We start from the raw sequence: 72,089 nt of genomic DNA, 5'->3' as shown, positions 1-72,089 counted from the left end.
GGAAATTAATAAGCACTATGTAAGGTTGGTGGCTGAGAAGCTAGGAGCTAATAAAGATTTTGTAGCCACTGATTCAATGATACTAATAAAGATTCGAATTTATGATGTTCTTGACTTCTTCAACCCACTTGAGAGTAAACTCCATACCCTTCTTCGTTTACCAAGTGGCAAGTGATTCAAAATACTGTATGAATGATAGAAATCAATTCCACTAAATTATTTAGTTTGGATTGGAAGTATAATACCTATCATTTATTAGTTTTATGATCACTCACTCATATAAATGATACTATCATCTTTTTAGTTCTTAAACTTACCAATAATATATTTACAAAGTAAAAAAAAAAAATTTAATAATTCAATACATTTTCATTTATATAGAGAGATGATTAATGTATATGAGTTTAAGTCTATAAATAAAGTTTTATCATAAAATAATATTTTTTATGCAACTAAGTATTAATTGTAATATTTTATAAAACTGATAAAAACTTGACTAGTTATACAGAGGTGATGAATAAAACTTGTTATATAGATGCTTCATGTATAATTCTTCTTTTATTTGTTTTATTAAAATCAACTTGACTTGTAGCTTCTAATTTTATCTAGGAGATAAAATTTAACTAATAATTTTTGTAACTTTTAATTTCATCACTTGTGATTTTTGTAGCTTTTAATTTCATGATAATTTTAATATGATGTAAGTTGACTTAATTTTTACTAACATGAATTTATACGTATTGAAAATTTAAAAAAATTTAATGTATATATTTTTATATTTAATTAGGTGTTAAATCTTTTGCACAAATAGAAATAACTAATTTTTATATTTGTTATTTAAAAATAATATTTTTTTCTATATATATATAAATATAATTAGATATTAGTATAAAAAAAATTATATTGATAGTTATAAAATTAACTCCAATTTATTTTTAAAAAAATAATTGAATTTTGATTCTAACTTTTAATCACAATATTAGTATTTTTTCTAAATTATATATAATAAATATTTGAAGAAAAAGAAGTAAAAAATATAGATTAGAAAGATAAGCAGTAAAAATTTAAAACTAAATCAAAAAATATGTATATAACAATATTTTTTATTTAAATTATATTATGTTGTTAATTTTATTTTTTGTAGAACAGAAAGGTAGAAAAAAAATAAAGAATAAGAGAAAAGAGAGAAAGATAAAGAAGAAGAATGAGAGACGGAGTTTGTTAATTTTGAAAGTTAAGAGTATAATAAAAAATATCTGGTGACACATTTTGATTTGTTAAATTATAAATTATATATAGAGTGAGAATAATAGAGAGAAATAGAAAAAAAAAAGAGAGAGGTAGATAAGAGAATATAAGAAGAAGGTTTACTAATTTTGGAGGGAAATATTTTTTCTAAATTTTAATAAAAGAGTGTCATGTGACACATTTTAATTATTAAATTAGTTAGTATTTAGTAATATATAAATATAATATATAATATAGTTATATTTCAATTTTAATATTTTTATTTTAATTTAATTTGATTGCAATTAGCAAAATACCATATTGTAGATTTTGATTCTCAAATTTATAATTAGTCATTGATAATGATATATAAGAGAGATAGAGTGAGTGAAAGAATGAGAAAGAGATAGAAAGAGGAAGGAAAAATTCTTTAATTTTAAAGAAAAAAATTGATTTTAATTATAATAAAAAAGTGTCATTTAGCATATTTTGATTATAAAATTAGTAATATATAATAGATTTAGTTTGCTAATATTATTTATAAAATGTGATATAAATAAGAATCAAGTTAAATTATTATATAATTTATAAATTAAAAAATAATAAACAATTTAAAATAAATAAATTAATTAACAATTATTTTAGAAATTAATGTTGGTTGGCTAAAAATATAAAAAATAAATATAAAGTGATTTAGATAAATTAATTACATAATTTAAAATTGATTAGTCATACGATTAACATTGAATTATATATTAATTAAGATATTTACTAAATAAATATTAGTTGAAATCTTCATCTATCCACTCTTAAAAGAAACTTGTACGACGCTATATGATGAGTTCAGCTCTCAAAGTTAAGTATGCTGAACGTCTTAGAGTGAATTTAGGGAGAAGAGAGTGTTAGAATATAATTAGCATCAATTAAAATTATTTAGTATATTTGAATATTTATTATGGAAAATTACGTTTTTATTATTACGATTTTCTGAGTACTTATAAATATTCAGATATATTAAATAATTCTAATTGATTCTAATTATATTCTAACATATACTAAATAATTATAATTGATCTTAATTATATTCTAATAGAGACAAAGAAGAATGGGATTAAAAGTATGTGTGTATTGAATTGAAACGAAAAACTATTACTGTACATATAGGTATTGATATTTATAGACACAGCTGCACTTAGGGGTATTCATGGATCGAATCCGATCCGCATTCCCATACTATTTATCCAAATCCGATTCGAAAATTGAGGATATGGATTCGATCTGTAAGGCTATAGGATCGGATTGGATCATATCTGCACACTAATCGGATCGGATTACGGATTTTGTGTTGGTATTCGCATATCTGCGTATCCGCAAAAATAAAGAAATAAATAAGTAAATATTCTTTTTATGTTTTATTTCAACTAATAATTATCATATATATTGTATTATTTTAATTTATTATTTAAGAAAAATGTGTTTAATATTATTTTAATAGTAAACATATTTTAAAAATAGAAAAAATAAATTTTATTGATATTTTTTAATAAAAATAAGCTTTTAAAAATATTTTTGAGTTTTGCGGATATATCCGATATCCGATCCGATCCACAAATGTGTGGATCGGATCAGATCGGATCCAAGCTTAAAAACTGCAGATATTGGATCCGATGATTTTAGTGCGGATCGGATCGAAATTTTGGCCATATTCGATCCGATCCGATCCGCATTCACCCCTAGCTGAACCTTCTAGCAACTAACTTGATCTATGACAGCTGGCAACTAACTGTAACTAACTAAATAACTGAGCACTGGCCTAGAAGCTTCTGCTGAGTCAGTAGGGGCCCACTAACTCTAACAGAAAAACTGAATCATAGCCTACTAGACTAACCAACTAACTGAACAATGCTAACATCATCTCCAAGCAGCAGATGATCGGGGGAAAATTTGTCTCTCAACAAATCTCCATTCGGCAAGTGTACCGATTTGTCGTCAAGTAAAACCCACAATAGAGTGGGGTCGAATCCCACAGAGATTAATGGATTAAGCAATCAATGGTTAAGTGATTATCCTAGTTAGACGATTCAGATTTGGATGATGAGCAGCAGGAATTGTAAATTTACAGAAAAGTAAAGAAAGCAATAGAGTGCAGAGAAGTAAAATGGCAAGAAAAGTAAATGTAAGAACTAAAAATAAGATGAACATTGGGATCAAGAGATATTGCAATCCTCCGGATCAAGTTCATTCTCATCTCTTCCTCAATCATTCATTGATCTCCTTGGCAATCTTAAGTGATCGAATTACAATTACTTGTAATTCAATCTCTCAAATCTTGATCAATAGCCAATTCCTTGGTCAATTGCTCATGAGAAGAGATGAAGCATGGTCACTGATTATACCACATGCATTTCCCAAATCAAGTGTTGGAAGGATTATAGTCACATATCCATCCACACCCAATTTGGTCCAGCATGAGAAAGCATTTCTAGCATGATCTCTTCATTCCTCTTTCAAGGTTCAGAAGAGATCCAAGTATGAATAGTTTCTTTTCCAAGATAACTACCCAATTGGATGAAGATCGAAAGCTCTCTAGTAAAATCAAGAGAAAAGAAAGAAGAAGAAGAAGAACTACACTTAATCCATTAAATCACAATAGAGCTCTCTAACCCAATGAAAAGAGTTAGTTGGTCATTGCTCTAACAAAATAGAAAAGAAAGAAAGTGCATAAAAGTAGAGATGAAGATTAAAACTGAAATTGAAACTTCAAAATTCATAAAATGAAAAGTACAAGAAAAGAAAGAAAAGTGTGTGAGGGGAGGGAGTCCGAAGACCCCTCCATTCCAGGATTCCTTCAATGTAAAGACTAAGGCCTTTATATAGGCTCTCCGAAATTACAAAATGAAATTAAAAGCAAATTACAATTAAATGAAAATTCCTATTCTAGATGCTTCTTGAGGTCTTGATTGGTTGACAATTGTGGGCTTGCTTGCTTGGGCTTTGAAGTGGACTTGAGAGAGAAGTGAGTCAAGTTGAGGTCCAGGTGCTAAAGTTAGTGCTAAAGTTAGCCACTCTAACGCTACAAGTGTGGCATTAGTGCTAAAGTTATTGTGGCTAACGTTGCACTTGCTGCCCAGTTGGTGTTTTTGGGGCTTAAAAGATGCCTCTTGTTTGTGCTCCAATTTCATACCCACTATAGAGTATTATACATCGTTGGAAATCTCTGAATGTCAGCTTTCTAACGCAACTGGAATCATCTCAATTGGACCTCTGTAGCTCAAGTTATGCTCCTTTGAAGTGGACATGGTCGCTGGCATATATGCCAACGTTACTGAAAATGTTGAGTCTCAATAACGCCAGCGATTTCCCGTTTTTGAAGCTCAAACTTAGTGTCCACCCCATACTATTATATATTTTTGGAAAGCCCTGGATGTCTAATTTCCAATGCCTTTAGAAGCGCATCATTTGGAGCTCTACAACTCGAGTTATACTTCTTGGAAGGTGAAGAGGTCAGTAGGCCTTAATACAGGTTGATACCATGTTCATCATTGCACTTTCGGGGCAGGTTTTTTCCCTCAACTTTAGTGTCAACCATGTAGTGCCATATATGCTTGGAAAGCTCTGGAATCCTACTTTCCAATGCCACTGGAATCACCTCATTTGGAGCTTTGTGGCTCAAGTTATGCATGTTTGAAGAAGGCATGGTCAGGCTGCCAGGTGGGACTTTTGCCCACGTTAACTTCCACGTTAACTGAGTTAACGTGGGAGTTAACGTGGCTCATTGTGCCTTGTGTGGCTCCTTCCAACGTTAGTGACAATGTTGAGTGTCACTAACATTGGCCATCACCTTCTTTCATCCACGTTAGCTTCCACGTTAACTAAGTTAACGTGGCTTCCTTGGGGGTTGTGTGGTTGCTTTCAACGTTAGTGACAATGTTGGGTGTCACTAACGTTGTCGACCACCCTTGCCTCTTACGTTAGCTCCCACGTTAACCAAGTTAACATGGGAGTTAACGTTGCATTTTGCACTTAGGCCAACGTTAGTGACAATGTTGAATGTCACTAACGTTGGCTTCCTTCCCCCTTTTAACGTTAGAGGCCACGTTAACTAAGCTAACGTGGACTCTAACGTGGCCACTCATGAGCTTGGTCCAACGTTAGTGATAATGTTAAGTGTCACTAACGTTGGCTCCATTTCCTTTCTTCAAAGTTAATGCCACTAACGTTCCAACTTTCCTTCCTTCCACGTTAGTGCCCACGTTAGTGTAACTAACGTAGCCACTAACGTGGCTCTTCTCTGCTTCTTTTTGCCTGAAATCAAACAAACAGAGTGCATCAAAGTCTTGCTCTTAATCATGGGATCATGCATCATCCAATTTATCATATAATTCATGCAAAATCCTCATGAAATCATGTAAAGTGCACAATGTATACTTGAATCAAAAAGTAAGTGAAATTCTACCCAAAACTAGCTTATTTCCTAAGAAAATGCATGAAACTACCTTAAAAACAGTGAAGAAAAGGTCAGTGAAACTGGCCAAAATGCCCTGGCATCAGCAGAGCAGGCAGTAGAGCAAGCTCTTTGCTCAACCTCTAACATCATCTCTAATTTCCTTTTCTTGCAGCTTCCTTTTGTCTGACAACATCATCTCTAACTTCCACTTTCTGATGAACACTTGCAACTTGTTTTGGTCACTGACATTGAGCTTGCTTCTGAAGTGTAGGAAGGCTTTAGATGAAACAGCCTTTGTGAATACATCAGCTATTTACACAAGGGATATGACTCACTCTGATTTCTTTTCCATTAACATGATCTCTAAAAAAATGGAGATCTATTTCAAAATGTTTAGATTTGGAATGCAAGATGGGATTTGCTGCTAATAACACAACACTTAAATTGCCACAATATAGCATTGCTGCCTCAGGAATAGGGAGTTTTAACTCAACCATCAAGTTTCTTATCCAAATCAATTCTGCTATTGTATCTACCATGCTTCTGTACTCAGCCTCATTGCTTGATCTAGCCACAACTGTCTGTTTTTTCAATGCCCAAGAAACCAGGTTAGAGCCAAGAAATACATAGTATCCACTAGCTAATTTTTGATCTTCTGGATCACCAGCCCAGTCAGAGTCACTGTATGCAGTGATCCTCATAGCAGTATCCCTCTTTATATGGAGACCATCACTTGCAGTTCTATTTAAATACCTCAGCACATGTTTCACCATTTTCTAGTGTGAATCTCGAAGAGATTGAACAAATTAGGCAAGTTTATTGACAGCATAGCAGATTTCAGGCCTGGTAATAGTCAAGTACTGCAGATTACCTATGACAGATCGGTAGAGACTTGGGTCATTGAAGCTTGACCCTCCAAGATATGTGATTTTGGTTGTAGAGGAAAGAGGCGTGTGGCAGCCTTTGCACCCTACCATGCTAGCCTTCTTCATTAATTCTTTAATCTATTTTTGTTGTGTGAATACTAGACCTGCATCTTTAGTCTTGGTGACTTGAATTCCAAGAAAGTAATGCTAATTTCTCAAGTCTTTTAGAGCAAACTTCGAATTCAGCTACTGAATGACTTCCTTGACCAAACTGGCTAACTCACCTGTTACAATTATGTCATCTACATACACAAGAATATAAATTTTTAGATTGTTGCTATCACAAACAAACATTGCTTTGTCTAACTTGGTTGCTGCCAAGGTCTTTTAACCCACATGCCAGCTTATGGTACCACTCCCTAGGAGCCTGCTTAAGTCCATAGAGAGATTTAGTTAATTTGCACACCAATGAGAGATCCTCTTGCTCATATTCTTGGGGCTATCTCATGTACACTTCTTCAGTGAGGTCTCCATGCAAGAAGGCATTGTTCACGTCTAATTGCCTAATTGTCCAGGACCTTGACAAGGCAACTGAGAGCAGCAGTCTTATTGAGGTAGGCTTGACTACTGGGCTGTAGGTTTCTGTGAAGTCAGAGCCTGTCTTTTGAGTAAAGCCTTGAGCAACCTACCTGACCTTGTTCTTCTGCAGAGAGCCGTCTGCATTATACTTGATTTGAAAATCCACTTGCTTCCAACTACATCTTTATTAGGAGGAAGTTTCACCAGATTCCATGTATTGTTCTTGATCAAAGCCTCATATTCTGTGTCCATTGCTACCTTCCATTCAGGGACCTTGAGTGCTTGCTTAACACTTCTTGATTCTACACTTGACAAGAAGAGCTTAGGCTTAACTATTCCAGCTTTGCCTCTGGTTACCATTGGGTGAAGGTTTCGGGTAGGTACTGGTTGTACAGGTTGAGGGTCAGTAATAGGTAAGACAATCTCAATGTCATTGATGGGGATAGGAATTGGGGCTGAGGAGAGTGCTATAGGGGCTTGCTGACTGACTTGAGGGTTACTTGACTACAGGGTATTAATATTGTTACTTGTTGCAGGCTCTTGGCTATTTGAAGGGTTGGATCTGGTTTGAGGCAGATTATTGACAGGGTTAAGGTTTGAGAGTTTTGGGATTGTTGGGTTGAATTTTAAATTTCTGAGGCTGCTGGTTGATTGCTTTTGGAAGATTGTTTGTAAGGAAACTGGTCTTCAAAAAACACTACATTTGGTGAGATAATAACCTTTCCTTACTGGGTGAGACACTTGTAACCTTTGTGTGAAGTTCCATAGCCAATGAATGTACAAGGAGAGGATCTGAACTCTAGTTTGTGCTTATTATAAGGCCTTTGGTGTGGGAAACACAAACAGCTAAACACTTTAAGATTTTCATATGAGGGTGGCTTTCCAAACAACTTTTCAGCTGGGGATAAACCATTCAGAATAGGTGTTGGTAGTATATTGATGAGCTTGACAGCAGTAGTGAAAGCTTCCCCCCAAAACTTTATAGGCAATGATGTTGCTGCCAGCAGAGTGAGTCCCATTTCTACCACATGCCTGTGCTTCCTTTCAGCTGAGCCATTTTGTTGGTGAACATAAGGACAGGAGAACCTATGCACCACTCCTTTATCCAGCAAACTTTTCGATAAGCTAATATACTTAGCAGCATTGTCACTTTGTAGTGACTTTAGTTTAGTGTTAAGTTGTAATTCAACCATTTGTTGGAAATTATTAAAAACTTTTTTTAACTGAGCTCTGGACTTGATTAGGTACAGCCAGGTAAATTTCGAAAAAGCATCAATAAAATTTACAAAATACCAGTTTCCATTTCTATCTGGAGGGGAGTAGGGCCCCAAATATCCGAATACACAAGCTGCAAAGGATGTGTGTACATTGTTTGTGAAGAGGGAAAAGGCAATTGGTATGGTTTTCCTGTACAACAAGCTGAGCAACTTATCTTTTTGGGTGAGACAAGGATTTTGCCGGTTTTTAATACTTTTGAGAGTACATTATGGTTTGGATGGCCTAATCTAGCATGCCAAAGTAAAGACTCATCCTTATTTCTTACTACAGAGACATAAGCAGTTGGTGTTTGTGTGTTGTGAAATTAGCAAACTTATAGAGGACTCTCTCTACTGTACCTTGAAGCACAATCTCCTTTGTGTCTTTAGTCTTTATACAGCACCTATCATCATGGAATTCAAAGAAAATCTTATTGTCACAGCATAATTGGTGGACACTCATCAAATTCTTAGTAATTTCAGGAACACACAGCAATTTCCTCATATGCAACAACCTGGAGCTCAGATTTGTTTTAAAACATGAACTTCCAACAAATGAGATTCGCAAAACTGTTCCATTGCCAATCACAACTTGCTCTTTGCCACAATATTCTTTTTGAGTAATACCCCAAATAGGTCCCCAAGGAATTCACGTTTAGACAGATTTGTCCCCAACGAAATTTAACTAAAATTTTGTCCCTATCCTTGTTAGCTACACACCAGATATGTCCCCACACCAGGTTCAGCCGGTCAAGTCTAAGGTTAACGTTCTACGTGGAGGTAATATGGCTGATGTGTCGGGTTAAGAGTGACGCGTCACGTCGAGGATATTTTGGTCCCTGTGCTTGCAGGACAAAATGACGTCATTTTGGGGCACAGGAGAACGACTTCATTTTTTAAGAGACAAATAGGTCCCCGCGATGGAGGGCAGTGCAACCAAACGACGCCATTTTATTTGGGGGGCCAATTTGATATACAAGTCTCTTCATATTCAATTGTTTGTGAAATTACTCCATACCCCAATAGCTCTGCTAGGTTTTACGAAGAAAACCCTTCCATACCTTCATCAACCTCCATCAACATTGTGCATACTCATTACTCTGTTCATACTCGTTGGTGACATTGATCATGAAAGTGGTTGTGAAGGCAGTTGGTTCAACACCCAACTCATCAAGGTCAGTGAAACATTTTTTTTACTTGGTTGTTTTTGAATTTCCAATTTTGGTTGCATGCATTGTCGTGGATAGTTGTAGTGATTAGCGATATTGGATATAATAGGAAATGAGTTGTACTTGTTTATTTGTTGGCATTTAGATGTCGGAAGATGTGGTCCCAGTGTTTCATCATGGTGGAAGCTTTGTTCGAGATAACAAAGGTGTCTTGGTGTACATTAATGGGAAGGTAGAAAGGTTTCCCCCAATAAATGTTGACCTCATTTGTTTCATTGACTTGAAGAAACTTTTTCTGGACTTGGGATACCATGATTATAAAGCTATGTACTGGTATGATCCCACATCTGAAACTCTGGAGTCTGGTCTACACCCGATTTATGGAGATAAAAAAATCAGAGCGTTACAGAAGAATAAGATACAGAATGAGAATACAGATGAATTTTATACATATTTTGACCATCCAGTACTGGAACGGGTGGATGAGATATTATCTTATTCTGATGAGGGTGTTATGGAGGTAGTTGTTGAAGATGCTGGGTTGGATAATGATAGACCAGAGGGATATGTCCATGAGACACTAGGGATCCCTTGTGTGCATGCAATAGCTGTAATTGGTAGAAGAGGAGATAGACCAGAGGGATATGTCCATCAATGGCTAAAGATGGATGCATTCAGGGCTACCTATGCTCACTCCATAAGCCCTGTCAACAGTAAGGAATATTAGGATAAATCTGGAGTAGTTAGTTTCATACCCCCCAAAATTAAGAGACCAATTGGGCGTCCTGTGAAGCGAAGGAGACCTGATGCAGTGGAAGACGGCCCTGATGGGACAAAGACCAGGAAGACCTTCAGAGTTACATGCTCCAAGTGTGGAGATATTGGTCACAATGCCAAAGCATATAAAGGGGCACCCCAGCAAGGATCATCTTCAAAGGCCAAAGGAAAGAAGAAGCAGGTCTAGCCACAGCATGAGATGGCTGTTTCTCAATCAGCCTCGTTATCTCAGGTAACATCTATTGCATATGTCTATCACTTGCAGAGTCTTAGTTTGCATATGAGGAAAGGGAGAGATAAGAAAAGTGGAGAGATAAGAAAAGTGGAGAGAGAGGAAGAAAGAGAAAAGAGGAGGGAAAAGCACAAGGAGAGAGAGAGAGAAAGAAAAAAGGAGAGAGAAAGAAAGAGAGAAAGAGAGAGAGAGAGGAGGGGAGAGGGAAGGAGAGAGAGATAGAGAGGAAGAGGGATAGGAGAGAGAGAGAGAGATAGAAATGAATATGGATAGGGAAGAGAGAGAGAGAAATGAGAGAAAGGGATAGAGAGAGAAAAGGGAGAGAGAAAGAAAAAGAAGAGGGAGAAAGAGGGATAGGGGAGAGAGACAGAGGAGGGGGAGAGAGGGAGATAAAGAGAGAGAAGGGGAGAGAGAAGAGGAAAAGAGAGAGAAAGAGAGAGAGAGAAAGGAAGACAAAGAGGGGGGAGAAAGAGGCAAAGTGAGAGAAAAGATGAAGAGAGATGATGGAGAGAGAGAAAGAGAGAGGAGGGGAAGAGAGGGAGCAAAGAAGATAAAGAGAGGAAAAGGGGAAGGAGAGAGAAAGGGAAAGGAGGGAGAGAAGGAGAGAGAGAGGGGGGCAGAGAGAAGAAGAGAGAGAGAGAGAGAAGAAGAGGGATAGGGAAGAAAGAGAATGAGAGAAAGGGATAGAGAAGGAGAAAAGTGAGAGAGAAACAGAGAGGGAGAGAGAAAGGGGAGAGAGGGAGAGAGAGAGAGAGGAAGACAAAGAAAGAGGAGGGGAGAAAGAGGGGAAGGGAAGAGAGAGAGAGAGATAAAAGGAAAAGAGAGAGGAGGGAGAGAAGAAGAAAGAGAAAGGAAGAAGGGAAGGAGAGAGAGGGAGAGGGAGAGAAGGAGAGAGAGTGGGAGAGAGAAAAAGGAGAGGAGAGAAGGAGGGAAGAAGAGGGAAAGGAGAGAGAGGGAGAGAGAAAGGAGGGAGAGAGAGAGGGAGAGAGAGACAGAGAAGGAGAGAGAGAGTGGAAGAGAGAGGGGGAGAGAGAAAAAATGTAAAAACTAATTTTATATATGTTAAAAGTTAAAACTAGTTTTAACCTATAAACCAGTTTAAACTGATTTTTTCAATTAAAACTGGTTTTATTTGTATGAACTGGTTTAAATTGGTGCATTGTATTGTAAACTGGTTTAAAACCAGTTTCTTATGTGACAAAGCAGTTTGGTTCAGTTTTTAAACCATTTAAAATGGTTTAGTGTAGTTTCAATTCAGTTTATGAAAAAACTGAACCATGAACACCCCTAATGTGTATTGAATTGAAGCGAAAAACTGTTACTGTACACATGAGTATTAGTATTTATAGACACAGCTGAACCTTCTAACAACTAACTTGATCTATAACAGCTAGTAACTAACTGTAACTAACTGAATAATTAAACACTGACCTAGAAGCTTCTGCTGAGTCAGCAAAAACCCACTAATTCTAATAGAAAAACTGAATCATAGCTTACTAGACTAACCAACTAAGTGAACAATGCTAACACATGCAAGCTTAGACTAACTGGATCATGACCGATAAGCATGCTGTATGTATTATATATTATATTATATTATATGCTTAATTATTGCTTATATAATAAAATAAAACTAGTCATTGTGATCTTCATGAAAAGCACGCAAAGATGTCTCGGTACGTAATAATGCGGAAGTTGTTAATTTTAATCAATTTTCTTCTCATCTTAATAAGATGATATTTTTTATCCATATATTCTCTTTCATCTACATTTATTAAAATTTGACTTTAATTCTAAATACATATTATCTATCTCTTTTATGACTTTCAACAAAATTATTATTTTGAATATTCTATTTCTCTTTCAGATATTTTTTAGAATATAATTTTTTATATTCATTTGAATGTTATTAATATATGATAAAATTAAAATTATAAAAAGTGGATTGATATTCATCACCAATAAATTTGATTTTTTTAGTTGGATTAAAAATATGATATTATTCAATTATTGTTGCTTTTAAAATTGCTACAAGACCTGACGTGAGACAAAAACTCAGAGATAAATGAGTGCACGAAAATGTTAATTGTTTGATTGATTGGAAAGTCAACAAATCTATCATGAAGCCTAACCCTCAATTTTTTAAAATCTCATCTTCGTTTATCTTTATCAATATATATGTTCCTATACAACTCCCCCCTTTCTTTCTTATTCAAAGATATGCAGACATAAACTTATCGAATGGCAGCATTCTAATCGGACTAACTCTCGAACTGAGATTGATTCTCTTCAAGCTCAACTAGAAGTCTTCCGAGCTGGTGGAATGCATGGAGCAGAGGTGATTTCGGATTTAAAAAACAGATTAGAGAGTCTTGCAAGAAGAAAAATCCTACTGGCAGAGTAAACACAAAGAATAGATTGTGTAGATTTGGGGTTTTTGAATAGAATGATAATATGTGTGTATTGTGCTGTAAATGTGTAGTGTCTGCGTTTCACTTATTTATTGGGTGTGAGCTCACTTGGCAGGTGTGGAGTACTTGGTTGTTCGCTCTTGGGAGACTTTGGGCAATGCCAGGTTCACTAAAGGAGCACTTTCAAAGTTGGACAACTGGTCCAGTGAGGAAGGATGAGAGGAAGTGATGGTTCATTGGTTTCTTTGCTGTTATTTGGACAATGTGGCTAGAAAGGAATGATAGAATCTTCAAAAATCAAGCCTTGAGCGTGGAGCAAATCATGAACAGGTCCTTCGATTTCTCTGATGAATGGTTTGGTGGTGAACCTTATGGGTGTTGATGGCAATGCCGAAAATACCTAGGGGTTGTCATGTACTAGGAGTTGTTGGAATGTACTAGTTTGTCTTTTAATGCTCCACCTTGTGTGTTGAGCTCTTTACTTCAAAAAAAAAAAAATGACTTAAGGCTGGTGAATAGAATATAGACTTCTCTTATTAGAAATTTTGAAATCATACACGAAGGAACAAATCTGGCAATTAGCTGGTAATGATGGTTCAGTTGCCTCTTCTAATGCAGATATTGTAACATTGGCAAAATTTTACTTTCATGAAATATTTTCATCCACTTGCAGTGCAGATTTTATATCCCTGTTTAATAACTTTGAGCTTCAAGTTACAGCGAGCTAACATGAACCGTATGTTTCAAAGGCCAATTTCTATTGAAGTCAAGCGGGCTACTTTTACTAAGAATGCTCCAAAAAATGATGGGATAACCCTAAAATTCTTTTAGCATTATTGAGATATTGTTAATGGTGATGTATTTCGGGCTGTGAGAAATTTCTTAGTGGGAGCCGATTTCTGAAAGGATTTAACCATACTCAAATCTGTTTTATTTCCAAGATCCCTTATGCGAACAATATGTCCCAAATAAGCCCAATCAGTCTTTTGTCTGTTGTGCATAAGATTATCTCTAAGGTCTTTTTTCACAAATTACAGGAAATGATGGATAAATTAATCAACCCTAACCAAAGTGCTTTTATTAGGGGTAGATTAATTTTTGAGAATATCCTAATTGCACATGAGTGTATGCACTACCTTAAGAACAAGAAGCATGGTCTTAATTTCGAAATGACTCTCAAAACCCTAAACTACGTCACACCCCGCCCTTCGGGTGGTGATAATGCCGCTGTCCTCGCCTCATTAAACTTGAACTAGTGCAGCTAAGACCGCGTGATGGAGGAGTTTGTGATGGAGCAGCCAATGTCTCGTTATCACTTTGCCTTCGCAGTTGGGAGCTAGTACTAAGGTTTATGTGAAGGAGGGTTCGATGGTGTTGGACTCAACGGCGAAGGAGCTTGAGAGAACAGAAGATATGATTTGTAATATCCCGTATTTTTTTAAATTAAATAATTAGTTATTTATGAGTTATTTTATTATATTGAGATTTTATTTTTTAAAAAAAATATTTTTAAATATTAAATTAAAAATTTATTATGATTATTCTATTAATTTAAATTATTTATTAAAAATTATTTTAATAGACAAAATTTTAATTATTTTTTTATAATTATTATTATTATTATTACTATTATTATTATTATTGTTATTATTATTATTATTATTATTACTATATTATCATTAATATATTATTATTATTATTATCCTTAGTTGCCAAAGCCATTAACAAAATAGTAAATAAAACAAGCTTTCATCACCTTAATATATATATATATATATATATATATATATATATATATATATATATATTTGTGATTAAGAGGTTTAAAGTAAAAACTTTTCATTTTCTTGATTAAAGTTTCGGTTTGTATTCACGAAGGCTCAATATCAAATAAAGATATAATTTAATAAAAAAGTTTAGAGGTAAGTAGCGCTTAAACTTTTAGTGCGATCATGAGGTGCTAAAAGTTAGGTTGTTATATGATTGGGGAAAGAGAGAAGCTCTTCGAAAAATATGACTAGAAAAGGTTTGATCTTTTGGTGCTGCCTTCGAGTTTCCCTTACAGTGAAGTGGAGAATCCAAAGATGATGTTCTTAACTCCAACTGTGATCAAAGGAGATAGCAGTGGTGCTCAGGTTGTAGCTCATGAACTTGCTCATAGTTGGATTGATAACTTGATCACCAACAAGACCAACGAATATTTATGGCTCAATGAGGGTTTATTACATATGCTGAGAGGAAGATTTTGGAAGCTGTGCAAGGAGAGAGAGAGAGAGAAAGAGAGAGAGTAATTTGAAAATTTTATTAAAAAGTCAACAAAAAATTAGGGTTTGAATATTTTTGTCACACGGAGTCTATTTTTTATTGGTACAACGTTAATTTTCTTGTTTGATGGATACATTTGTCAGCATTCATATCTTTCATGGGTACAAATGATAATTTATTCTTGAAAAAAAATATAATTATTCCTTATTATATAATAAATTTGGTGCTACAAAGTAGAATTTAATCAGGTTTTACCTTGAAATGTTTTTATAATATCAACATTGTTTATAGGTCTTTCAAAAATAACTTTATTTAAACAGTCGTCACAGCGAGGTAAACCTAAAACGTCATGCAACCACGTTTTGCGTTTGGGGATACTGTTCTAGACCCGGTCCTAGCTAGGCCAAAGGAGCACGAACCTGCATTTGGGCCCAAACACAAGGCGATTAGCACCTTTAGACCCAGGATGGAACCCGCGATCCTGGTAATCTCCACTAATGTTAATAATCTTCCATATCTAGAATGAAAGGTAGCAAGAAATTGCCAGAAATCCCACCAAATCCGGTATTTCTCGATGCCACTTCCTAATGGCATAAATAGGGAGTCTTAAAGTCTCCAAAGGTATGCACACACACTAATCATAATCTCTCCACCTCTTTATCCACTTATTGATTTAGGCATTAGAGTATCATTGCAAATACCACTCTCGCTGTTCTCTGTCCAGTTCCTACCGTCAAAGACGTCGGTCCTGATTCTCCAAAACACTTGTCCAGATAACCCCTGAACAAGTCTCTCCCAATGACAAGAGTTTTGACCATCTCATCATAATTATCTTTTATCATTTGTGATTAGTACATCTACATTATCATGTCTGAAAATAGTTCACAAAACATCTCAAATAAGATCAACCAATATTATTTGGTTGTGGATGTCACAACTTTTATCAAAAGGATTTGAACAACTCTTCATACGTATTTTTGGTCGTCTTCACCTCTATTATAACCAGGATTCAACCTACATTTTTCCTTCTTGTTAAGAAGCAAATCACTATAAGAATCTCGAATATATACAACTGACGGTTTTATTGATAGCCAATTATTTTTATTGACGGTTAAGTTATTTATAAATATACATGAGTGAAAATCTTATTGATAAAATTTGACCAATTTTACTTATGTTCTGATGTTGTCGGTAAAATTAGTTATAATTTACCGCTAACCTAACTTTTTATTGATCTCTGATTATATACATTATTAATAATTTATATAAATTTATTTTTCATATTAGTTAAATTTACTAACTATAAAATAAATTATGCAATTATTATTAGCCATAGCATATACTTGTACAGTCTGTTATAACTTAACATAGTTAGGATCTGAATTAGTTATATTAATTAGTTAGACTAGATGAAGAGTTAGTTAGACCATCACTTTGTATACATATATATACAATTGAGTGAGCCAATTCAATTTGGATTCTCTCATAATCAATAACAACCAAGTTCACTATTCTCTCACTATGCACAGTGTTCAACATGGTATCAGAAGCAATTTTTTCTTGAACCTTCTACTCTTCTCTCCTTTCTTCTTTTCCTTCTTTTCCTCTTCTTTCTTCCTCTTTTCTTGACTCACACAACTGAGTTTGATAAGAATGCGCGTGTTTTACCTCTGTTCTTGGTAGAAACAGCGATTTCGATCAACGAGACTTGGAAAGAAGCGTCATTTTGTTCTTCTCCTAATTCCACCAACCATGGCACAGCCAGCTTCATCTTCATCTGCGGTTTCTTCAGCTTCATCAATGGCCAACTATGATGCCTTAAAAAATTTTGGTTGCCTTGCATATGCAGCAAACACCTCTAATTTCAAAACAAAATTTTGTCCTAGAGCTGATCCCTCAGTCTTCATTGGATATTGATGAGCGGATAATTTGTATGCTTTTTGGCATTATTTTTAGTATGTTTTTAGTATCTTTTAGTTAGTTTTTAGTATATTTTTATTAGTTTTTAATTAAAAATCACTTTTCTGGACTTTACTATGAGTTTGTGTGTTTTTCTGTGATTTCAGGTATTTTCTGACTGAAATTGAGGGTCCTGAGCAAAAATCTGATCCAGAGACTGAAAAGGACTGCAGATGCTGTTGGATTCTGACCTCCCTGCACTCGAAGTGGATTTTCTGGAGCTACAGAAGCCCAATTGGCGCGCTCTCAACGGCGTTGGAAAGTAGACATCCTGGGCTTTCCAGCAATATATGATAGTCCATACTTTGCCCAAGATTTGATGGCCCAAACCGGCGTTCAAAGTCACCCCAAGAATTCCCAGCGTTAAACGCCGGAACTGGCACCTAATTGGGAGTTAAACGCCCAAACTGGATTAAAAGCTGGCGTTTAACTCCAGAAAACGTCTCCACACGAAATTCCTTCATTGCTCAGCCCAAGCACACACCAAGTGGGCCCGGAAGTGGATTTTTATGACATTTACTCATCTATGTACACCCTAGACTACTAGTTTTCTATATATAGAACATTTTACTATTGTATTTTCATCTTTGGACATCTAGTTCTTAGATCAGATCTTGGTTCTTCTGGTTCCCTCTCTGGGGCCGAAACCAATGATCACTTTTGTTCTTATGTATTTTCAACGGTGGAGTTTCTACACACCATAGATTAAGGTGTGGAGCTCTGCTGTACCTCGAGTATTAATGCAATTACTATTGTTCTTCCATTCAATTCCACTTGTTCTTTATCCAAGATATCACTTGTTCTTCAACATGATGAAGGTGATGATTGACGCCCATCACCATTCTCACCCATGAACAAGGTGACTGACAACCATTCTTGTTCTACAAGCATCTGAGGCTTAGTGAATATCTCTTGGATTCTTCGGAGTCTTCGTGGTATAGGCAGGACCTGATGGCGGCATTCAAGAGAATCCGGAAGGTCTAAACCTTGTCTGTGGTATTCTGAGTAGGATTCAATGACTGAATGACTGTGACGTGCTTCAAACCCTGAGGGCGGGGCGTTAGTGATAACGCAAAAGAATCACTGGATTCTATTCCGCGCCTGATTGAGAACCGACAGATGAATTCCGCTATGCTGTGACGGAGCATATGCAATCGCTTTCACTGAGAGGATGGGAGGTAGCTGCTGACAACAGTGAGACCCTACACGAGCTTGCCATGGAAAGGAGTAAGAAGGATTGGATGAAGGCAGTAGGAAAGCAGAGAGACGGAAGGGAAGGCATCTTCATACGCTTGTCTGAAGCTCTTACACCAATGATATACATAAGTATCACTATCTTTATCTTTATGCTTTATTCGTTTATCACTATACCCAATTGAGTCTGCCTGACTGAGATTTACAAGATGACCATAGCTTGCTTCATACCAACAATCTCCGTGGGATCGACCCTTACTCACGTAAGGTATTACTTGGACGACCCAGTGCACTTGCTGGTTAGTTGTGTGAAGTTGTAGTGATCACAATTTCGCGCACCAAGTTTTTGGCGCCGTTGCCGGGGATTGTTCTTGTGTATGGACAACTGACGGTTCATCTTGTTGCTTAGATTAGGTATTTTTCTTCAGAGTTCTTAAGAATGAATTCTAGTGTTTCAAAGTGATGTTCTTATCATCACCAAAGCTGATTGATTCTCATCAATTTAGCTCTTGAATGCAATGTCCTGCTGAAGCTTAGCCGGCCATGTCTAATTCCTTTAGACTAAAGCTTTAGACTAACATTGCATGATTCCTGGAATTCTCATTAAGAACTTTGATACCTTTATTTTCCTTTTAACTTAATTTTCGAAAAAAGCCAAAAAAATTTACAAAATCATAAAATCCAAAAATATTTTTTGTTTGAGTCTAGAGTTTCATCTTAAGTTTAGTGTCAATTGCATGTTTCTGTTCTTATTGCATTCATGCATGTGTCTTCATTGATCTTCAAGTTGTTCTTGATGATTTCCTTGTTTTGATCTTTGAATTTTATTGACTTGAGTATTTTGTTGTTTCTCATATGCATTCTCATTTTGTTAGTGTCAGTAGTAAACAAACTGCTAAGTTTGGTGTCTTGCATGCATTGTTATTTGATTTTAGTTGCATTTTGATTATTCCATATTATTAAAAATCCAAAAATATTTTTAATTTGTGTCTTTTCAAGTCAATAATACAGAGAATTGAAGATTCAGAACATACAGCAGAGGAATTGCACAGAAAAAGCTGGGCGTTCAAAACGCCCAGTGAAGAAGGACAGACTGGCGTTTAAACGCCAGCCAGGGTGCCTGGCTGGGCGTTTAACGCCCAAAAGGGTAGTAGTTTGGGCGTTAAACGCCAGAATGTGCACCATTCTGGGCGTTTAACGCCAGGATGGCAAAGGGGGAAGATTTTGTTTTCAAAATCAATTTTTTTCAAGTTTTCAAAGTTTTTCAAAATCAAATCTTTTTCAAATCAAATCTTTTCAATCAAAGGCTTTCAAAATCAATTTCTTTCCTTTTTCAAAGATACTTACTAACAATTAATGATTTGATTGAACATTTTTTGCCTTTTCTGTTGAGAAAGGTTTTATGTTTGAATCATATCTTTTCTTGTTAGGCAAGTCATTAATTTTTAAAATCATATCTTTTAAAATTGTTTTCAAATCATATCTTCTAAAATTATTTTCAAATCATATCTTTTCAAATCATATCTTCTCAATCACATCTTTTTAAAACCATAACTTTTCAATCAAATCTTTTTAATCACATCTTTTTCAAAATAAGTTTTCAATCAAATCTTTTTGATTTCTAATTTCAAAATCTTTTTCAAAAATCAATTGATTTCTTTTCCACTCTTATTTTCGAAAATCAATTAAGTGTTTTTCAAAATGTTTTCAAAATCTTTTACTTAATTTTCGAAAATTACTTCCCTTCTTCTCACATCCTTCTACTTTTGGACTAACACTATCTCTTAATGCAAAATTCGAACTCCATCTTCTTTGATAAGTTCGAATTTTCTACTTCTGTCTTCTACTTTTCTTTTCCTCTGACACCTCAAGGAATCTCTATACTGTGACATAGAGGATTCCATATTTTCTTGTTTTCTTCTCTTTCACATGAGCAGGAACAAAGACAAAGGCATTCTTGTTGAAGCTGACCGAATTCTTCAAAGAAGAAGAACACATGGCAGCCGAAAACAACAACAATGCAAACAATGCAAGGAAGGTGCTGGGTGACTTTACTGCACCTACTCCCGACTTTTAGGGGAGAAGCATCTCTATCCCTGCCATTAGAGCAAACAACTTTGAGCTTAAGCCTCAATTAGTTTCTCTAATGCAACAGAATTGCAAGTTCCATGGACTTCCAATGGAAGATCCTCATCAGTTTTTAGCTGAATTCTTGCAAATCTGTGACACAGTCAAGACTAATGGGGTTGACCCTGAGGTCTATAGACTGATGCTATTCCCTTTTGCTGTAAGAGACAGAGCTAGGACATGGTTGGACTCTCAACCTAAGGAAAGCCTGGACTCTTGGGAAAAGCTAGTCAATGCCTTCTTGGCAAAGTTCTTTCCACCACAAAGATGGAGTAAGCTTAGAGTGGAAGTCCAAACCTTCAGACAGAAGGATGGAGAATCCCTCTATGAAGCTTGGGAAAGATACAAACAATTAATCAGAAGATGTCCCTCAGACATGCTTTCTGAATGGAGCATCATAGGTATCTTCTATGATAGTCTATCTGAACTATCCAAGATGTCTTTGGATAGCTCTGCTGGAGGATCTCTTCATCTGAAGAAAACGCCTGCAGAGGCTCAAGAGCTAATTGAAATGGTTGCAAATAACCAATTCATGTACACTTCTGAAAGAAATCCTGTGAACAATGGGACTAGTCAGAAGAAAGGAGTTCTTGAGATTGACACTCTGAATGCCATATTGGCTCAGAACAAGATATTGACTCAACAAGTCAATTTGATTTCTCAAAGTCTGTCTGGAATGCAAAATGCACCAAGCAGTACTAAGGAAGCTTCATCTGAGGAAGAAGCCTATGATCCTGAGAACCCTTCAATGGAAGAGGTGAATTACCTAGGAGAACCCTATGGAAACACCTACAATTCTCCATGGAGAAATCACCCCAATTTCTCATGGAAGAATCAAGAGAGACCTCAACAAGGTTTCAATAACAATAATGGTGGAAGAAACAGGTTTAGCAATGGCAAGCCTTTTCCATCATCTTCTCAGCAACAGACAGAGAGTTCTAAGCAGAATACTTCTGACTTAGCAACAATGGTCTCTGATCTAATAAAGACCACTCAAAGTTTCATGAATGAAACAAGGTCCTCCATCAGAAATTTGGAAGGACAAGTGGGTCAGCTGAGCAAGAAAGTTACTGAACTCCCTCCAAGTACTCTTCCAAGTAATACAGAAGAAAATCCAAAAGGAGAGTGCAAAGCCATAGACATGGCCGAATATGGAGAGGAAAGAGAGGAGGAGGACGCCACTGAGGAAGACCTCAGTGGGCGTGTACCAATCTCCTCTGAGTTCCTCAATGAGGACCAATGGGAATCTGAGGCTCAAAATGAGACCATAGAGATTCTATTGGACTTACTTCTGCCATTCATGAGCTCTGATGAGTATTCTTCCTCTGAAGAGGATGAGTATGTCACTGAAGAGCAAGTTGCTAAATACCTTGAAGCAATCATGAAGCTAAATGACAAGTTATTTGGAAATGAGACTTGGGAGGATGAACCACCTTTGCTCACCAAAGAACTGGATGACTTGTCTAGGCAGAAACTGCCTCAAAAGAGGCAGGATCCTGGGAAGTTTTCTATACCTTGTACCATAGGCACCATGACCTTCAAGAAGGCCTTGTGTGACTTAGGGTCAAGTGTAAACCTCATTCCCCTCTCTGTAATGGAGAAATTAGGGATCTTTGAGGTGCAAGCTGCAAGAATCTCATTAGAGATGGCAGACAATTCAAGAAAACAAGCTCATGGACTTGTAGAGAATGTTTTGGTGAAGATTGAAGACCATTACATCCCTACTGATTTCATAGTCCTAGAGACTGGGAAGTGCATGGATGAATCCATCATCCTTGGCAGACCCTTCCTAGCCACAGCAAAGGCTGTGATTGATGTTGATAGAGGAGAGTTGATCATTCAAGTGAATGAAGAATCCTTGGTGTTTAAGGCTCAAGGATATCCCTCTGTCACCATGGAGAGGAAGCTTGAAGAGCTTCTCTCAAATCAGAGACAAACAGAGCCCCCACAGTCAAACTCTAAGTTTGGTGTTGGGAGGCCACAACCAAACTCTAAGTTTGGTGTTGAACCCCCACATTCAAACTCTAAGTTTGGTGTTGGGAGGTTCCAACATTGCTCTGATCATTTATGAGGCTCCATGAGAGTCCTCTGTCAAGCTACTGACATTAAAGAAGCGCTTGTTGGGAGGCAACCCAATGTTTTATAATTAACTATTTCCTTTTGTTATTTTATCTTTTTTGTAGGTTGATGATCATGAGAAGTCACTAAATCAATGAAAAAAGCAAAAACAAAATGAAAAACAGGAAGAAAAACAGCACACCCTGGAGGAAGAAGCTGCTGGCGTTTAAACGCCAGTAAGCCTAGCAGTTGGGCGTTTAACGCCCAGTCTGGCACCATTCTGGGCGTTTAACGCCAGAAAGGGGCACCAGACTGGCGTTAAACGCCAGAAAAGGGCTAGAACCTGGCGTTAAACGCCAGGAATGGGCACCAGCCCGGCGGTTAACGCCAGAAATGCCTCAAAACGTGGATTTTGATGCCATTTGGTGCAGGGATGACTTTTCCTTGACACCTCAGGATCTGTGGACCCCACAGGATCCCCACCAACCCCACCACTCTCTCCCTTCTTCTTCACCCATTCACCAATCACCTCAACATCTCTTCAACACTCACATCCATCCTTCATAAACCACCACTTCTCCCCCTTTTTTGGCCGAACCACAAAGCCATCTCCCTCTCCCCTATTTCTTCTTCTTCTACTCTCTTCTTCTTCTTTTGCTCGAGGACGAGCAAACCTTTTAAGTTTGGTGTGGTAAAAGCATTGCTTTTTGTTTTTCCATAACCATTTATGGCATCCAAAGCCGGTTCAACTGAGAAGGCATGACCTCAAGCCCATCACTAAGAAGAAGATGGAGCAAACAAGAGACCCCTCTCATCAAGAGATCCCTGAGATACCTCAAGGGATGCACTTTCCTCCACAAGACTATTGGGAGCAACTGAACACCTCCCTAGGAGAATTAAGTTCTAACATGGGACAACTAAGGGTGGAGCACCAAGAACATGCCATCCTCCTCCATGAAATTGGAGAAGATCAAAGGATCATGAGAGAGGAGCAACAAAGACAAGGAAGAGACATTGAGGAGCTCAAGCACTCCATAGGATCTTCAAGAGAAAGAAAGAGCCGCCATCACTAAGGTGGACCCGTTCTTTAATCTCCTTGTTCTTTATTTTTCCGTTTTTCGAATTTTAGTGCTTTATGTTTATCCATGTTTGTGTCTTATGATCATTAGTGTCTTAGTGTCTATGCCTTAAAGCTATGAATATGAATCCATCACCTTTCTTAAATGAAAACTGTTTTTATCACAAAAGAACAAGAAGTACAGGATTTCAAATTCATCTTTAAAACTAGCTTAATTAGTTTGATGTGGTGGCAATGCTTTTGTTTTCTGAATGTATGCTTGAACAGTGCATATGTCTTTTGAATTTGTGGTTCATGAATGTTAAAGTTGTTGGCTCTTGAAAGAATGATGAAAAAGGAGACATGTTACTGAGGATCTGAAAAATCATAAAAATGATTCTTGAAGCAAGAAAAAGCAGTGAATACAAAAAAAAAAAAAAAAAAAGAGAAGAGAAACAGAAAAACGAAAAAAAAAAGAAAGAAAAAGAAAAGAAAAGAAAAAGAAAGAAATAAAGTTGTGATCCAAAGCAATAAGAGTGTGCTTAAGAACCCTGGACACCTCTAATTGGGGACTTTAGCAAAGCTGAGTCACAATCTGAAAAGGTTCACCCAATTATGTGTCTGTGGCATGTATGTATCCGGTGGTAATACTGGAAGACAGAGTGCTTTGGGCCACAGCCAAGACTCAATAAGTAGCTGTGTTCAAGAATCATCATACTTAACTAGGAGAATCAATAACACTATCTGGATTCTAAGTTCCTAAAGAAGCCAATCATTCTGAACCTCAGAGGATAAAGTGAGATGCCAAAACTGTTTGGAGGCAAAAAGCTACTAGTCCCGCTCATCTAATTTGGAGCTATGTTTCATTGATAATTTGGAGTCTATAGTATATTCTCTTCTTTTTATCTTATTTGATTTTCAGTTGCTTGGGGACAAGCAACAATTTAAGTTTGGTGTTGTGATGAGCGGATAATTTGTATGCTTTTTGGCATTATTTTTAGTATGTTTTTAGTATCTTTTAGTTAGTTTTTAGTATATTTTTATTAGTTTTTAATTAAAAATCACTTTTCTGGACTTTACTATGAGTTTGTGTGTTTTTCTGTGATTTCAGGTATTTTCTGACTGAAATTGAGGGTCCTGAGCAAAAATCTGATCCAGAGACTGAAAAGGACTGCAGATGCTGTTGGATTCTGACCTCCCTGCACTCGAAGTGGATTTTCTGGAGCTACAGAAGCCCAATTGGCGCGCTCTCAACGGCGTTGGAAAGTAGACATCCTGGGCTTTCCAGCAATATATGATAGTCCATACTTTGCCCAAGATTTGATGGCCCAAACCGGCGTTCAAAGTCACCCCAAGAATTCCCAGCGTTAAACGCCGGAACTGGCACCTAATTGGGAGTTAAACGCCCAAACTGGATTAAAAGCTGGCGTTTAACTCCAGAAAACGTCTCCACACGAAATTCCTTCATTGCTCAGCCCAAGCACACACCAAGTGGGCCCGGAAGTGGATTTTTATGACATTTACTCATCTATGTACACCCTAGACTACTAGTTTTCTATATATAGAACCTTTTACTATTGTATTTTCATCTTTGGACATCTAGTTCTTAGATCAGATCTTGGTTCTTCTGGTTCCCTCTCTGGGGCCGAAACCAATGATCACTTTTGTTCTTATGTATTTTCAACGGTGGAGTTTCTACACACCATAGATTAAGGTGTGGAGCTCTGCTGTACCTCGAGTATTAATGCAATTACTATTGTTCTTCCATTCAATTCCACTTGTTCTTTATCCAAGATATCACTTGTTCTTCAACATGATGAAGGTGATGATTGACGCCCATCACCATTCTCACCCATGAACAAGGTGACTGACAACCATTCTTGTTCTACAAGCATCTGAGGCTTAGTGAATATCTCTTGGATTCTTCGGAGTCTTCGTGGTATAGGCAGGACCTGATGGCGGCATTCAAGAGAATCCGGAAGGTCTAAACCTTGTCTGTGGTATTCTGAGTAGGATTCAATGACTGAATGACTGTGACGTGCTTCAAACCCTGAGGGCGGGGCGTTAGTGATAACGCAAAAGAATCACTGGATTCTATTCCGCGCCTGATTGAGAACCGACAGATGAATTCCGCTATGCTGTGACGGAGCATATGCAATCGCTTTCACTGAGAGGATGGGAGGTAGCTGCTGACAACAGTGAGACCCTACACGAGCTTGCCATGGAAAGGAGTAAGAAGGATTGGATGAAGGCAGTAGGAAAGCAGAGAGACGGAAGGGAAGGCATCTTCATACGCTTGTCTGAAGCTCTTACACCAATGATATACATAAGTATCACTATCTTTATCTTTATGCTTTATTCGTTTATCACTATACCCAATTGAGTCTGCCTGACTGAGATTTACAAGATGACCATAGCTTGCTTCATACCAACAATCTCCGTGGGATCGACCCTTACTCACGTAAGGTATTACTTGGACGACCCAGTGCACTTGCTGGTTAGTTGTGTGAAGTTGTAGTGATCACAATTTCGCGCACCAGATATCCAATTAGTTACAAATGTTACAAAGTCAACAACCTTAGAACCAAACATTTCTTTTACGTCAAGAGACATCATTTTTCATGAACATATTATGCCTTTCAGTACCTCCCCTCATCTGCAGTCTAATAAGGACTTGTTCAATGACTTTGTACTTCATAAACCCATTTTTGATCACATCCCTTCTCCATTTTCACAACCGACTCAAACCGTCATAAATCCAGAATCTCAACATCAAGAACCAACACTAAACACCATCACTTCACCACCTAAACAACTAAGAAAATCAACTAAACACATTAAACCTCCTCCTTACTTCAATGACTACATCTGCCACACCTCTACTCGATCGCCTTAACCTTACATACCTTAACTCCATCGCACAATTAGACACCATACCTGAGCCTCAATTTTACCACCAGGCAGTTCAGTTCAAAGAATGGAGACAAGCTATGCAAGACGAACTTGATGTGCTTGAGGCCAATAACACGTGGATCCTCATACCTTTACCACCAGATAAGCAACCCATTGGTGTTCGTTGGATGTACAAAGTTAAGAGGCTGATGGCTCATTGGAGAGATATAAGGTATGTTTGTTTGCAAAAGGATATACTCAACAAGCTGGTATTGATTTTAGGGACACATTTAGTCCCATGGCAAAGATCACCACTGTGAGGACCTTACTTACCATTGCTACAGTCAAGAACTAGAGCCTCCTACAGCTGGATATAAATAATGCATTCCTCAATGGTGAACTTAATGAGAAAGTCTACATGGAATTGCCTTTGGGTCATCCTCAGCGAAAACAAGGGTTAATTTGTAAACTCACACAGTCCTTATATGGGTTGGGACAAGCATCAAAGTAGTGGTTCACTAAATTTTGCAACACACTGACCACCCATGATTTTACACAATGCAGATAGAATTACTCTCTTTTCGCTCTAGAAGAGGGTGAGGCAACTACCTATCTCATTGTATACGTAGAAGACATCATCATTGCTGCTCCCAAACAAGAAATGGTGGACAGTGTTAAACACAAGCTTCAATCCATCTTCAAGCTTAAAATCTTGGGTGACCGTAAGTTCTTCCTTGATCTTGAGCTTGTCAGATCAAAAGATGGAATTACTCTGAGTCAGCGAAAATATATACTCTCATTGCTGGAGGAGACTGGTTTCTTATGGTGCAAACCTACCAATACACCCATGGATGCTGATCTGAAACTTAGGGCTGACGAAGGTGATCCTATCCCTGATGCTTTGAGCTATGGCAGATTAATTGGCCGCCTCATGTATCTCACTATATCTCGGCCAGACATCACTTTTGCTGTGGTAAAACTGGCTCAATACATGGCAAATCCTCGAACTCCTTATCTCGAAGCTGTGCACCATGTCCTCAGGTATTTGAAGGCAGCACCTGGTCAGGGATTACTCTTCTCATCAAAATCTAAATTTCACCTCTTCATGTACATTGACGCTGACTAGGACAGGTACCTCGACACACGGAGGTCCACGACTGGCTATTGCACGTTCTTGGGAGATTCATTAGTGTCATGAAAGAGCAAGAAGCAAGATGTAGTTCCGAGGAGCTCAATGGAGGCAGAGTACAGAGCTCTAGCCAACGCTGTCTATGAAGTTCTGTCCATTATTGCCCTTATCAAGTTCATGCATGTCAAGGTGAATTCAGCAATGATTTTTTGCGACAACGTCTCTGCCATTCAAATGGCCACCAATCCGACTCTACATGAATGGTCCAAACACATTAAAATCGATTGCCACTTCATTAGAGAAAAAGTGGCAGCAGAAATTGTCAAATTCATTCATGTACCGAGCAAGCATCAACTCTCGGATTTACTCACCAAGGCTCTCCCAGCGCCTCAATTCAAATTTTTTATGGCCAAGTTCGGAACATACAACATATATGCTCTAATTTTAGAAGGGATATTAGCCATAACATATATTTGTATAGTCTATTATAACTTAACATAATTAGTATTTGAATTAGTTATATTAATTAGTTAGATTAGATGCAGAATTAGTTAGAATATATATATATATAATTGAATGAGCCAATTCAATTTGGATTCTCTTACAATCAATAACAACCAAGTTCACTCTCTCACTGGTCACAGTATTCAAAAATTATCAAATGAAATATTTAAATAATTATGGAACCAAATAATATATATCAAATTTATTAAAACTCTTGAAGTGGTGGTGAAACATTGGCTCGCGATAGATGTGAGTCTATAAAACTCTTTACACTATCATAACATCAAAATTAATATATTAATTATTGATTTTTCTACTTTTAAATAAAATCCTCACAGTTACTATCATAGAATCCATTAGTTACATGCAACTTTTTTTCTTTAGATGAAATCATAAGTATCCTCTTAACCGAAGACAATCCTATTTAACCAGGAGGGAGATATGATTCTTTTCTTAATCTTTATTGAACGTTTTATAAAATAAGGTCCACTTAACTATAATTTAAACTTTAGTTAAAGTATCTTTAATTTGTTACTCTTTTCATATCAATCAATCAGATTTTTTCCATTGTTTGTTTCAACCCTTGATTAAGCAGGAAGCATGGCTAAAAACCAAAGTAAAGGCTTAAGCATAATAATCAACAAGAAAGTTGACTTTGACGACACAGTTGCATTTGTATTATTGCAAGATATGAGCCATCAAAACCATACTAGGCTGTGTGTTGGGACCATAAGATGATTGAAATTCCGCATATATGTAGATGAAAGTGCAAGCCATAAATGTCATTAATAATGTTTTCTTCATCTTTTGCTCTAAGCCTTATAATCATATGGAGTATTGAAATTATCCTTATATTATTGTCACTGTCTCTATCTAAATTAGTTGGCAAATTTTGACTTGCGATGCATTGGCTTGCAAGTTTCTTTCTTTCCAATTTCTAGTGGTGCATGTGCATGCACTTTTTTCTTCTTTTTGCATTCTGAAAAATTAATAATAGATCAACTAAAAAGTAACCTAAGGACTTTTGTTACAAAAATAATAATAATAATTTTATATATTCGATATAATAATGCACATATGGAATGGCTTCCAACCTCGGACAACGATTTTCGGGCATATAAGTTAAGACTCAAAAGGGGTCAAGTTCACTACGAATAAGGATCTCTCTAAATACAGAAAGATTCAATCACTATAAATAGTAATATTCTTTTTTTTTATATGTCGTTGCTCGTACTATATAATGAAAAGTTCGAGACTACTCCAAATATGAAATAATAACCCTAAATCTAGTACTTCTCAGGTTTTTCTGATTTGGACATTGCAGTATTTTTGTAGGTATCATCCCACTATTCTATTAAAAATATATTTCAAAAACTACCATATTCAGGCATGCGAAGAACTCGCCTCCTTCAATTTCTTTAACCCCACTCAGATATAAACGGTACATATATAAACAAATTATTATTTTAAAAATTTTTAATTAATTTTTTTTTAAGAAATATTTGTTAACAATAAATTATTAAGACCTATTGATAATTGTCACCATTGAAAAAAAATATACTATTGTTGGTCATCTTTATTTTTGGTGATTGATTATATATTTAATTAAAAAATATGTGAATCAATATAAATAAATATATAAAAATTATTGAATTTTGAACTCATTTTCTATGTGGAGAAAAAGTCTAAATATTAGTGTCTAAATCTATAGTTTTTCTTAGCTGGGAGTCAAGCTGCTGAGGTTGAGTTAGGGTCGTAAGAGAAATGTCTCATTTTGAGAGAGAACAGCAAACACTAGAGAAAAGAGAAGGAAGAAAGTTATTTTTGTACATATACAAAGTCTTTGTAAATTAGTCATTGCAGATTTGTTAATTGTTATATCAAGCTCAAATTTGGATAATGTATTCTAGGCACATGGTTCTTTATTTTCACTATTCAGATCTTCAATACAAGGTATGTAGTTGAAAATATTAGCTACGCAGCAGCAGCTCTGTTTTATGGTATTTTCATCTTCTTGATTTTTGTTTTATAAACTTTGATATTTGAGTTATTTGGCTTGTTATGCACATTTTATATAATATTTGTGACTCTCTTATACTTATTTTGATCATAATACAATTATTTCTCTAGTATTGATAACTTATAGTTCTTATTTCTCACGTTAAAGAAATTTTTTACATTAAAAATAATGTATTTTTGTCTCTATTTATATTTTTTCTGTGTTATTTTCACTGTATTGGTGTGTTAATTTGCTACTATATATTATTTATTTGTGAGTAAATATTACTGCTCTTCTAATTCTTGTAATAAAAAATTATGTGCTTTTCTCCTATCAAAAATATATAATAGCAAGTTTAGTAGTTGAATTTTAACGTGAATAGAACATTTTTGTACTAGAAAATATCCAATAGTGGACCTCTTTGATAAGATTCACTAACAATCACTTTGACTACACAGGTAATTCTCTATTTGTTTTTAATTAATGTTTCCAATTACAACTACATTTTTTAACAGTGATGTAGCCATAATATTGCAGTTGCTTACATTGCATCGCATTGTAATTATATTACAAAAATGCATGTAGTGTATTTAATTAATTTCTGTTTTAGGTAACGTGACCACAATAATGTAAATACAAGGAATCGCAATAGCAACAAATTAGTCTACATTGCAATGCACGTATACGACTCTTGATTAACGATTCTTGATTCTATTAGGATTAATGTCGGGAATCAATTAGTCATCTTAGTATTCGACCAAATAATAATAATAGTATTGGCTTAATGACAGTGACACACAATGCCGCCACCACCAAGTTCAATATAGTTGTTTCAAACCATTGCTTATGATATTGATTTATGTTACACCATCTTCATATGTATATCTATCTTCTTCTTCATCATCGTCACAAGATTGATCATTCATCATCAGAAATTGGAGTAGTACAGTGTTGGACCAGTGTATTTAATTTGCCGTAGTTTTTTTCTCTGCTACTTTAATTTGACATGGACCTCTCACACAAATACAACAAACATAACATGTTCGAAAATAGTTCAGAATCTTTGTTGTCCTTTTTAGCTATGTAGTACTATCTTATCCTGTCAGATAGAAATTGAAAATTTTTGTTAAGATTTAATAATGTGACATTGTGACATGTCCCTTTTGGTTCTCTGAGTCTGAGCTACACATGACATTATTCAATCTGTTATATGAAGAAATCAGATGTTATCTTTCAATCTGGAGAAATGCACGGTTTATGTTTTTCTGGGCTAAAATTAAGTATTTAAGAGCGTGACAGTAAGGAATAGTTTGAACAGTTTATATGATGAGACTACAGTAAGATTCCAGTTAGAGTAAACACCAAATCTTACCCTTCTTTATTTTCACTAAGGATAAGACGATTTTTGTCTAAAAAACATACTCTCAACTTTTTATTTTCGAACAATACGTGTTAGTAACAGAAATTAGTTTTGTGGGATTTTATTTATATTTTATAGGGGGTTTGAAACCCAAAAAAAAATTATTAATAAGTTTATTTTTAAAAGATTCTTTCAACCACAGTTAAGGAAAGAAAAATCATAGTTGAAAATGATGTTGCAAAAATAAAAAAATTGCAGTACAAGGACCTTTTAAAGAAGAAAAATAGCATCGAACAAGAAATAAAAAAAAAACGTTAATATTGATGGTATTGATGATGATAATGGAGAGAAGATAACAATGATGATAAAGTATGGTTACACAAATGTACAAAAAAAAAAGTATGATTACACAATAAAAATAATAAATAATAGTAGTGATAATTGATCTGTTCTTATTATTGAAATAATTTTGTTGGAGGTTTTTAAACCCCCCTCCCCCTAACCAATTTAAATAAACCCCCACAAAAGTAATTGCCATTATTGCTTAACAAATTTTTTTAACAAAAAAATCAATATTATTCCAAAATAAAAAAGTTGAGGGTCGAAATGTCCTTTTTTTTTTTTTTACAGAAATTACTTCGTTAGTAAAAATTGACAGAAACTGAATTAGCTAGGTTCAAATTTAAATACTACTGATATAAAAAAATGTATATTATCACTTATTTTTATATCACTTTTTTTTTTTACAAATTCATGCAAACATACACTGCACAATAATTATTTCAAACATATTTTAACAAATATTAGATTCCAATTTCATTCCACATTTTTGTTTCCAAACTTTCAAATTTCTATCAGAATTGAATTGTAACTCAATTCCATCAAAACTCAACTCAGTTCTTTCTCGATAAAGTTACAAAATACACTGTGTACTAAGTTAACATTGTTTTCTTTTGCGCGGAAAGGAACAAAAGTATATATTCAACATATATGGGTAACGTAACCTTGTTCCGTATTATCTACTATCTAGGTATACATTGCATACAATTAAGCTTTGAAAAAGTCTAGGAATCAGCAGTTTTATTAAAATCTGACCAGCACTTAACCAGTAAAAACAAAATGAGTAATCCCACATCCTTAGATGAAATCTCACACCATTAAAACTTGCTGACCCTAACACTCTTCATTTGTGCAGCTCATATTCCAATATTAGTATATATTCAACATATATGGCTCCTATTTTTTTCCCTTCCCCAACCTATGCTGTAGTTGCAAAACCTTTCTTTTGGAAGGTTTTTTAATGTAGAAAGGCAAAAAAACATGTCATTGTTCTACTAGGCTCTTGACCAATAATCCCTCTTGAATGGGTTTTTAATGTAAAAAGATAACACAAAGGATTCATCCGTTAAAAGAAAAAAGTTGATACTTTTATTGAATGACTATTATTGAAGGATTTGTGGAGGTATCTGATAGTCTTCGAAGTAAATCAATTTGGGGAAAGCACGACTCTAAGACTCTGTTTGGTTTTGAGAACAAAACAAGACAAAATACTGAAAACAAAATACAAAAAACAAAGACAACAAAAATTAGTATTCTTGTATTTTGTTTGATGATAAACTAAAATAAATTATAAAAGTTTAATTTATTCTTTTTTTTTCATTCAAAAATTTGAAAAAAAAATATAATAATAAAAATTATAATTATAAAAAATTAATAAAAATAATGAAAGAAAAAATAAAAAATAAATTATATCTCTTATTAGAGTATCCTTCCTATCAAGATGAACACAAAATACACTAATTTAGTGTCTCTGAATATAATATCTATCCATATCTTATCTGTCAAACACGATTTTATGTCTATGTCCCTGTCTGAATGTCTGGTGTTTGTAACGCAGCCTAAGTTACAACATCGAAAGTGTCGTCGAAAGTGTTTGGTGAATGCAGTCCCACGGAGCAAATCCTCAACACATCTTCCCACCTTCAAATTGGGAAGACATTACAAGTTAGAGGCCCAATAGCCAGCCCACTTTTTAAGTCACACACCATGGAGTGTGAAGGTCCCTGAGCTGTTCAATTGTGTCCTTTGAATACTATTTGAGAGGTTAATTTGATAATACACAAGCTCAATAAAGAACAAATGTGCAACTGGAAACTTGGTCAACATCAAAGATCCACATTCACAGGAACACCTTATATTATGTCATCATCTAAACCTAGACTGCTGAAGTTGCAGATTGCAATAAAATTGCTTTGACTGACACCAATGAATAATACAGAACTATATGTTGTATGCTACAGTTAAGATCATAGGAGGTACAAAGGAGAGTGGTTTTGGTTAAACTCAGCTACATTAGTTACTTGGGGAAAGGTGCTCTATCTTCTCTCCGCTTTTAGTATTCGTTCAGCACCTCACCAGATTGGTGTCACTTGGACAGCACCAAAAATTGAACCAACCGAGTGAGACTACCACGTATCAACGTAATCAACTGCATGCTCTCTCATGTCACACCTCAACAACCATAATTTACTTTAAAATTTAACTAGAATACATCACAACTACGGAAATTATTTTTTATATGGAAACATGGGTGGTGTATTGGGCAGATATGGGTGAGAGGGGTGTTTTGCGGGAGGATGGTGTCAGGGGCAACACGCCGGGGGCGTGATGGCTGAGCACGGTCAGCCACGTGGCGAAGCCCTAGCAACACGCCGGGGGCGTGATGAAGTGGCGAGAAGACAGCTGCCACGCAACACGGGGGGGGGGGGGGGGGCGAGATGCTGTGAAGTCCGTGAAGCTTGCTGAGTTCCGAGGTGTGCAGCTTCACGTGGGGGGCGTGTAGCAGGCCTGCCTCCATGCAGGGAACACCCCCCTCCCCGGTAAGCAGCGCCCAGCTTCCCTATATATTGATGAGCTTCCTCCATTGAAGAACATAAATGGTGTGCAATGAAATCTGGAAGCAAGAGAGGGAAAAAAAAAAAGGCAGTGTGCTGTGAGCCGTGTGTTTGAGGAAGTGTGAGTGTTAAAATAGAGTGTGGGTAGTTTGAATAATAGTAGTGGAAGTGAAGGTGTAATCAGTTGGGGTAGTTATAAAAAAAACTGTAGAAATATAAAAAAAATGGTACGTAATTATTCGGCGCCTGAAGATCATATTATCAACTATTTGGAGTATCCAATTTATGTAAGTTGATAAAATTTAATTTTTTATATGCTAAAGTTTTTTAAATATTGTTGTTGTTGTTAATATTTTATAAATTTAAAGAAGAAGGTCCAATTTATTTTGTATTTTACGACTATGTTGAAGTTTTTAAGATAAAATAATTTTCGGTATTTTTAAAAGATTAATAAAAATAAATAGATACATACATTGTATGAAGAATCGGATCTGTGCACTTTCATTGAAAAAATATGAATGGATTTTGACAAATAAATAAATAAATGATATTAAAAATATTATTTATTTACTTATTAAAAAAAAGAAATATATATATATGTATTTATTTATTATAAAAAAAATTGCTTGACAGTAAATAAAAAAAATATGTAGCTTAGTGAATAAATAAAACTATTTAGAAATATTTATTTATTTATTTTAATTCAATAATATGTATAACCTATTTAAACTAACATTTTTTTAATGCAGCCTAACAGGAATTTGATGGTGCGTAAATTGGATCCGCCACAGACGTGGAATCCGATGGTGGAAAACTACCTACGCGCCACGGGATTTTACCACATCTCTAAAATTGGGGTAATACGTGGATTTCACCCGCTATTAGCTGCTCTGGTCGAGAGGTGGAGGCCAGAGACTCACACCTCCGTGTTGCCGGTAGGTGAGGTAACAGTGACATTGGAAGATGTTGCTTATATATTTGGGCTACCTATTGACGGCGAGGCTGTGAGTGGATGGACAGACAGTAGTGGTGACTTCGTGCAAAGCCAGAGCCACGCAATATTTGGTTGAAAGCCCGAAGTCAGTAGTTCTTCAAAATCCTATATAAAGCTGGGTTGGGTAAGACGTGTCAGAGACGCGGAGCCGTTAGACACTGAGGATTCTGTGAGGCGATATGTCAGATGTCATATCTTCTGTTTGTTGGGGTCGACATTATTCACGGATAAGTCGACCGCATACGCCCACGCGAAGTATCTACCACTGCTTCGAGATTTCGACCGGATCCATACTTATAGTTGGGGGTCAGCATGTCTTGCACATCTTTATAGGGCATTGTGCCGTGCATCACGGTTTGATACGAAGGAGATGGATGGACCACTTAATTTGTTGTTTGTCTGGGCTTGGGAGCGAATGCCTTGTATTGCGCCCGTACCGAGGAACACCCTACCACCCGCTGAGATACCAGTTGCAAAGAGGTAATAATTATTATTTTAGTCATGTGTTATATTCACGATGTATCTTTGATTAAGGGTTAAATATGTAAATTTTTCCAACGAATTATGTTTCAGGTGGAGTCATTCGGCGCGCACCACAGCGTGGTCATCGAACACCGTAGTGACATTTAGGCATCATATAGACTATATGCAGGAGGTAAACATTTATGATTCTTGTGAATTCTATTTCCAAATATTAACGTTACGCTTCTGACAAACGAATTATGATTGGCAGTTTGAGTGGAGGCCGTACGCCGGATTGGTAATACCAGACGATCTACACGGACACCTTGATGTGTGTGACACCGTTGCTCCGTTGTTGTCGTTTGAGTGCATCGAATGGCACCCTGTGGACCGAGTGATGCGTCAGTTTGGGTATGTACAACCTCCCCCGCAAGAAGCAAGGGAGATTCCAGTAGACCTGCATTGCATGGCTCTTCGCGGAGTGCAGCTTCATGACTGGACAGTTATTCATGGGGCATGGATAGGAGAGTGGGACAACAGGCAAAACACTCGGCTGCGTGATCTGCACCCCCTTCCGACTTGGGATTTTAGTCCGTCCGCAGAGTATCGGGATTGGTATGTGCGCTCATATGGGCATCTGCTGAGATTGTCGGGGTACGTTCCTCAGGATCCACAGCCACCTGTACCACAGCCACCTGCCCCACAGGAGTTCGTCCCTCAGCAGCCACAGCCACATCAACATGCAGTCTTTGAGCCGTTTCCATATTATGTACCCCAGCCACCGGAGCACAGTCATGGTAGTCACCAGTCTCAGGGCAGCCACCACTCTCAGGGCAGCCACCACCATCAGGGCAGCCACCACTCTCAGGGCAGCCACCACCATCAGTAGGTGCGAGCCATGGCTTGCAGGGTCATGGTCAAGACCCCTCATCAGCGACTGCGTCATGTGACAGTGGTTTCCTTCGGCGGGATTACACAGTTGTTGATGACTACCACCCCGGTGCATCAGCTCCGACAGAGGCAGGTGGGTCCTCTACTCCGGCAGAGGCAGGTGGGTCTGTTGATCCGGCAGAGGGAGGTGGTTTGGCAGCTCCAGGTCACCCATATGACCTACGGACAGAGCGAAATTCACCTGATAGATATACTCCGTCGCGGTTCGGTCTGGGCATCATGGGTAAGGGACAGCATTGGATGGCTGGAAAGAAGTGAGATTGGATTTAGGGTTTTTAGATTTAATTGTAACAATTAAGCTAATGTAATTCGTATCTTCAGTAAGTTGACGTATGTAAAATGTAGTTAATGTTTCCTATGTTTACTTCACGAAAGCAGAAAATGATAATATCAAAAATACAAATATGACTAGTATGAAATTTAAAAATACAAACACGAGTAGTTTGAAGTTTTAAAATTCAAACATGACTGCTAAACAGTTTAAAGATACAAACACCACTACTAATAAATTTAAAAATAAACACAAGACTAATAAGAAATTTAAAAATACAAACACGACTATTAGGAAATTTAAAAATACAAACACGACTACTAAGAAATTTAAAAATACAAACACGGAAAAAATAAACGTCATTCACCCCCACCACTCGGTCCAGCACGCTGAGGACATCGACTCCGACTATGACCCTGAGCACCACAGAAACGGCAAACCCGAGGACCACGCATGTCGCGTGAATCCATCTCGTTCAAGTACCGGGTCAATTTGGGGCGACCTTTCGACGTTCGTCTCAAGGCGGGATTAGCGACCAATGTGGGTCCCTCATATGCGGGCCATGTCTCGGGATCATCCAACGGTGTAAACTCAAACTTATATACCTTACGAATCTCTGTCATCTTGTACACGTCATGCACATACAGCTGCCAATCGAGCCGCTGGTTAGCACAACAAGCAATAACATGGCGACAAGGTAGTCATTCCACCTGAAAGTGCCCGCAGTCACAAGTCCGTCGCGCAAGGTCAACAACTGACACCTTCCCGCTAGCCATGTCGCGCACCTCAAACACCTCATTTCGTCTATCAAACCGGTGCACTACTATATTCCCAGCCTGTTTCATATTTGCCTCTATCCGCTGTTGTGCAAATACGGAGTAAGTAAACCCAGCCCGCCTGCGTTCGTGAGCCTCGGCACTCTTCCGTGTAAAAAGTTCATTTAACCGATAATATGTTGCTCGGACCAACGCCAGCACAGGTAGATTACGGGCACCCTTCAAAACTGAGTTAATGCACTCGACAAGGTTGGTCGTCATATGGCCCCATCGATGCCCCTCGTCGAATGCCAACACCCAATGTCTGAGTCCAATGGCATCGCACCACCTGGCATATGCCTCGCCTCGCCCTTCCAGCCTCTTATAGTTGATGTTGTACTCCTCCACCGTTCTTGAATACCCAATGTTGACAACAAGCTTCTGCAAGTGAGGGACTTTGAATGCCCTTAGGAAGTTGCTGCCGATGTGACGTATACAAAACATCCACCATGCTCTTGGAGGTTCCCAGTCACCTCCGGAACGATTTACTGCTGCCCGAATTGCCTCATGCCGATCTGAAATCATACCCACACCGTCTTTTCAGACAACATGCATTCGCAGATTTCTGAGAAAGAAGTGCCACGCATCAGCTGTCTCCCCTTCCACCAGCGCAAAAGCTATAGGCACAATGTTCTGGTTCCCATCTTGTGCAACAGCGACCAGGAGTGTTCCTTTGTATTTTCCGTATAAGTGTGTGCCGTCCACCTGAACTAGAGGCTTGCAATGCCTAAATGCCCTAACGCATGGATTGAAGCTCCAAAATACGCGATGAAGTATTTTTACACCTTGTGCCTCCTCATTCCCGTTGTACAGTGGGCGTGTTTCTATTTGCACAACTGACCCAGGTATCTTCTGAACCATGACCGAGAGCCACCATGGCAAAGCTTGGTACGAATCCTCCCAACCACCAAAAGCCTTCGCTATGGACTTCTGCTTTGCCAACCAAGCCTTTCGGTAACTGATGGTATAGTTGAACCTTGACTGGACTTTCGCTATTATAGATTTCACCTTGATTGACGGGTCAGTCTCGACTAACGGCATTATACTATCAGCAACGGTATCCGAGTCCAGCTTGGAATGATCCTGTGAAATCGCTCCCATTGTGCACGTGTGCCTTCCATTGTATCTGCGTATCTCCCAACAATCTTTTTTCCGTATCAAGCTGGCTCGGATAAGCCAATCGCACCCACGCCCATACATCTTGCATTTTGCATAGAAGGTCTGTGGCTCAGACTCATACACATCGTAGTCAACTCCTCTAACGATAGTGTATCTTCTAATTGCAGCAACCACCGACTTCCTGGAACTGTATTCCATTCCAATCCGGAACTCTCCGTCCTCAGGATCGGCAACGCCTACAGAAAGCGGAAAATCATCGTTCACTAATCATTCCAAACGTATCAATTACCAAAAACGTATTATTCATGCATGACGTACCTATGTTTGCATATTCCGAAAATTCCGGTGCATGCATGGCGTCGAGATCCAACTCACGCATGAATGGTGGCACCTCCATCGGTTGACTGCTCGAGGGATGAAGCACTATATTCTCCGTTGCTGTCTCAACTCCCACATCACCATCCTCGTCTTCATCGCCGGCTTCGTAAGTGGCTTCGAAGTCCTCTTCGCTGTCACTATTCATTCCCTCGTACACTGCAGCTCTATCATCCTCTATATCTAAAACATTTTGAATCCCTTCCGTCTCTACGCTTTCAAACTCAACATATAGTTTAATCTGTGGCTGTCGCATCTGAGTTTGCCGGTAAATTTGAAACATATTCTGCATACTCCCTTCGTCAGTGATGGGCATGGTGTCAAACTGTATTAAACCACCAAAAACTACAACTGGATTCTGGTACAAAATTCTGCTCACTCTCATTAACGTACCGTTCTCCATGCTTTGACAAAGACCGTTCTGAAGCTCCATTAACGTCATGGTGCATGGAACCACAAACGAAAATGGATTCTGACAGACAAACCTCACGCCCTCAGGAGTATTGCGTATTATTTCACCGTTGCGATACACCACCAAGTTTGCAGTACCCTCCATTGCACTCCCAACACTCACAAAACACTCAAAGAACACTCACACACTCTTCCTCAAAATGAAAATGCAGCCCATCACTACCTATATATAGATGAGAGGATTCACCACGCTTGCCCCGTGCTGCCCGTCGCAGCCAATCAAAGGTCGCCACGTGTCAGCACGCCCCTGCGTGATGAGTCAGCACGCCTCCCACGTGCTACGGCCAACTCAGCACGCCCCCCCGTGCTGAGTCAACACGCCCCCGGCGTGATTACGCCACGTCAGCACGCCCATCTGTGCTGAGTCAACACGCCCCCGGCGTGTTTCGAGCTCCGGCCAACGTCGTATCGCCACGTTTCTTCACGCCCCCTGCGTGTAGCAGACAACACGCCCCCTGCGTGTTGACCTTGAATTACAAACGTCCACAACATAGTAATACACATGGTTCTCCCATTACTAGCCAATTCACCATCAACTTTTCCATAAGCAAATTATTGAGCCTCACAACTGTAATTTTACTAGAAATTATTTTTTAATTGGTGTAATTCACCAAAATAGGTGAGTGGAGTAATGTGTAAAGATATGTACCGGTCTGCTTTATGCACTTTGCGAAGAGCCAGAAAGCAGCCACATGTCGTAGACAAAAACGCATACCACTTTCCGAAACCTCCGAAATACAGAAAAAGACAAGAAAATAAAGATTGCTTTTCGCAACCTACCAAAACCTCAGGGAAACTACACATGTAACGAGTTACTTCTCACAACTTGAGAAATGTCTCTCATATCAAGTAAGGTTACTTTTCGCAAACTGCTGAAAGATTGGCCTATATCCGTTTAATTCACCTTGCAAAGCCCATTTTAGTGGAATTTACTAGCTTGGCAAGGTGGTGAGTAATAAATACGACACCAAGGCCTCAAGGGCCTGGTTCAAACTCCACCCATTATTGGCTGAGGCAGTCCCAGTATGTGAGTGACAAATCAGTTTGCCTCATATTAAGCCACACCCAGGATCGATTCCCACTCCCAGCAATAGCTGGATTTAGTATGTGTGGGTGTGGAGATGTGTGTGTGAATGTGTATGTCCCAAAAAAAAAAAAAAATCCACCCATTGAAATTTTGGAGTTATTTCAAAATTTCCCACCACCAACCAAAAAAAAAAAAAAAAATTTCCCACCAAGGCATCCTCTAGTGCACCTGTAAACTAGCGGGTCAATGACCGATTTCGTTGTCCAATTCACAGTCGCTTCAATGCAAAACGACCAATTTTTACTTGATTTTGACCAAGTTGAACGGGTCAATTACATATCTGGCCTAATGGATAATCCAAACCTATCAATGGTTTTCTCGGACGAACCGGTCAGTCCATTCCAATTTTGATAACAATGTAATTTAAGAGTTATACAACTCTTTTTATAAATTTCAAAAATAAAGGGACAACCTAGTATGCAAACATTAATGCAGATTCCAAAGAACAGTCATACCTAAGGGGTATAATGTAACCAGCTTAATTTAATAATTACACTAGTGACTGATTTTACATGAAAGCCCGTGACCTTGAAGTTACATGAAAACAAACTCGACTATTATTCCAAAGCTTCCCTTCTCATGACTTTCAAAAAAATAAGATAAAATAAAATTACTAACGCATTGGAAACTTAAAATTCTTATTTTCCATACAAAACTTCCAATTTTAGCTCCTTTAAAGAGTAGGATTGTCCATGAGACCATGACCAAGAAAGAAGAATAAAAGTAGGGGTATGGGATTATCCTATGGTTAGCTATAATTAAAAAAAAATAAATAAATAATAATAATAAAAAAACCAAAATGCAGACCATAGTATCTAGTGTCTACTATTCCATAAGAACAAAACTAGAGTTCAAGAGTCATGAAATGACACATCAATTCTACGTCTGATAACTATAGAAGCATTGCTACTGGGAGAAAAGGGAAAACTGACATTTTAAACTCAAGTTCTATCCAACTCCAATTCTTGGCATAAGGCAGCAAGCCTAAGATAGCAAGGCAAATCCCACAGTGGCAGCAAAATCTATCTAAATTGGTTCTTGCTTAGACCGGATCGATGCTCAAGTCTGAAAATATGTTGAAGTGGTATCGCCAACGAAGAAAAAGAAAAAAAATGTTAAGAATTGAGGCTTCTTACCTAGCAAACAAACTAAAATTCATCTCTGGGCTGTTTATCACCTTTGCTGAGCGAGAAAAGCCACTGAAACATTTGATACATACTGCCAGAGGACGGCTCCTGCTTCGGATTACAGACTGTATCATAGTCATGCTTCTGATGAGGTGCAACTATTTTTTCCTGCGAACAGAGAGATCATGAAAATCAGATCCATAGAGTGACTATTCCGAACTAATATTGCATATCAAACTTCTTACACATTGGACAGTGGGATTGTGCTAATACCTTGAAGACCTCAAATGAACAGAAATCAGAACCATCACAACCCTGTATACAATAGCATTAGAAAGAAGAAACAGAACACATTACTGATGGATAACAGTATAATAGGATTTTAAGCTATCAAAAGTAAAATACTTGAACTTCTGAACCACAGTCAGCTATTCAAATAAGAACAGCTAGAAAAAATCAAGACTAGCATTTTAATTTACATAATCTTCACATGAACGGAATAAACTTACAGGCATTGGAATGGGGTGTTCATTGTGCAGCACTTGCACAAAGTGCTTGCTTTTAGATTTGTCTTGAGCCGGACAACTATACAATATCAGCATGTTATTGCCTGCAAATGGGGCTAGAGTGCTACCCCTCCAGGTTCTTTTCTGTGGAGGCTTTGGAGGGAGCTGCAAAGGTTGCTCCTTCTGAATTTTTTTAAACTCTACATTGTCAACAGCTATTAGACAATAGTAGTAGCACCAAAACACACTTAAAAAATATACATAGTAATTCAGTCATATTTATTTATGTCAAATTGTAATGGATGTTAAAGCCTCACCGGATCCATCAAGAAATAAACCAAGCAGACACGAAAATGGAATTATAGTTTCCGCATGTGCAAACCGAAGTCTTGCCTTTTCAAAGCTTCCGGGAGGGCGTCTTTCTACAGAAGTAATCAGTTAGGTGTAAATGAGTGCAGAAAACAAATGCTTCCAAGTTCACATATTCAGCAAACAATCTTCAAAAGAAGCCACCATTGCATTTATAAAGAAATAATAATTTGCCATTAACTAATTCCAACCAAAGGGATGAGAAATAGATTTAAGAAGACCACATGCTAGAAGAGTATGCCAAATACAACAGTATTGGGTACATGCTTTATGTGGTTATGAGCAAGAAGCTGAAGATTTAAACGAAAGACCAACAGTTAAAGATTTATTGGAAGCAAATATTAAATCTTTTTAAGGATAAATAAATTCTTAAAGAGAAGACATATGTGATCAACAAAAGGCAAGCAAATAGAAGATATTGAGGTCCAATGGTCAAACCACATAAAGGATTAATTGGAGCAATTAAAGTAACCAAAGAAGCAAGAAAGAAATAATCTATTCATTGAAGATGTGACATTCAGTGGCCAAAATTTGTGTTAATGAGGAACCAGAATAATCTCATATTAAACAAAAAGCACCAACATATACATCAAGATAAAAGAGTACCCAAAGGTATAAATGAAATGGAAGGAATCACTGTCATTATGGTGACCAAACTGTAACGAAGAGGAAGGTAATTTCTTCATACTATATTAATTACAAAGAAACATTAGTTGTCCATATTGAAGAAGGGGATAACAGCTAGAGAAGGTATATATATGGAAACAATGCATGATCAAGAACAATTACAGTGGAATGGGTAAGAGGACTTATTTTGAGCAAAAGGAGAAACCAAATCAAGGCCATAGCTAGCCAGGGGTGCAAAAATTGAACACTCCCTGACCACATTTGAAGGCGATTTATGTAAAGCCAAGACACATGCACGAGAGAGAAATCTGAGCCACCATTGCAATCTACCAATGAAACACAATGCACATACAAGTGAAGCCACCAAGAAATTATGTCAATATGCTAAGAACTGTGCAAAGAACGTCATTTCTTATATCATTATTCTTATTTTCACTGTAACTTCAATAGTGTCGTAGCGTTAAGACTTGAGTGAGTTGCTTGGTGAAGACAATAGTGTCCTCAAGTTGTGTAAAATTGCCCAAAGGTAGAGCCAAAGGTGAGTGAAACCTAGTGGTGAAGCAAAGACCAAGAATGCTCATAGGTAACCAAAAGTGAGTAAAACTTAGTGATGAAGGGAGGCATCTATTGTAAGGTGGTATACCTTTTGTAACACATCATCCCAAAGGCGGTGGAGACTAGTTGTAAGCTCTACCCCGGTGGCTGAAGCAGGATACACATCACATGCAAGCTTCTCTCTTCCATCACTCTATCCTATGTGTGCATTATACTTACTTTTTTATATATTAACCCCAATTAACCCCAATAAAAGCTTCCTGTTTACTCTAATAATCAAATGCTTTTCAATTTTTCACGTTCTTGTATTTTGAGTACAAAATTTAGGAGAATTGTTCTGAATTCTGCTGAGCTACTCTAGCAGAATTTTTAGTGCACGGAAAGTTTTTAAATTTCTTAGGACTTGATTAACCTTTCTGAAATTCCCAGGTACCATCAAAAGTTATTTTTGAAAAATCTTTAATATATGAAATATGATTACCTAAAGAGACTAATCCATACATAAATCTCATAGCCTCAAAAGTTTCATTTAATGAATAAGCCATGCACAAGAAGATATAATACACACTTAACATTACAATATCTGAAGTACCTTCTTCAGCTTGAATAGCTTGTTCCATAGACTGCACAACATCTTCAAGTAATGGCAATCCCATTCTATAGTTGAGCGAGTTACCATAACCCTTAAGAATATAAGCCTCCAAGTCATCTGTCCACTCCAGCAACATAATCTATTTACACAAGAATGAGCATTTTAAGAATTCATGGCATCCAAACAGCAAGGAAAAAGGTGCAGCGACATGTTAACATGGTTGTTGTAGAAATAGGAAAATAAGCTAATTTTTTCATGCCCATTCAACAATAGCAACTTTCTGGACATTCAAACTTCGGTTTAACTGCAGTTTCATTTCGAGATCAATAAAAAGCGGAAAAACCATATCAAGATATCAAAGTTTCATTTTATTATCTTCAGTTTGATTTCTCTTTTGGTGCATTGTTGTTTGTGTCATTTTTGTTCGTTAGTTCTAATCTATCCTAATTTACATACAAATAAAGAAAAAGTAGATCATTAGGTCACAAAATAGACTCACAGCATCACTACAAACGTACCTCAGAAGGGCCAAAAAGACTACATGCTTGATTGGTAATGTCTAATAAGGATGCTTCCTGTCAGATAAACACAAATTAGGTAATAGAACAGTAATAAGGGAATCAAACTCTATAGCATCACTAAGATTTTCCTTTTCTTCTGATAAAAACATCAAAGATTATATATAAACTCAGAAAGAAAAACATGGTGAAAACCAACAGCAGAAGAGAATGAAAAAATGTTACCTGTTTACACAAAAACCAAAGAGATGATATATCCTGCCTCGTAAAATTCAGTCCATAGCGCCCAATTAATGCAGATGTGATTTCATTCAATACAGGTTCTTTAAGTTTATTAACAGCGGGTTCCTGCTTCTCCCTGAAATGCTGGCCCCATAATTCAAAAAAGTTATACAAACATATTATTGGGCAAAAAGGATAACAAAGCACAATAGATACCATCAGACATCTATTTCGAAATTTATTGTCCAACTTGCTTGAACATTTAAAAATATGAAGTATGCTGCCAATTGTTTACCTCAGGTGGCCTTCAAAATACAAAACTTTCATGTTCAATTTAATAGCCATTCCATGTGGCAAAAGTAAAATGTATCATATTGGCTATGAGCCTATGATTTCATAAGTTTAATAAACATGTAAGGAATTTGCAATAGAAGTACTTATGAAAAATCAATCAAAATTGAAGGCTGCATCATACCTTGTAGTTATGACAACAATCATGAAATCTCAACATGATGTCGCTAGCACGGCTTTCACTTATAACAGAAAATGCTCGATGTTTCCCAGGTCCAAGGCTACCATTTCCACTAAAAAGCCCCATCCCAAATGCTACCGCACTGGCCGAGGCTCGAGGAACCTATGATGCAGAGAATAATATGCATAAGCATATTTTATAATAAAAAAAAGAAACATCTCTATTTCTTATAATCTAGTTCATCTTGCAGTGTTACTACAACTAATAGTCAAAACAACATGAATAGGACTCCCCTCCCCCCCCCCCCCCTTCTCTTCTTTTGAGCATGGGATCCCACATTTCTTAAAAAGCCCCAAAACTACTCCTGGTGTACATAGACTAATAGAATGAACAAGACTTTTAAAATGACAAGTTCTACCCAGACAAAAATGTTAAGATAAACTCACCTGAGTTGCCCTTATTGTATATATGTTTGGATGGTACTCTTCATCAAACAAACTTGGAAACTTTTCTCTAATTTTGAGTCCAAGATCATATAATTCTTCCTCTCCTTTGCTAATCAACTCACCACCCTTGAGCCTTCCTTGCCAAGGAGATTTCCATCCATCTAGCCAAGAAGGAACTCTTTCCAAATGCAAATTTCGCCTTCTGGCATCCTTTATAAGATCTTCCAAACGTAATGACAAATTATCTAACTCTCTTATCCTTTTCTTTGTAGGAGAACGAGTTCCATGCCTTGCCTGGGTACATAAAGTAGCATTTTAATCCATCTGTACATTAGCTCAATACCCTCAATCACAACAAGCTGGACATTCCATATAAAGATTAACCCTTTACTCGCCAATGTTGAACGATTTTAAAGCAAACAACATAAAAAGCTAAGAACACAAATGTAAGAACTACTATTATAAAAACCAATATTGAGATGCAACATCCTTCATCATAATTGATAAATGAAACCATTATCCTCGCATTGCTGAGAAAATTACCACGAGATTTAAGTGAGTTGGAACACATCCTTCAGGAACTTTAGAAGGTATAAAATTACCGTTTGCAATTTCTTTCACAGCACCATACCTGGGAAACAAAATTCAGCAAGAAAATTTAATCAATCTCATTTGATAAGATCAACACATATGCAACAAAAACGAATTGGTAAAGCGAATTGCCTGGAAATACAAAACGCTGATCAAAATCAAACAAAAATAGATACCCTAATATGTTTCATTTTCAAATATCAACACATAAAAGAGCGATTTGAAATTATGATTGGGAATTGAGAGAGAGACCTGGAAACAGTGGAGAGATGCTTGCGAACATCGAACGCTTCTTCGGCGTTGAAGCAGTTGAACGCAGAAAAGAATATTACCATTAACAAAGCTACGATAGGCTTCTTCATTCTCTTTGATTGCACTCTGCAGAACCCACCATCCACTGAATAATAAACAAACCACCTTTTCTTGCAACGTGAAAAAAAAATGGAACGAACCGGACCTGTTATCATTCAAGTTTTGAACCAAACCAAACCTTTCTTGTGTATTCCAAACTCCAAAGTCAAATCATTTTAAGCCGGTTTATAATGGTTCAGAACCGGTTAAACCAGTAGACCGGATGAGCCCAAATTGACAAATTCCCAACACAAGTAGAAAAAGGATTTGAAAATAAACACAGGCAGAAGAAGCAGAAGAACGAAAAAAGTTCAACCCAAGAGAATCAGAACAGAATGGTGATGAGCAGAAGAAAGAAGAGAGGAATTCTTGTGATATAAGAAACAAAGAAATGAATTCAAAGACTTAGAATTGAGAACAGAATTATTGAAAATCAATACACACTAAAACAAAACATACACAGAAGTTCAATCCATCAGCAACGAAGTCAGAATCACAACAAATTTCAACACAGGCTTCTGCTAATCAAGTATTCAACAACAAAAACTCAAAATACAAAAACAAAAAACTCACCATCTAAACCCAGAAAATCTTAAGAACAGAAAAACTAAGCAAAGAATCCAAACTCAGGATCCAAACTGAATTCAGAATCACATCAACAACTCCAACTCAGAACACAATCTCAACTCAGACTCTAGTACACAAACTCAACTCAGAATCTTAGAAATTGAAACTGAAGAAGCAGTGGCTTACTGGAGACACGAGGGAGGAACGGCTGTGACAGAGTGAGCTTGGACAGAGAGTGAGCTTGGAAGAGGATCAGTTCGCGACGGCGAGGCTTCGGGCAGAGATTCACGGAGAGGGGACGCTCTTGAAGAGGATCGAGCATAGAAGCGGGCTTGACGACGGCGACGCAACAGCAGCTCCGAGCAGAGGGATCGCTGGTGGGGCTGGAGTGAGAGAGAGGGGTATTCACTATTCAAGGTTGTGTGAGAGAGAGGGGGTAGGTATTCTGAGGGTTTTTTTTTTTAATTAAACTCTGAAAACCGCTAAAAAAACCGGCCGATCAAGCCGGCTCTATTTTTAGAACACGGCCTTAATGCCTTTTATAATAAATTTTAAATATTTAAGATTTTTTAATTTTTATACTTCTAAATTTAAAATTAATTATTTAAATTTTTTTATAAATTAAACAATAATTTTTCATATATTTTTTTATATATTGACTAAACTTTGGTATAATATTTAGTTTTTCAATTTTATAGTGTGTGTTTGGATTTACGTTAGTGAAACTAGAGTTTGAATGAAAGTGAGTTTGTAGAATTGATTTTGGATAAAAGTGAATTTTCGCCAACACAATTTATGTTTGGAACATATTAGTTAAAATCACTTTTAGATAAATAATTAATTAATTACTAAAAAAATATAATATTAAATTATAATATTTTTTTAAGTATATTTAATTTTTTTATACTACTTTTAATATTTTTTATATAATATTTTTTATAGTACTCTATTTTAGTATATTATAATTTTTTACTATTATAATAAAATTAATATTTATTTACGAAATTAAAAATAACATATAAAAATTGACAATTTTTTAAGTATTTTTTATAATAAAAATTAATATTTATTTATTAAATTAAAAATAATATATAAAATAATATATTTAGTATTTTTTTAAAGTACTTTTAACAATTTTATTTTTATTATTATTTTAGATTCTAACTTTTTATTAGTTATAGTTTTATTATTATTTATTATTAATTTTTTATTTAATTTATCATTTCTAATAGGAACAATAATACATATTATAAAAAATTAGAATAATAAACAATACACACAATTTAGAATAATTATTTTAATACTCTTAGTATTCTTTTATTTAGTATTATTTTAAATGATAATATTTTATTACTTATGACTCTATTGTTATATATGATCAATTTTTTATTTATTTTGTTTTTTTTTAATAAAATTAATAATTCATATTATAATAAAATTATAATAAAAATTTTAATAAAAAAATTAAAATATGAAAAAAATATAAAAAGTGATAAAAAAATTATGGAAAAAACCAACAATGACCAACAACAAACCTAAATGTACGTTGAGTGAACGCAAAAACTATAATTTTTTGCTTCAAATGAACGGATTTTTGGGATACAAAATCACTTCTACTTTCAGAGAATAAAAGTTGCCAAACATTAAAGAACAGCGTTCAATGAACTTAAACACACTTCTATCCTCTCCAACGTGGTTGCCAAATACACCCATGGTGTTTTTCAAAACCTCGTGTATTCATTTAAAATCAAGATTTTGAAAATCGAACCGGTCATCGAACCGCTCTAATTACTGGTTTAATAATTTATAGGTTCAACCATTTCGACCGTGATTGAACTGAAAAAACTGTTTTAAAATAAAATATAAATAAACACATTAAAACATAATTATAGTTTAATATAAATTTTAAAATATCATCCAAATTAAAAATATAAACCAGAATATTATGATCTCATTCAAATACAAACTCAAGTCAAATAACAAAAACAACCAACTAAACATAAAACATCAATATCCAAGTTTGTCATCAATCATATTTATTCATATTTACAATTTTATCACAAAAATTGAATTTAGTGAAACCATTTATCCACTTAAAATGAAAATGGCAAATAAAACACCTGCTCTAAGAACATTAGCAACAGCATCCTCTGCTGATTTTGCATACTTCTGATATTCATAAACAGTGGCCACTACATGCTACGATTTAATATTAGGAAGGGTACTAGTTATGCCCATTAGAATTACTTTTTTTTTAATAATATAGATGAGAGACTTTTATCAATGTATGAAAGGAATTAATGAATTGATATTGAACTTGGTTCAATTTGGAGTTTCTCTCCCTAACTCAAAGAGGGAGCTCTAACATTGGTGCTCTCCTTTAGAGGTTTCTTCCATTTTTCATGGAAAAACAAATAACTCAACAATCTGAAGATGCATTTCCAATATTCGATGGAAAAGATGGTTATGGATGGACACTTGAGGAGGAGAGATTCATAGAGGTGGAAAGAGGTTTGAAAGGGAAAGCTCTAAGATGGTTTCAATTATGGAAGGTGCTCAATCCATTTGCCAATTTGGAAACATTCGAAATTGTGTTCTATCATCCCTACCAACCGGATATGCGTCCAAGATTGCCAAAAATGTGCTGGAATGAAGTTGCAGAATGAAAAATTGAGTGGGAAGAGATTAAAGCTGGACTAAGACAACAACAGCAACCACCACAAATCGATCAAAAAGCAACCAAATCTCAGCTATCCACAGAACAAGACTCGCAGTAGCATCAACAAAAATTCAAGAAAAAAGAGAGGCCGAAATCGATGCAAATTCAGATTCAACAAGCAATTTAACAACAAATCCAACAACAGATCACAAATTCAATTTCACAAGATCAGTTCACAAATCAACAAGTCCAGAATATGAAATCGACGAAGAAGAAGAATCAGATTTCAATTTTGAATTTCAACCACAACAACAATAAAAAGAATCAAACAGAAATTACAGATCAAGCACGAATTCAAAATTCAAATCCAGAAATTCAATAAAAAATAACTCTAAGTGATTAAGCATAAAAAAAAAACCTAAGCAAGATCTTGAATGAATAAACTAAATCATACTAATCTAACCAAGCAAAGGAGGAAAGGGACATCTTTGAATCTGAACAAAAAATGAACAAAAACAAGGCAAGAAAATAACCATTACTTTCAGTATGAGACTTTGAGAAGTGAGCAATGAGCAGAGTATGAGGGAGAAGGAGCAAGAACGCTGGTAATGAGAAGGTGAGGCGACGGTCGATTAGGCAATGAGCACGACGACCCACGACGTGCGACGAACGACGGGCTACCGGGAGAACATACAGGCGGACGCACCGATTATTTAACGCTGAGTCGAGCCTTGCGGCGGTGGGAGAGACTGTAACCTAGGGTTGAGAGTTGAGAGAGGAAGGACTAATGATCGGGGGAATGGCTTAGAGGAGAGTGGCTGGAGATGACAGTTGCGACGGCGGGGTGGCACGGCGGTGACTGGACGGAGCAAGTGACAGAGTCATGGAGGAGCTCGAAGGCCAGATGTTACTGCGGGTAGTGTGAGTGAGTGAGTGCTCAAGGACGGGAGAAGAGGATTAGCCGATTAGGTTTTGGTGGAAAATCTGAAAACCGGCCAGTCCCGATTTGGTTTGACTGACCGGTTTTTGGCCGGTTTGGCGGTTTGATAACAGTTTTCAAAAAGGACGGTTATGATTTCTGTCCGAATCAAAAACTTCACCGGTTCACGATTTGATCGGTTTGATCGGTCAATTCGAACCGATTTTCAAAACCTTGTCTAAAATTGTCCGTCGTGTATTAATAATTGTAAGCAATGTATTATCAATACACAGAAGATGTGTTGTAATTAGGGATGGCAAACAGGCGTAAACCTGCTAGGCCGGTCTGTGTAATTCACTAAAAAAGGCAAGCAGGGCTAAAAAATTGGGACCGTCAAATAGTAAAAGTCCGCCTAACTTAACCCGCGGGCTTTGGCAGCATTTTTTTGACAAGGGGGGTATTTTCGCAATTTTTTTTGCCAAAACCCAACTTACAAGAAAATAAAGATGAAAATTGAATGTTTTGAATTATGTTTATTTTGTTTTTGAGACAATATTTATAATTATGTTTTGGATTACGTTTATTTTGTTTTGTAGACAATATTTATAATTATGTTTTGGATGAGAACTTGTTTTATAATTATATTTATTAGATATTTATAATTACAAAGACTTTAATGTTTGTGAATATAAAAATTATAATTTTTTTATACTTTTAGAAATTATAAATTTATTAAAATGATTGTAAAATTATATATATTATTTAATAGTTAATAGTAAAAAAAAAAGGAGATTTGGTGGGCAGTCCGCAGTTAGGCGAGGCGGAATGAAATTTTAGGATCGACTCATTAGACGGGGCGGGGGAGGGGTGGGGCGGACTTCTCCGCTTGCTACCCCTGATTGTAATACACAGAGAGTGCATTGTCCTGCTCCAAAATTTTAAAAAAACACCATAAAATCTAATAATTAAGTATTACACTAAAATTTGGTCAATATCTACAAAATTAATCATAACTTTTTAGCACTATAACAAATACTTCATAAAAAAATTTTATTGTTTTTTTTTTTCAAAAACCAAGATATTGAAAACAGAAATATTAGGTATCCAAATCTTTTAAGTAATCAAGTTTAACCAAATTGTTAAAAATAAAAACCACTCACGCACCTCTCTCTTTCTCTCTCTATTTTAACAATCCTCCCTACTTCTTCTTCTCCTCCTTCTCCTCTTATGTTCCTTCTTCCTTTTTCAATGTCATTGTTGCTGTCACCACCGCTGTCGTCACTGTCGCCACCGTCATCTTCTTTTTTTCTACTTTAACGTCATCGTCGCTACTGCCATCGCTATTGTCGTTATTGTTACTATCACCGTTGTCTTCTTCTTCTTGTTATTTTTGTTGAGATTGTTGTGTAATTTTTTCTTCGTTTTTTTCTTCCTCGTCCTTTTTTATTTTTATCGTAATTGTCGTCATTTTCATCTTCTTCTCCTATAAATATTTAGAAAACTAAAGCACATAAATTTTGATGTGCAACACATAAATTTTGGTGCAGCAAAAATTTGTGTGATGTGCTTCAAAAATTTGTATACTATACCAATAAAATACGCGTAGTACATAAATTTTAGTGTACAATATAAAAATCTTGATCCATAGTATAAATAAAAGCCCAAGCCAAATATTAATGATTTCTAATTAGGGGTGTTCATGGATCAGATCGTATCCGCAGATCCGCGGTAAATATCCGCATCCGATTCAAAAATTTCGGATACAATCTGATCCGCAAATTGATCAGATCGAATTGGATCGTGGATATCTGCTCTACATCCGCAGATCTGCACAATAATAATTAAAAATAAATAAATATACATATGTTTGGTATTATATTTACTTGTTTGTATGTTTTAGTTAGTAATTATTATTCATATATTGTATTATTTTATTTTTGTTATTTAAAAAGAGTTTGATTAAAAATATTTTAGGAATAAATAAGTTTAAAAGTGTGAAAGAAATATTTTTATTGAATTTTTTACATAAAAATATGATTAAAAAGAGAATGTTCAATTATGCGGATATATCCGATATCCGATCTGATCCGACACTAAAAAGTGCAGATATCATATCCGATCCGATCCGATAGAAATTGTGCGGATCGGATTGAATTTTCGGCCATATCCGATCCGATCCGATTCGCGTACACCCCTATTTCTAATATCTAAAATGTAAGTGAATTAGTAGAACGGTTTTATCTAAATAAGTTTAGTGACCAAGAGAAATTTCACATTAGAATGCAAGTTCAACATTATAAACTTGATATTTCTAATCATGTTGAATTAAGTAACTTGTGCACAATTTTTGAGTTATGTCAAGGGTTAACGAAAACAGGAAAGTCTTTAACATATCCTTTGATTGATCGTTTGATTCGTTTGGTATTAACTCTTTGTATTTTAAGTGCTACAATTGAGAGATCTTTTCAATTATAAATATTGTGAATAATAGACTTAGAAATAAAATGGAAGATGAATTTCTTGTTAATTATCTTTTGATTTACATCGAGAAGAAGATTATTGAAAGATTTGACGCAAATTCTATTATCGATAAATTTATGATATGAAGAATTGACATGTACCGTTTCATTAGTAAAAAGTACACACATATTTTTGTATTTTAAAATATATTCTCTATTAGTATAGTTTTTTAATGCATCTTACATTATATAATTTATTTGCATAAATCTTACTTTAACATTATATATGTTATTGGTCTCCCATAATATTATTTTTAGATCTGTTTCCGTGTATTATGCTTTGAAAATTTGTATGCTATGTTTTGAAAATTTATGTGCTATATACAAAATTATACGTTATATCGAAAAGTTTGTGTTATGTGTAAAATTTTGTGTGTTATGCTTCGAAAATTTGTGTTATGCTTTGAAATTTAGGTACTTTTTAATAAAAATTTATATGTTACAGAAAATACAGAAAATACAACGTACACTCTGATTATACACTAGTAAAGCACGTGTATATGCATATTATTTTGAAAATATCTTTTATTATTAATGAACCAACTTAATTTCTAAAAAAACTTGTCCATAAAACATCATTCTATTCGAATCGAAATATAAATATTTAGGGCAAATCACTATATTAAGCCAAGGAGAGAAAAAATTACACAAATTCGCCAAACTAAAAATTATTTCATGAATCAACCGATGCACATTTTTATATAGATCGAATTAGGTTGTTTCGAACTTGATTTGCATGTAATTCGAATCAACCTGATTCGAATTACACACAAACACACACACTCACTAATTCGAATCAACCTGATTCGAATTACACACATACAATAATTCGAATCAGGTTGATTCGAATTACACCCTGATTTATTAAAAAAATTATTAAAAAAATAATAATTTAAAATTAAAAAAATATATATTTTATTTCATGCATTAAAAAAAGCTAACAAAATATTTAATTGCGAGATTTCTTTAAAATATTAATGAGCTATCAATTCGAATTCTATACAATACTCTTTTGTCCATTTTTAATAGTTCATGAATATTTTTTAATAAAATTTTTTAAATTATATGGTGAGATATTACATAATTCGAATTACGCATGAGGAAGTTCAATCACTCTGATTCGAATTATATGGTGAGCAATTCGAATTCTATACAATACTCTTCTGCTCATTCTTGATAGCTCATGAATGTTTTTTAATAAATTTATTTTAATTATACCACAAAAAAATATTTTATTCTATGCAAAATAATTTAAAAAATGGCTTAAAAGATGTTAGGAGTACTATAAACATTTGTAATGACTTAGGACATTAAAGAAATACTCTACATAGTTTATAATAATTTAGAAATTAAAAAAATATATTTTTATCATGTATTTACCTAAATCACTAGAATATTATAAACTTTATAGTACTCATAACATCTTTTAAGCCATTTTTTTAAAATTATTTTGTATAAAATAAAATATATTTTTTAATTATTTTGGATGGAATAAAATATTTTTTAATTTCTAAATTATTATTGACTATGTAGAGTATTTTATTTAAAATTTGTGTACATGCATGTATTTACCTAAGTCATTAGAACATTACAAATTTTTATAGTACTCCTAATATTTTTAAAGCCATTTTTTAAATTATTTTGCATAGAATAAAATATTTTTTTGTGGTATAGTTAAAATAAATTTATTAAAAAATATTCATGAGCTATCAAGAATGGGCAAAAGAGTATTGTATAGAATTTGAATTGCTCGCCATATAATTCGAATCAGAGCGATTCGAACTTCCCCATGTGTAATTTGAATAATGTAATATCTCACCATATAATTTAAAAAAAATTATTAAAAAATATTCATGAACTATTAAAAATGGACAAAAGAGTATTGTATGAAATTCGAATTGATAGCTCATTAATATTTTAAAAAAATCTCGTAATTAAATATTTTGTTAGCTTTTTTTTAATGTATGAAATAAAATATATATTTTTTAATTTTAAATTATTATTTTTTTAATAAATTTTTTAATAAATTATTAATTTTTTTAATAAATCAGAGTGTAATTCGAATCAACCTGATTCGAATTATTGTATGTGTGTAATTCGAATCAGGTTGATTCGAATTAGTGCGTGTGTGTATAATTCGAATCAAGTTGTTTCGAATTACATGTAAATCAAGTTCGAAACAACCTAATTCGAACTATATAAAAATGTGCATCGGTTGATTCATGAAATAATTTTTGGTTTGGCGGATTTGTATAATTTTTTGCTCTCCTTGACTTATTTAAGTGATTTGGCCTTATTTCTCATTTTACTCTAAAAGAGACGAGCAGATTAGCGATGAGTAGCAATGGTGTGTTGTTCAAAGTTCAAACCAAAAGGGAGTGTTGTTTCCTTCTTAACCTATTGAGCCAATATAAAGCCCTGTTTTGTCGAGTAAAGACTTGACCAATGAGAATGGAACGCCCAATTCCAAAGAAACCCTGTTGGCCCAGTCCTAGGGAAGTACATTGAGTTTGGACGAGTCTCTTTCTTTTTTGTTCTTGGATGAGTCTTAAATGGAAGAGTAGAGATTTTTCCTTTTTTCGGAGGTGAAGAGTAGAGTTATTAGTTGTTCACTCCCTTGATGAAACTTACGTGCTGCTTTTTGGTTGGTTTGGATTGTACATACAACAATTTATTGGTTAAATGGAGTTTAAATTGACGATGGATTAGTCTTTAACCTGGCAAGTTAGGAGATACTGTTTGGATAAACAAAAAAAAAATAAATTTAACTTTGACAAAAAAATTAAATAAATAAAATTTAATTAATTTAAATTGGTCTAGTAATTAACTCGTTAATTTATTTAAATAAGTGTTAAAATTTTAAATTCTACCTTATAAATGTAATAATCTATTGACCAATAACAAATTTTTAAATAAAGTTCAGATCTACAACAAAAAAAAATTAATTTTTTTAACAAAACACCCTTGATTCTTAAAGAACTTTGGTACTTAGGTCTTTAACAAACTTTTATTAATGTATAAGTTTTTTGATAAATTATTCAATCAGTAAGTAAAATTAATTTATCTTATAATAATATTTTTAAAATTTAATTGCCTTATAATAAATTTAAAAATTTTATTAAAAACAACAGAATGACCAATATGTTTGATAAAAGTTACTCTTAAAATTTTATAAATAATGTAAATTAATTAAAATTAAAGTGTGCAATCTAAAATTCAATTATATACTAAATTGTCCATAAAAATGACATAATTTAGTATTCGATTCGTAAAAATATTATTTATTTTAAAGAATTTCGTGAAAAAAGTTTGGAGTAAAAAAGTAAAATAATCAAACAAATTTTAATTGCTTGGTAAATCAATTGTAGTTGTACTAATGAGTAAATGTGAATAATTTTTTTTTATTCCTTAAGCATTCAATATGATGGTTTCAGTGGCTAAGAGAATGGGGTTGAATCTTAGCCCATTTTTCACTTAATAGCACTTGCTGGTCTTTGGAATAATTTCTGAAATTTTTTTTTGTCTCGTATCCAGTCACGAGACTTTTTCTTTTTATCTCGTGACCCAGCAAGAGATATTTTTCGGTTTTATCTCCTGTGTAGCAGAAACAAAAATGGAGTTGAAGGGAGAGAAAATTACACCCAAATATATCCTGGTTCAGCTGTTAAGTGTAGTGCAGCCTACATCCAGTCTCCATCACAACAATGATGGAATTTCACTATAATCATCTTTGATTACAAAAACCAATTCTCCATAGGAACTACCCTTCTTATCTGGGACAAGTCCAGAATCTAAATCCAAAACTGAACTTGACTTGGTCACTGCCAAGCTTTCAACTGTTAAGTGCTAACCCAACTTGCAAGGAAATTCCCACAGAATCATGAAACACAACACAGATGTACAAAGGAACTCTAAGGACATCTATGACTTTTTTCTTTTAATTTTGTACTCTTTGCCTTTTTTCGCTCTATGGCTTTTTCTTATAAACCTCACTGTTTGCCTTTTTTTCATGAGACTCAAGACAGACAAAATTAAACAGAAAAATACAAAACATAATACATTGAAGTAGAAGAACATATGTTAGCTTAGGTAGCTCTGAGAACTCTGTGCCTTGCACTCTCACCCTTTGCTTCAATCCTTGGCTGTTCTCCCTATTTATAGAGGGAGAAGCCTCCACGGTTGAAACCAAAAGAACCAAGCTAATCTTCTTTTTCTTCATGCAAACCGGTTCGGTCAGAGAGAGAGGAGAAATAACCAAATGCAATAACCAACATGCAATTACCTCTGGTTCTTCCTTGGTCACCAATAATCATCAATCCGAGCCTTCCAACTTGCCTTGCACTTCAAGATGGACTCCTAGCCCTTGATGCTTCATGATGATGACAGCTTCATATGCTCCATCCTCTGTATCTTCTATCGCGTAGCCACTGTAGCTACCTCCTGTGGTGGTTGAGCAGAATCAGAGACAAGTCATCCCTCCAAGGATCTTCTTCCTCTGACCGAAATCTTCTCTTTCATTTTTGGTATGGAGAGCTTGAGGTTACCTCACCAAATCTTACCTTTCTTGGTGAAGATCTCAGCCACAACATACTTTTTGTTTTCTTTTTCTTGCCATCATTGTGATGGTCTTTAGCTTGTTTCTAGCTTCATCTTGATAGCTTGCAAAGGCTTCCATGGTTTCTGTGATAAGACAACTTCCAAGATCATGATTAAGGCAATTTCAAACTGAAATGGGCCAGGCCAAGAGCAAAGAGATTTTTGACTCCCAAGTTATTTAATGCAAGCGCTGTCTCCCCCTGTCTTATGGTCCCTTCATCACATCCTGATTTTTATCTCCTGCTTTCCTACGAGATAAAATTGGACAGAATCAAAATATTCATAAGTTATCAATAGAGCTTAAATCTATCATTCCCAAACTGTTTCTCAAAGTGCAGAATCTGTCTTCATAGAGGGGTTTTGTAAAAATGTCAGCAAGTTGGTCTTTAGATTTTACAAATTGAATATCAATAGTAACCTTTTGCACATGTTCTCTAATAAAATGATATTTAATTTCTATGTGCTTGGTTCTTGAGTGCAAAACAGGATTTTTAGAGATGTTTATGGCACTCATATTATCATAAAATAAGGGTATACTATTGATCTTTAATTTGTAATCTTCCAACTGCGTTTTTAACCAAATTAGTTGTGAGCAGCATGCAGATGCATAAATATATTCAGCTTCAGCTGTGGATAGAGCCACTGTGGGTTGCTTTTTGCTTGACCACATGTTGAGTGAGTTTCCAAGGAAGCAACACATGCCGGATGTGCTCCTTCTATCCACCCTATTTCCCGCATAACTTGCATCACAAAATCCTACTGCACAAAAATCATCAGATTTTGGATACCATAAGCCATAATTCCTAGTTCCCTTAATGTATCTAATGATGCGCTTAACGGTTGAAAGATGGGATTCTTTTTGAGATTGAAATCTTGAACATACACCCACACTTTGAACAATATCCGGTCTAGAAGAGGTAAGGTACATGAGTGAACCTATCATTCCTCTATACCTTGTTTCATCCACATCTTTCCCATTATCATCCTTTTCAAGTTTAGAGTTAGGATGCATTGGTGTTCCCATTGGTTTAGAATTTTCTAGGCCAAATTTCTTGATTAGTTCTTGTACATACTTTCCTTGGTGAATAAAGGTGCTACTAGGAGTTTGTTTAATTTGGAGACCAAGAAAGAAAGTTAGCTCTCCCATTAAACTCATTTCAAACTCAATAGTCATGAGTTTTCCAAACTCTTCACACAAGGACTCATTGGCCAATCCAAACACAATGTCATCCACATAAACTTGAACTAAGAGAATATCATCATTAGATGCTTTAATAAATAAAGTAGTATCTGTGGTACCCCTTTGAAATTGATTTTCCAACAAGAAGGCACTAAGCCTTTCATACCAAGCTCTTGGAGCTTGTCTAAGGCCATAAAGAGCCTTAGAGAGTTTGAAAAACATGGTTTGGAAATTCTTTATCTTCAAAATCGGGGGGTTGAGCCACATACACTTCTCTATCAATAAAGTCATTAAGGAAAGCACATTTAACATCCATTTGAAACATTTTGAAACCCTTACGAGCAGCATAGGTAAGAAGCAACCTAATTGCTTCCATTCTAGCTACCGGAGCAAAAGACTCATCAAAATCTATACCCTCTTCTTGATCGTAACCTTGGGCCACTAATCTAGCCTTGTTACGAACAACTTGTCCATCCTTACCAAGTTTAATTTTAAAGACCCACTTAGTACCCGTTACCTTCTTACCATTCGAATGAGGTACTAGTGTCCAAACCTCATTCTTGTCAACTTGATCAAGCTCTTCTTACATGGCTTTGACCCATGATGGATATTCAAGAGCTTGTTTTACATTGTTGGGCTCTATTTGTGACAAGAGGGCAAAATTGCTAGGTTCGAATGGCCTTTTTGTTGAGGATCTTGTTGTTACACCTTGAGAGGGATCACCAATGATAAAGTCATGAGGATAACCCCTCATGGACTTCCATTCTCTTAGCTTTTGGAGTGGTGTTGAGCTTTGATAAGTTTCTGTGGGTTGCTCTGTTCCGGATTCTCTTGCTGGCTCAGGAGACAAAATAAAAATGTCTCCTCCATTCTGACAAGACAAACCTGGACGAACAGATTCTTCATTTTGAACAGACTTGGGATTTTCTTTATTGGTTCTTTATTGACAACATCTTCATAATCTGAATCATTATCTATCACAGCACTAGGAATTGAATTAGAATCACAAAATAATACATGTATGGATTCCTCTATGGTTCTATGCTCTTTGAGGTAAATTCTATAAGCTTTGCTAGTGGTGGAGTATCCAACAAACATTCCCTCATACGATTTTGGATCAAATTTACCAAGATTTTTTTTCTTATTAAGCACAAAATATTTGCATCCAAAAACATGAAAATACTTCAGATTAGGAGGAGTTTCTTTCTATAGCTCATAAGGAGTTTTCTTCAACCCTTTTCTAATTATGGTTCTATTCAAAATATAACAAGTTGTATTCACAGCTTCAACCCATAGAAATTTTGGAACCTCATTTTCACACAACATAGCCCTAGTCATTTCTTGAAGGCTTCTATTCTTTCTTTCAACAACCCCATTTTGTTGAGGTGTCTTAGGGCATGAAAAATTATGAGCAATTCCAAAATCATCACAGAATTTTTCAAAGTCTTGGTTTTCAAATTCTTTTCCGTGATCACTTCTCAAATGGGCAACTTTTAAATCTTTTTCATTTTGAATTCTTTTGCAAAGGGTTGAAAAGGCATGAAAAGCATCATTTTTATGAGCAAGAAAAAGTACCCAACCGAATCTAGAGTAATCATCCACTACCACTAAGCCATAGTGTTTTCCTCCTAAACTTTGAGTTCTTGTTGGTCCAAAGAGATCAATGTGTAACATCTCTAATGGCCTCTTGGTTGAGATTCTATCTTTTGCTTTAAAAGAGGATTTTACTTGTTTGCCTAATTGACAAGTATCACAAGTAAGATCCTTATCAAATTTAATATTTGGAATTCCTCTTACCAAGTTTTTCTTAACTAGCTTAGAAATTTGGTACATGCTAGCATGTCCCAATTTCTTATGCCATAGCCATTTTTCTAATTCAAGAGAGGTAAAACATGTTACTTTTTTATCCTTCAAGTCCTCAAGAGTTAATCCATACACGTTATTACACCTTTTAGCCTTAAACAAAATATTCCCAGATTTTTCACATATAACCAAACACAAACTTTCTAAAAATAACTTCAAAGCCAAGATCACACAATTGGCTAACATTAAGTAAATTATGTTTCAAACCATCAATAAGAAGAACATCATTTATACAAGAAGAAAAACTTTTACCAACTTTTCCAATGGCCACTATTTTTCCTTTACCATCATCACCAAAAGTGACAAACCCTCCATCATATTCATCAAGCTTTATGAAGAAGGTTGCCTTTCTAGTCATATGCCTAGAACATCCGCTGTCCATATACCACATATTGTCTTTCCGCTTGGATGCTAGGTAAACCTATAAAATGAGCTCAAGTGACCTTAGGTATCCAAATCTTCTTGGATCCTTTCACGTTAAACCATCCCCTATGTCCCAAGCCATTGTAGTAAAAAATAACTTTGTAAATTTTGTCACCAATCATTCTTTCACCAAAAAAATATTGAATGGAAAAGTGGCCATTTCGGTTGCATAGTCTACAAAATCTTGGAGTTGCTGTTTTGTTAAAACTTGTTGGGTTTTGAAACCTTGTATCATTTGAAGATGAGGCTATGTTTTCGAAATAAGGTTTTTCAACAGATTTGAAATTCTTGTGAAACCCCAAGCCAGCTTTATCATACAATAGTTTTTGACTAGCCAAGATTTGATTTAAATTTTCAGAACTTTGGGTAAACTTGGTTAAGTCATTTTCAAGATTTTTAATCTTTTTCAACAACTCTTCATTTTCTTTAAAACAGTTTACATATGCAACAACAGAATGGTCACTTTCACAGCTTTTAAGTTGGGCTTTTAATTGCTTATTTTCTTCAACAAGATCACAAGCAGTTTCGGCCTCCCTTAGCTTATCTTTGAGAAAACCATTTTCTGCCTTAAGAATGGTGATTTGTTGTTCAAGATCTTGGTTATCAAGTAGGAAACATATAATTTTTTTCAGAAAGGTGGTCTATCATAAATGGAGATCTTCAGTGTCAGGGTTGTGAAAGATTACCTGATCAATATGATCTGCCATGAGACATGGTTGTGACTTGGTCTCGGATTTTTCATCATCCTCTGAGTCATTTTCCAAGTCCTTCCATGAAGTCATCAATCCTTTTTTCTTTCCTCTCTTTGACTTCTCCTCCTTCTTCAATTTAGGGCAATCAGATTTAAAATGACCAGTCTCTTTGCAGTTGTAGCATGTCACCTTGCTGAAATCTTTCTTTTGTTTTCTTGAGCTGCTTCCCTTGCCTCTTTTCTTAAACTTCACAATTTTTCTGAATTTTTTGGCAAACAACACAAATTCATTTTCAGAGGAATTATCACTGGATTCATCATCCAGGGGGTTACTAACAGATGTAAAAGTAATTCCTTTTTTTTTAATCTTTTTTCAAATAAGTATTTTCAAAAGCAAGTAGGTTTCCTCTCAAGTCATCATATGTCATGGAATCTAAACTACTGCTCTCAGAAATGATTAATGCTTTAGTTTTCCACTCTTTAGTGAGACATCTCAAAACTTTTCTCACAAGCACAGAATCAGGATACGTAATTTCCATAGCATCTAAGCCAACAATGATGATGTTGAATCTTTCGAACAGCTCATCAATAGATTCTCCTTCCTTCATTGCAAACATTTCATACTCTCTGTTCAACATATCTATCCGGGTCTTCTTCACTATGGTGGTTCCTTCATGGGTGATTTGAATTTTGTCCCAGATTTCCTTTGTCGTTGTGCATTGTGATACCCGTCGGTATTCCTCGAAGCTGATAGCACAGTTGAGCAGATTGATAGCCTTGGCATTGAGCTCCACCTTCTTTCTGTCTTTCTCGGTCCAGCTTGCTTCGGGTTTAAGAGAGACTAATCCTTCAACATTTGTGGTGGTTGGGAATTGGGGACCCTCCAGGATGATCTTCCAAAGTCTGTAGTCTAATGCTTGCACAAAAATCTTCATTCTCTCCTTCCTATAGGTATAGTTTTTCCCATTGAAAAGAGGAGGTCTGTTGCTTGACTGTCCCTCTGTCAGGTTGTAGGAAACCAGATTTAAGCTACTATTTTCTGCCATCTGAATCTTTTCTCCAAGCTGCAAAGCTTGATCTCTTTGAGACCAAGCTCTGATACTAATTGATGGTTTCAGTGGCTAAGAGAAGGGGGGTTGAATCTTAGCCCCTTTTTCACTTAATAACACTTGCTGGTCTTTGAAAAAACTTCTGGAGACTTTTTGATTTTTGTCTCGTACCCAACCACGAGACTTTTTCTTTTTATCTCGTGACCCAGCAAGAGATATTTTTCAGTTTTATTTCCTGTGCAGTAGAAACAGAAATGGAATTGAAGAGAGAGAAAATTACACCCAGATATATCCTGGTTCAGCTGCTAAGTGCAGTGCAGCCTACACCAGTCTCCATCATAATAATGATGGAATTTCACTATAATCATCTTTAATTACAAACACCAATTCTCCCTAGGAACTACCCTTCTTATCTGGGACAAGTCCAGAATCTAAACCCAAAACTGAACTTGACTTGGTCACTGCCAAGCTTTCAACTGCTAAGTGCTAACCCAACTTGCAAGGGGATTTCCACAGAATCATGAAACACAACACAGATGTACAAAGGAACTCTAAGGACATCTATGGTATTTTTCTTTTAATTTTGAACTCTCTGCCTTTTTTCGCTCTATGGTTTTTTCTTACAAACCTCACTGTTTGCCTTTTTTTTCATGAGACTCAAGACAGACAAAATTAAACAGAAAAATACAAAACATAATACATTGAAGGAGAAGAACATATGTTAGATTAGGTAGCTCTGAGAACTCTGTAACTTGCACTCTCACTCCTTGCTTTAAGCCCTGGCTGTTCTCCCTATTTATAGAGGGAGAAGCCTCCACGGTTGAAATCAAAAGAACCAAGCTAATCTTCTTTTTCTTCATGCAAACCGGTTCGGCCAGAGAGAGAGGAAAAATAACCAAATGCAATAACCAACATGCAATTACCTCTGGTTCTTCTTTGGTCACCAATAATCATCAATCCAAGCCTTCCAACTTGTCTTGCACTTCAAGATGGACTCCTAGCCCTTGATGCTTCATGATGATGACAGCTTCATATGCTCCATCCTCTGCATCTTCTATCACGTAGCCACTGTAGCTACCTCCTGTGGTGGTTGAGCAGAATCAGAGACAAGTCATCCCTCCAAGGATCTTCTTCCTCTGATCGAAATCTTCTCTTTCATTTTTGGTATGAAGAGCTTGAGGTTACCTCACCAAATGTTACCTTTTTTGGTGAAGATCTCAGCCACAACATACTTTTTGTTTTCTTTTTCTTGCCATCATTGTGATGGTCTTTAGCTTGTTTCTAGCTTCATCTTGATAGCTTGCAAAGGCTTCCATGGTTGCTGTGATGGAAGTGACCGAAAGTGAGAAGCAAGTAGAGAGAGAAGGGAGAGTAAAAAGAAAGTAATCAATTAAATTTGAACAAAACAATTAATGGTGAGTTGCTTTTTCTTCCCTCTATGCTGAGTAGCGTGCCTTCATTAAGACCATCAATTAAATCAATAACAATTTCTCTCTCAGGTTCCCAATGTAAATTAATTGAATTTGAAGTCCATCCCAAAATGAAAATGGGATCCGTTGGAAACAATGAACTTTACTTTCTTTCCTTAATGGTTTCGGACCAAACCTTGGGTTTTCCAACTAAAAATTTGAATTGGGCTAATAATAACATTAATAGAATCTGGCCCATCATTATAATAAGACTTCAGCCACTCATCATATATTCTTGCATCAAGGCTGATAGATTTAACCAATTGGGCTTATGTCACAATTTCTTGCCCAAATATCATAACCATGATTTCAGCCATCATAATCACAATAATTTAATACTAAGGCTGAATATATTTTTGATACAATTGGACTTGTTATATTTTTCTTTTCTTTTCAGCCCAAATACAAAATACCTGTATAGCAAAATTATTTCAATTAGTACATATTGCAACTGATTATTTTAATAATATTTAATCACCATCAATTTAAAGTAGAGTTTTTCAAACTCATCATACCATTATTAATAGCATTGATTAATAATCTTAATCTCTAATCTAATTAAAAATTACAAAGGTGACTATAAAATGCTTTTTCATGCACAAGAGAGGGAGGGAGATTGAACCCTACCACGCACTTAAGTAAAGGAATTAGTAACAGATTAGTCAATGTGAAATCTTTTCTTAATGCTGCAAGTTATACTATAGCAGCCAATTGCTAATAATTTTCCATGCTTTAGAGTATTTGATTACAAAGTATATCTTTTTGAGTTGGAAAGAAATTGCAATCTGATCTATTTATTATTTATCTTTACAGACTAACGAGTACATTGCACTGCCGCCGGCCTAGTGCTCCTTATTTATTTATTTATTTATTTATTCATGGCCATAGGATGCATGTCACTTCTCGATTACTTTGATGCATTCCGTTTGCCCCTTTTACTGATCTTGTTTGGCTCTTAATACATATCAATGAATAAATAAATAAATAAAAGTAACCCTGATCTTGATCTATGAGATTATGAAATCAATTCTTAAAGGTAATCCTTTGGTTAACAGTAAAAAATTGAAGAAGAATGAAGATTATTTTTTTTAGGAAAGAAAAAACTTATAAAAATTTGTCACGTGTAATGTCCATGTTTTTTTAAAATTTAGTAAAAATCTTCATTTTTTATTCAATTATACTATTCATCAAAGAAAATTTCATATTATAATTGTATCAATCATAATTATAAATTTGTTAAAAAGAAAGATAAATAAAAATAAAACATAATTACTATATTTTTAATAAAAATTAAATGAGTTAAACATGTTTAAAAAAAATAAAATAAAATATATAGCCTACTACTTTATTAGTAACTCTATTTATAAATTATGTTATAAAAGAGCGCAGCACTTTCTATTTTACTTAGAACATGTTAGCATTTACCGTTACCATTTTCTATTTAGATATTAATGAGATATTGATATCAATGATATGTATGTTACAATACATTTATCAATGAAGATATTATACTCTAGAAAAATGAATTATTAAACAGCTGCCAATTCCATTCAATCATTATTGTCATCTACCATGTAACCCTTTAGAAGGATCATGATATATGTAGGATTGGTCACAAATTAAAGGACACTCGGTTAGTGTATGCATGATGAGTGAGTCTCTCACCATAAATGTACGTGTTTATAAGAAGATTTCATTTTATTATATTTAAAAATCTTTTTTATCATAAATATTTTATTTCATTTTATTTTAGTTCGCAAGTTAAATTAAAATTAACTATTTTTTTCCCAAAAGATAAAAACATGAAACGTGATTAAAGGGGGATATGTAGGTGAAGTAGAAAAAGAAAAGAAAGTTCGTTGCTTTGGCACAAATCATTAGTAGCATTACTGCATTTAGGTGTGTCCCAATGTACAAGCTTTAATGTTAAAAATGGAAGCACATGGAAGAATTCCTTGAATTGAAAACATATATAATTAAATTAGGTACTTCAAGTGTGGCACCGCCTTGTAGTAATGATCACTACCAAGTAGTATTCTACTATTCTATAATATTCTTTCTCACTTTATAAGTGTCCCTTTTAGAAGGGTAATTGGTTTGGAAGAGCTTTTAAGGAAAATATGTTTTAATTGTTAATCTGAATTATAAAATATATATAAAATATATATTAATTAAAACCAACGACTAAAATAATTAGAATATCGATATTTTTGGTATATTTAAAATTTTTTTTAATTATTTTAATTTTTAAGAGTGTGTTTAGAACAAATACTTTTGAAATTAAACAAAAAAATAATTGAATTAATAATATAAAATAAGAATAATTTAATTTAAAAATTAATATAATGATTTGATTTTATATTTTTAATTTTTACTTATTACATAACTTTTAATCATAACTAATAATTATTAGACTGTCACATAGATCACCGTCGGATTATTGTTAGTTTTTTGTTTGTCTAAACTTTTTTTTATATTAATACTTAAAAAGAATAAAAATAGTTTTTTGTATTTTGAATACACTAAATTATTTTAATTGTAATCAAATCTTCAAACGAAGAATTTTTATCTTAGTTATAATATAAATTTTATGGATCTAGAAATCAAATCCATTTTTAACTTTTATCTATTTCAAACATAAAATTTAATTTAAAAATCAAATTATTTCTAATTCATTTGGATTTCAAACCCATCTAACACAAAATAGTAGTATACTTATAAATTAATTGTTTCTAGAGAGTATATATACCAAGGAAGAAAAGTACACAAAATTTTAAAGTAGGTGGTTTAGTTTAGAAAATAATAATAATATTTTTGGTGATTACAAATATTTAGTTGGATTAAAAATTTAATAGTGTGTAATTTATTTGATTATTGTACAGAAAAATAAACAGTCTAAAATTTTTTCGATAACACATTTTTTTCTATTCTGACTCGTAATCACTGTATTCAAATATTTTATTTTTTCTTCTGAACCAAAACCTATGTGATTTATCCATAAATTAAAGATGAAAAGATGCTTCACAAATCAAATAGTAAGTTCAGATGGTTTCAAGCAAAGTAAAAAAAGTGAATCACTAAATTTATGCACTAAAAAAAGAGAGGAAAAAAAATAAAAAATTGAGGCCAAAAGTAAAATCAATTCTAATTTGATGTAGAAAAAAAATCAAAGAAGATGAGTTATCATTTTGTATAACTACATTATAACTTGTTAAAACTATTATCTTTTTGCTACACATTTTTAAGTAAGAAGAAAAAAATGAAGGTTGTTTTTTCGGCTATAAATCAAAGATCACAATTAAAACTTGAAACCAAAGAATAGATTATGGTTCGAATCGTTGAAGTCTAAAGAAAAAGAAAGAAATAGAAGTAACTAGTCAACTCTATCAGCCATGAAATCCTGCTACTGTTCTATCATTTCTCTGCGTCTCTACACTAATTTTTTGGGAAGAAAAATACAAAGTCAAAAATGTTCTACCAAACTCAAGTTTTAGAAGCTTCACTCTTATATAAAAAGGTATACGGCCAGAAATTGAAGTAAGAAAAGAGAACCCACAAATCTGAACTGATCCACCACTTTCACCATTCAAGTCTGAAGTTTTAAAAGTAATGCACCTACACTAAAGGGAGCATTCCCTTAAGATAGAAGACAATATTAGAGAGTTCTAAAATTGGGTTATGTTTATAGCTTTCAAAGTATTTGAATTCTTCTCCTTCATGTTCTGGTTCTTCAGTTTTATTTTTTTCTTTGTTTCATTAAATGAAAAAGGCATAAATGTCAAAATTTAAAAAAAGTCATCGAGAGAAAAAGTAAACAAAATCAACTTGGAAAAAGCTAAATGATTATGTCAATCTCTTTTGTAATTTGTTTCTGTTTTTTTTTTCTTGTACCTAAGAGGTATCCCTTACTAAGTTAGGTGAGCACTTAGTGTTGAGAAATCTAAGGAGTGAATCTAACCAAATTAAGTTTGGTTAGAAATTTGGTTTGTCATGGATAGATTAGGGAATATCCTAGGGAACTGGTGTATGTAAATCTTTGAAAAGATAGTAGAAATTCTACTATGGTTGTGGTGGAGACTAGATGTAGGTCATATTGCACAAGATAGTTGAACTAGGATATATGGTTGTGTACTATTCTCTTCTCTACTCTGTTTCTAGTTAGCTCATTACGAGACAAAATTAAATTGTCTCTTGTATAATCACTTTCGCAGACACATCAGAATATGTTTTTGGCGATAAAGTTTAAAAAAAAAAGAATAAATGACCATTTGTATCCATAAAAGATGAAAATACTGACATAAGTATCCACACTAGATTGAAACTAAACTTGTACCCACGTAAGATGCCCTCCGTGTGACAAAGTACCCTAAGTGGCACTCCAACCCTCCAAAGACAGAGCACTTTTGTCACATAGAGGACATCTTGCATGGGTACAAGTTTAGTTTCAATTTAATATGAGTACATATGTCAGCGTTTTCATCTTTCATAGGTACAAATAGTTATTTATTCTTTAAAAAAAATTAAAAGTGACCCTAGATTCAACTCTCATTCTCTAAATCATTAAAAACCTTTATAAATATATAAGAGAGTAACTATCAAATTATAATTTAATTTAATTATTATAATAGTAACACTATATCAACTAAAAAATAATAGTATCCTTTCTATTTTTTATAATGTCATTCTAGTCTATACATAATTTCTTTTTTACATTATATATATGCATGGATTTGTAAAAAAATAAGTGATATTATTAAAATAAGAGTGACAATATTCATTCTCTATAACTTATTAGAATACTAATAATAATGATAGAAATACACCACTTTTAAATTTTTTTAGAACAAAACCACAAAATTATTTTTATAGATATTAAGAACTTACTTATCCTAGTATAAATGAAGTTTGAATGATATCTCCTATGTACACAGCACAAGAAGTTGAGCTTATAATAACTATCATTTATTTTTTCTATCTTATAAGATCAGAAACTAATTGCAATACGCTTAAATTGCTACTGTAACTTAATACTAAAACATAATTGTTGTTTGGAACCGTAGAATGAACATAAGCATCTAGTAATAAATGATTAAATTAAAGTTACATCTTTATGAAACTTCTTTAACTTTAAACTTCTTTAATACCTAGTAATAATTTGGTTTCGTACTGTTTTGTCGGTTTCCATAAGAAAATGTTTCAGTAGTCACGAATCTTTGTTAACAGTCTTAAGAAACATGGTTTTGACTTTTGACTAATTCACAAGATCTCCGGCAAAACTTGCACAAGAAAATGTCTCCCTGGCTAACATCATGCTCTTATTTTTTGCATCACTTTCTTTGACTTATTATTATTATAAATTTATGATTATTATGTTCATTAACAACAATGAATCTCATGTTCTAAGGTGATGCATACAATGTTCAATTTAATTAGTGCAGAGAATCAAATAAAATTTGGTAACTAAATTGATAGGTTTTAGTTCTCATCAAAAGCATTCAAGCACCAAACATAATTTCACTGCTAACTAAAACATCACAGCATTGAAAAAATTTGAAATTGAACAAAGAATTAACATATTATGCAGTAACAGCACTAGCTGTGCAGAAAAACTTGCTTCCTTTTTCTCTTTAATATGATCAATTACATCAATATATCAGTCACCAAAACTTCACTGTACATAAAAAATAAAAAATAAAATAAGAAAGTTTGGATATGAAACAAACACCAGAAGACACAACTCAAAAAAAGAAAAAAAAAAGATTGGATCCAAATTCCAAAAACAATTGGTTTCCAAGAACAATATAGTTAAATGTAATACTATTATGATGAAAACTAGTAGCAGCAAATTGGGCATCTAATTAGTCCATTTTCATTGCAATCAGGGCAACGCTTGAATCCACAATCACCAACCTCATCACTATCCTGTTCTTGTTGTTCTTCATCATCATCATCATCATCATAGCCTTCATCATAGTAGATTTTGCAGCTTCCATAACAGGTTTCACAAGGCACAAACCTTATATCACCACATGCCTCACACACTCCTCCACCATCAACATTATTATTCTCATCAATCTTCTCACAACACTGAAGCAACTTCTCAAGCTTCCCTTCTTCATGCATTCTCTGAATTTCCTCAGCTCCACCAATGTAGCTTCCTCCAACAAACACCCTCGGCAACCCTCCTCCTTTACCGAATGCGCCACCGGCCCGGAGTAGCTCCTTGAGCTCCTCCTTAAACCCTGAATGCATTGACACATCTCTCTCATCCATCTTAACACCCAATCCTTTCAGAATAAGCCTCACATGGCAGCAATCCTCATAAGTCTTCCTTACCCCTCTAAGGCTTGTGAAGTAAAACACAACCTTTTCCTTCTTCCCGAATGGGGTGTGCTTAAAATCATCATCATCATCATCACAGATCTTCTTCTTTTCCTCATCATAAGAGAATCCATTACATTCAGAAACTCCATTTTTTATGAGATATGGCTCCCCTCCCTTTTTGGATTCATCATTTCCATGATTATTCTCTATGAAACAACAAGACTTGTTGTTGGGTGGATTTGGATCAAGATGGCCCCTGTTAACATTGACATCAAAGGAGAAGCTTCTTACAAAGTGATGATTTGGTGACCTCATCAAAGGGCTTGTTGTTGTTGTTGTTGTTGTGTCCTCAAGACCTTCCATGAGTTCCCATGTGTTAATTGTCTCTGGCTCCTCATCACAAGGTGGTGTTGTGATTGGTGTCTTTGGCATCATAACAACCTTTGGCAACTTCTCCTCAATCATATTGGACCATGTCTTTGCATTTGAGATCAAGACCTCCTTCTC

The 72,089-nt window shown here is 35.2% G+C and overlaps 3 protein-coding genes and 1 non-coding gene across 11 annotated transcripts in view; all 4 read right to left on the bottom strand.

Moving 5' to 3' along the window:
- Nucleotides 1-20,783: 20,783 nt before the first annotated feature.
- LOC130959114 (small nucleolar RNA R71) lies at nucleotides 20,784-20,891 on the bottom strand. Its single transcript, XR_009078209.1, has one exon. It is a non-coding gene; the product is annotated as a small nucleolar RNA R71 (small nucleolar RNA).
- Nucleotides 20,892-33,243: 12,352 nt separating this feature from the next.
- Nucleotides 33,244-51,106, bottom strand: LOC130955120 (uncharacterized). Of its 8 annotated transcripts, none has more exons than XM_057881915.1 (12): nucleotides 47,225-47,583; nucleotides 46,925-47,012; nucleotides 46,382-46,675; nucleotides 45,939-46,097; nucleotides 45,467-45,607; nucleotides 45,242-45,298; nucleotides 44,724-44,862; nucleotides 42,898-43,002; nucleotides 42,584-42,780; nucleotides 42,348-42,389; nucleotides 42,084-42,242; nucleotides 33,244-33,488 (listed from the first exon to the last, which is right to left on the bottom strand). In XM_057881915.1, exons 1-11 carry the CDS (start codon nucleotides 47,437-47,439, stop codon nucleotides 42,096-42,098), a joined length of 1,584 nt encoding a protein of 527 aa, XP_057737898.1. In that variant the 5' UTR covers nucleotides 47,440-47,583; the 3' UTR covers nucleotides 33,244-33,488; nucleotides 42,084-42,095. The 8 variants fall into 8 exon arrangements, 7 of the variants coding, with proteins under 7 accessions (XP_057737898.1, XP_057737901.1, XP_057737900.1 ...); XM_057881918.1 differs by lacking the exon at nucleotides 33,244-33,488 and adding an exon at nucleotides 51,089-51,106 and having other exon boundaries at nucleotides 41,734-42,242; nucleotides 47,225-47,350; XM_057881917.1 differs by lacking the exon at nucleotides 33,244-33,488 and adding an exon at nucleotides 48,077-48,324 and having other exon boundaries at nucleotides 41,734-42,242; nucleotides 47,225-47,350.
- Nucleotides 38,436-39,945, bottom strand: LOC130957640 (uncharacterized). Its single transcript, XM_057884491.1, has 2 exons — nucleotides 39,333-39,945; nucleotides 38,436-39,250 (listed from the first exon to the last, which is right to left on the bottom strand). Exons 1-2 carry the CDS (start codon nucleotides 39,943-39,945, stop codon nucleotides 38,436-38,438), a joined length of 1,428 nt encoding a protein of 475 aa, XP_057740474.1.
- A 19,826-nt stretch (nucleotides 51,107-70,932) lies between the features above and the next one.
- Nucleotides 70,933-72,089, bottom strand: part of LOC130954323 (uncharacterized protein At5g39865-like) — a 2,009-nt gene continuing 852 nt past the window's right edge. The window contains exon 1 of the mRNA XM_057881059.1: nucleotides 70,933-72,089. This exon is cut by the window's right edge and continues 852 nt beyond it. Within this exon, the coding sequence (XP_057737042.1) occupies nucleotides 71,091-72,089 (999 nt within the window). The 3' untranslated portion in view covers nucleotides 70,933-71,090.

Source organism: Arachis stenosperma, chromosome 10 (assembly GCF_014773155.1).
Source record: "Arachis stenosperma cultivar V10309 chromosome 10, arast.V10309.gnm1.PFL2, whole genome shotgun sequence".
Classification (NCBI taxonomy): domain Eukaryota; kingdom Viridiplantae; phylum Streptophyta; class Magnoliopsida; order Fabales; family Fabaceae; genus Arachis; species Arachis stenosperma.
This window is presented reverse-complemented; position numbering and strand designations above follow the sequence as displayed.

Excerpts from the sequence above, each read along its gene's own strand:
- LOC130957640 (XM_057884491.1), bottom strand. The coding sequence starts at position 39,945 with ATGGAGGGTACTGCAAACTTGGTGGTGTATCGCAACGGTGAAATAATA. Across the intron at positions 39,251-39,332 it reads TTCGGAATATGCAAACATAG|GCGTTGCCGATCCTGAGGAC; the intron begins GTACGTCATGCA and ends CGCTTTCTGTAG.
- LOC130955120 (XM_057881915.1), bottom strand. The coding sequence starts at position 47,439 with ATGATAACAGGTCCGGTTCGTTCCATTTTTTTTTCACGTTGCAAGAAA. Across the intron at positions 42,390-42,583 it reads AACACCCCATTCCAATGCCT|GGTTGTGATGGTTCTGATTT; the intron begins GTAAGTTTATTC and ends TATTGTATACAG. Across the intron at positions 42,243-42,347 it reads GTTCATTTGAGGTCTTCAAG|GAAAAAATAGTTGCACCTCA; the intron begins GTATTAGCACAA and ends CTCTGTTCGCAG.